The 72,089-nt window shown below is 40.9% G+C and overlaps 1 protein-coding gene across 1 annotated transcript; it reads right to left on the bottom strand.

Moving 5' to 3' along the window:
• Positions 1–11,649: 11,649 nt before the first annotated feature.
• LNPEP (leucyl and cystinyl aminopeptidase) lies at positions 11,650–51,848 on the bottom strand. Its single transcript, XM_086480482.1, has 17 exons — positions 51,008–51,848; positions 49,198–49,336; positions 38,979–39,110; positions 36,591–36,711; positions 35,756–35,910; positions 35,315–35,428; positions 34,442–34,573; positions 32,209–32,340; positions 27,651–27,811; positions 24,459–24,547; positions 21,373–21,553; positions 20,464–20,620; positions 18,241–18,425; positions 17,363–17,524; positions 15,736–15,876; positions 14,679–14,760; positions 11,650–13,728 (listed from the first exon to the last, which is right to left on the bottom strand). The coding sequence occupies exons 1-17, from the start codon at positions 51,823–51,825 to the stop codon at positions 13,597–13,599; spliced, it is 3,033 nt and encodes a 1,010-aa protein (XP_086336608.1). The 5' UTR covers positions 51,826–51,848; the 3' UTR covers positions 11,650–13,596.
• Between the last annotated feature and the right edge of the window lie 20,241 nt (positions 51,849–72,089).

Raw genomic sequence — 72,089 nt, 5'->3', positions numbered from 1 at the left:
TCAGTTGGAGTGTATTGGGCCTCAGATCCTCTGTATCCCTGATCCCAAAACCCTAGGCGTCGGCCTCAGTTTGTCTTGGATGCTTTCTGCCAGAGATTCCAGGTAGGGCCATTCTTCCTGGCTGCGGTGTAAAGCATATTTCTGACATCTTGTCCAGTCTGGAGTAGCCCAAGGGCTACTGCATGATCAGTCTCCCATTTAATTTGTTCAAAGTATTTTCGTTGTTCAGGGCCCCATCTGAAATCATTCTTCTTCCTTGTCACTTGTAATCTGGGATATGCATCCTCCAAAAACCCACAATGCCTAAGAGAGCTTGTGTTTCCTTTTTACTAATTGGTGGAGATACGGCTCCTACCTTGTTTATCACATCCATTGGAACCTGGTGATGCCCATCTAGCCATTTTATGCCTAAAAACTGGATGTCCTGTGCAGGTCCCTTAACCTTACTTCATTTTATGGTGAAACCCACCTCCAGAAGGGTTTGAACTATTTTGCTCCCTTTCTCAACTTCTTCTGCTGTGTTGCCCCATACGATGATATCATCAATGTATTGCAGGCGTTTTGAAGCTTCACCGTGTTCCAGTGTAGTCCGGATCAGCCTGTGGCAAATGGTGGGACTGTGTTTCCACCCCTGGGGCAGTCAATTCCAGGTGTACTTGATGCCACTCCAAGGGAAAGCAAACTGTGGCCTGCACTCTGCTGCGAAAGGGATTGAGAAAAATGCATTAGCGACATCAGTTGTGGCGTACCACTTGGCTGCCTTTGACTCCAGTTTGTATGGAAGTTCTAGATGTCTGGCACAGCAGCACTCAGCAGCAGCGTGACTTCATTCAGGCCACGATAGTCTACTCTTAGTCTCCACTCTCCATTAAATTTTCACACTGGCCATATGGGGCTGTTAAAGGGTGAGCGAGTTTTGCTGATCACTCTTGGCTCTCCAGCTGATGAATCAGCTTATGGGTGAGAATCAGAGTCTTGGTTCATGCAGTATTGCCACCAATGTACTGTTGTAGCAGTTGGCACCTGTTGTTCTTCAGCCTTCAGCAACCCCACCACAGAAGGGTCCTCTGAGTGACCAGGCAAGGTGGACAACTGCTCAACCTCCTCTGTCTCCAAGGCAGCTATACCAAAGGCCCACCGATACCCTCTTTGGGTCCTTGAAATACCTTCTCCTGAAGTAGTCTATGCCAAGGATGCATGGAGCCTCTGGGCCAGTCACAATGGGCTGTTTATGCCACTGATTCCCAGTTAGACTCACCTCAGCTTCCAGGACAGATTGCTGTTGGGATCGCCCTGTTACTCCAGAAATACAAATGGGTTCTGCCCCTCTATAGCTTGATGGCATTAGGGTACATTGTACACCAGTGTCTACTAGAGCCTTGTACTCCTGTGGGTCTGACATGCCAGGTCTTCAGACCCACACAATCCAATAAACCTGGTTGTCCCTTTCCTCCAGCTGGCTGGAGGCAGTGCCCCTCTAATCCTGATCAGAATCACTCATGTCTTGTGAAAATGACTTAGAAGTGTCTTCAAGAGTATCAGATGTAAAATCAGCTCTTCTACCCTGTCTGGGAAATTTCCCACTTGAAACCGGAGCAGCATCTTTCCAGGAAGAATCCACTTTTGTGGTGGTTTTCCCCTGCAACTCACATATTCATTCAGCTAAGACCGAATGGATTTTGCATCTCACTTCATGTCCTCTCCGTGGTCACATAGGTAAAACCACAGGGTAACCCCTGTTGTGTACCTTCTGCATTCTCTCTCTTGGGCAGAGGACCCTCTACTTCTAATAGCTGAGATACGGGCCTGTACAGGTGGGGAGTTTGACATAGACTCATAGAATGGTTTAGGTTGGAAGGGACCTTGAAGATCACCTAGTCCAACCCCTCTGCCATGGGCAGGGTCACGTTCCACTAGACCAGGTTGCTCAAAGCCCCATCCAACCTGGCCTTGAATACTTCCAGGGAAGGGGCAGCCACAGCTTTTCTGGGCAACTTGTTCCAATGTCTCACCACCCTTGCAGTGAAAAACTTGTTCCTAACATCTAATCTAAATCTACCCTCTTTCAGTTTGCAACCATTACCCCTCATCCCATCACTACACTCCCTGATAAAGAGTTCCCTCCTCACCTTTCTTGTAGGCTCCCTTTAAGTACCGGAAGGCCACAATAAGGTCTCCTCAGAGCCTTCTCTTCTCCAGGCTGAACAACCCCAACTCTCTCAGCCTGTCCTCATAGGAGGTGCTTCAGCCCCCTGATCATCTTCGTGGCCCTCTTCCGGACACACTCAAGCAGGTCTATGTTTTTCTTGTGCTGAGGCCCCCACAGCTGGATGCAGTACTCCAGGTGGTGTCTCACCAGAGCAGAGTAGGGGGGAGAATCAGCTCCCTTGATCTGCATGCCACGTTTCTGTTGGTGCTGTGCTGGTTTGACCCTGGCCAAATGCCAGGTGCCCACTGAAGCCACTCTATCACTCTCACCCCCTCAGCTGGGCAGGGTGGAGAAAATATAAAAACAGGCACATGGGTCAGATAAACAGTTCAATGAAGCAAAAGCTGCGCGCAGAAGCAAAAGAAAACAAAATATTTTATTCTCTACTTCCCATCAGCAAGTGATGTCCAGCCACTTCCTGGGAAGTAGAGCTCTGGTATGCGTAGCAGTTGCTCTGGATGACAAACATGAAACGAATGTCCCCCCCTTCTTCCTATTTTCCCCAGCTTATGCTGCTAGGCAGATGTCATATGGTATGGAATATCCTTTTGGTCAGTTTGGGTCAGCTGTCCTGGCTATAGCCCCTCCCAAGTTTTTACCTACCCCCAGCCTACTGGGGAATTGTTGGGAAACAGCCTTGATGCTGTGTGAGCCCTGCTCAGCAGTAGTCAAAAACACTGCAGTGTTATCTAGCTACAACTACACAGCATGATGAGGGCTCCGCCTCAGACAGACCCACTACAGATGCAGCCCAGGATGCAGCTGGCTTTCTGAGTTGCGAGTGCACACTGCTGGCTCACATTCAGCTTTTCATCTACCAGCACCCCTAAGTCCTTTTCTGAAGGCCTACTCTATCCAGTCATCACCGAGCCTGTACCTGTGCTTGGGATTGCCTCGACCCAGATGCAGGACCTTGCACTCGGCCTTGTTGAACTTCATGAAGTTTGCCCAGGCCCACCTCTCCAGACTGTCAAAGTCCCTCTGGATGGCCTCCCTTCCCTCCAGCGTGTCCACCACGCTCCCGGGACAGTTCCTCCACAGCTGAGACACAGACCCCTAGGGAAGAAGAGAGACTTCCTTCATATTGATGGAGTTGGCTAGCCAATTCGTCCTCCATTTGTCCCCCACCTTCTTTCTAGGACATTACTGCCAATGAGGTGGCATATGATGGTGCTGCACTTGGTAGAAACTTTTGCCACATGGGCTGTGTGCATTGGACTTCATCTGGATCTAGAGGTGACTTCCTGTTATCTAGATCATTACAAATCACCTTCAGCACAGCTAGTTCCCTCCGGTACTGGATATCGCTTTCCATGGCGGTCCAGTTGCCTGGGTGACATGTAACATCTTCTTTGAAGGGGTACCTCTCCTTCATGCCTGACAGGAGTCACCTCCAGAGGCTGAGGGTTTGTGTCTACTTTCCAATCACCTTGTCAATGCCCCCCTTCCCTAGACAGGCTTCCCTACCCTCTAATTCCAAGCTACTGTCACGGGTTGAGGCTGGGCTGGCCACTAACAAATACAGACGCTCTCTGTTAACCCCTCCCCCCTTCAAAAAGGGAAAGGGAGAGAGAACAAGGGAGAGAGACTTTACGGTTTGGAAAAGAATGTTAAAACAGCTTTAATGAAACAATAACAATAAAAGAAAACAATAAGGAAAATAATGAAATATATACAATATATACAAATAGATACAAAACCAATACCAAACCAAAATCCTCCCCACTCTGATGATCATACGTCACCACCACACTGCAGGGCTGGCACTGGTGCAGTCCCAGGCTGGAGGCGGCAGCAGTCTGGAACAGGATACAGGAGCTGGCTCAGGCACTGGATTCAGGGATGTACAGATCAGGTTCGATGACAGAAGAACAGAGTCCTCCTCAGATGTCGGCCATAGAAGAAGAGAGCTTGGCCCTTGTGATCTCTCAGCTTTATACTGAATATGATATATATGGGATGGAATACTCAGTGAGTCAGTTTTGGGTCACCTGTCCAGTTTGCTCCTCCCTGCAGGTGTGACCTTTTATGTGCTTGCGACCCTTTTCACTCCTGGCACCCCTACACAGAGTATAAGATTTAGCAGTGACCTTGGTTGCTATAAGAACAAGTATGAGCAAGGGCCTCTCTGCATCCCATTCCTTGGTACAAACTATAAACACCAGGCCTTATCACTGCTAGAAGCAGTCACTATCTGGAAAAACATGCTGCTGTTTCAGAAAATGCAGTTAGTTAGAGGAGACTTAACTGAAAAGTTAAAGCACTAAACCGGAATTAGTTCTGGTTTAATCCAAACCAGGACAGCTACTAGCCCCGTTATCCCATGATCGGAGCAGCCAGGTAACAATGTGCTCACCTGGATGGTGGCCAAAATCCTTTCGCATATCTCATAGCTCACTCAGGGAGAGGGATTGGGTGATTATCTCTGGTTCTGACTCTTCCTTCTGGTCTTGTGATGACCCTGGTTCACTTTCAGCCCTGACTAAGTGAACCAATTTCTTTGTGTACTTCTTCTTCTGTATAGGGGCAACTGATACCGGCACAGGTCAGTTCTCTGAGTCAGCTGTAGCACCTGTTGGTTTGTTTTCAGGTGCAGAGACTTTCTCTTCCCCTTGAGGGCACTGAGTAGTGTTTAAAAGGGCTTGGTAGGCATGTGCCACGCCCCAGCACATTGCAGTGATTTGTGTCTCTCTGGAATTGCTAGGGTGACAGCATATCTTTTTCAAACATTTTACTAATTTTTCAGGATTCTGTATTTGTTGAGGGGTGAAATTCCAAAACATTGGGGGTGACCACTGTCCTAGGCACTTGCCTACACTGTCCCACATGCCCTGCCACTCATAATTATCCAGCCTCAGGGCAGATCTCTGTGTGGTATTCTTAGAAACATGTTGTTTAACCGTGAACAAGACCTGGGACACATTCAGGAGACACGGCAATAAGAACATGCTGGCTTGGGCATGCCGGGGATATTCAAAATTCTCAAAAACTGCTATAATAATCCCAAAGGCAGAAGGAGATGGGGAAGAGTGGGAGAAAGTATCCCCCTTTGTCCGTTTCCGTATACTCAGTGTGATCCGTAACAAATTCCGAGAGGAGGCGCCCAAGGAATGGGCACGCCAGCAGCGCCGCATACAAATACTAGCTAAACCTCATGACCAGCAATGCAATCGTATCATAAGTTGACATTAGCCAGTGCAGCAAGATGATAGTCCTGATCCCCCTCCCAGCTGTCACAGACATCACCGCAGGAGGGCATAGTGCATGTATGAGCTTACACAGCACCAACACGCGACAGATGAACCAACATGGTGACCAGCAGTTACTTAACTAATGTAACAAATGTGTATGACAAACTTTCAACACACTCTGGCCAGATCTGCTGTTATGTCAACCCCTTGTGCCCCACGCTGGGCACCAAAACGGACTGTTGTGGTTTAGGCCCAGCCGGGAACAGGGCACCACGGGGCTGCTCGCTCATCCCTCCCCCCGAGGCAGGGTGGGGAGGAAAATCGGGAGAAAAGGGTCAAACCCCGCAGGCTGAGATAAGAACAATTTAATGGAACAACACAAAGTGAGAAAAAAACAACAACAGTACTAATAAAATAATATGTACAGCGAGAGACACAGAACGATTGGACCACCTGCCGCACTGCGGGCACCTTCCTGCCGCTCCCCCTTATATATTGGCCATGAAGTCAGCATGGTATCGAATAGCCCTTGGCTAGTTCAGTTTGGCGCCCCAGCTGTGCCGCCTCCCAGCGTCTGGTGAAAATTAACCCTATCCTAGCCAAACCCAGGACAGGTGCCTAGACTGAGGGGATAGGGCAGTGTTAGCTGGTAGAGGAAGCACAGAGCTCCAGTGTTGGTGGGGTGGCGAAGGGGCTGCCAAGGGAAGATGTGGGCCACCAACAGCTTTCATTCCTTCTGTCGTTTGAGTAGCAGCAGTACTCGTTGTGGGGGCTGGAGTAACAGCAGTGCTCATTGTTAGGGCCTACTAGGTCTCAGTAGCTGTAGTGTGCACCATAAAGGCTCACAGGATCCGAGTAGCTGCAGTGCCTTTTGTGAAATTGGCACACACTACAGAAGCTGAGGTTGTTGAATAACATCTATACCCGCACCGATGTTTAATCTTACACCACCCCTGAAATACATTCAGGAGAATCAATAATAAAATGATGATATTTTGATAGAAACCACCATATGCTCAGAATCTAGTGGAATCAACTTGTCATAAAAGGGAGCAGTAAAATGTCCCAGAGCAAAACTGAGCGTTTACAAATTAAGTAATAAAATCCACTAGGTGGCACCAGAAGTAGACAAGTAAAATCGCGAGCCCAATTTTCACGGTATAGATCAGTATTGAACACCATATCAAAGTGGTGGCTTCCGCCCAGCGCACAGAACGGACAAACTGCAAATAAACACTAACAACAAGTAAACAAGAACACAACCATATGGCAGATAAGGCAACATTACGTCGCTTAGCTCCGAACTAAACTCGAATAAGACATGATATAATATTGCACTGAGCAACGACATGATGTGAGATGTCTGTTTTAATTTCCAGCCCTTCAAGATTCTCAAAGGAAAAAATCTGATACACCCTCCACTGGCATTTGAACTATTCAGGCAATCTGTCAGAGTCCCAGTTGAGCCCCATGATGGGCAGCAATATATCTGTCAAGAGTTAAGGCTCGGCTGGCCACTAAATGAATAACAGATGTAATTAACCCCTCTACCTTCCCAGAAGGGGAAGAGACAGTGAATAAGGGAGAGAGACTTAAGGACTGGAAAAAAACCCCACAACTAAAATAGTTTTAATGAAATGATAACAATAAAAAAGAGATAATATTAATATAGAAAGGAATACTTTGTTGGTCAGGTTTGGATCACCTGTCCTGTCTGCTCTTCTCTGCAAGTGCAACCTTTTTAATTACTTAAGACCCTTTTACTTACGGCACGTCAACATGGCACACAAGATTTAGCAATGATGTTGGTTTCTGTAGGAGCAAGTATAAGACAGAGCCTTTCTGAATACCATTCCTCAATAGTAACTAAACACATCAGGCACTATCACTTCTATAAGCAGACACTGTCTGGAAAAATATGCATTAACTTCAGAAAGTGCAGTCACTGAGACTTAGCTGAAAAGTAAAATCACTTAATGGAGAACTGATTCTATTCTAGCTTAAACCAGGACACCTGTTGTGCTGGTTTAGACTGGAATAGAGTTAAATTTCTTCATGGCAGTTTGTATGGGGCTGTATTTCGGATTTATACTGAAAATAGTGCTGTTATCTGATGTTTTAATTACTGCCAGTCAGTGCTTATGCAGCACCAAGGCCTTTTCTATTCCTCACATTGCACTGCCAATCAAGTAGGTTGAAGGAGCACAAAAAGTTGGAAGTGGTACACTGTTGGGATAGCTGATCCCAACTGGCCAAAGGGATATTCCCTATCATATGATGTCATGCTCAGCAATAAAACTGGGTGGGGGAGGTTGGGGATAAGGGCCATTGCTCAGGGACTGTCTGAGCATCAGTTGTTGGTGAGCAACTCTTTTCATTTGCATCACTTTTGTTTCTTGGGTTTTAATTTTCCTCTCTTTTTTTCTCTTCTCCTTACAATACTTTTTAATTGTTAAACTGTTTTTTTCTCAACCCATGAGTTTCTTTCTCACTTTCACTATTCTCCACCCATCCCACTGGTGGGGGGGAGTAAGTGAGCAGGTGTGTGGTGTTTAGTTGCCAGACAGGATTAAACCACGACACCTGGCCACACCTGTGTGCGAACATTAGGTGGTGAGTATCTGTTTTGGAACTTGACTTTGGTGAGGTTGAAGGAGTAGATGAGGGTTAAGTGGTAGAGCCTGCATAGCCAGTGTTAGTGGGGCTGTGAAGGGGCTGCCAACAGAAAGTGAGGGTCACCAACAGCTTTCAGTGCTGCCCACTTTTGAGTGGAAGCCCTAGGTGGTGGTTGACCATTTTGGAGCAGCGGGCTGCTGAGGGTGAAGGGGTAGGCGGGGATTAAGCAGTAGAGCAAGTGCAAATCCCCAGTGTTTGTGGGGCTGTGAAGGGGCTGCCAAAGGAAGGTGAGGGCTGCTAACACCTTTCAGTCCTGGCCACTTCTGTGTTGGATTCATACCTGGTAGGTGTGTATTTGGAACCTGGGCTCTGGAGGCTGTTAGTTGTGAGGCTGGGCTAGAGCTGCCAGGGGAAGGTAAGGGCTACCAAAAACTTTCAGTCTGGCCATTTCTGTATGGTAGACACTGCTGGTGGCTGTCAGTTTTCCTTGGTTCTTGCCAGAGTGAGGGTGTAGGTGAGGGTGTGGGTAAGGTGATAGAGCATGTTCAGAACTGCAACCCACTGTTTGTGGGATGCAAAGAGGCTGTCACGTGAAGGTGAGGGCTGCAGTCAGTTTTATGTCTGGGCCATGTCTGTCTGGGAGACACATTTAGGACCTGGTCTCAAGCTTGAGAAGAAGATGAAGATAGGATTCAGGCAGTAGAGCAAGAACAGAGCCCATGTTTCTGGGGCTTTGAACAGGCTGCCAAGGAAAGGTGAAGGCTGTCAAAAGCATTCAGTCCTGGCTGCTTCTGTGTGGGAGTCATAGCTGGTGTGTGTCTGTTTTGAATTTGCCCTCTGGCTATTATGAGAGTTTATTAGATGAGGGTTGGGTTGGCAGAAGAATCGTAAAGACCCATTGTTCATGGAGCTGTGAAGGGGCTTCCAAGGGAAGGTGAACGCTGCAACAGTTTCTGTCCTTACCCCTTTTTGCCTGGGAGCCATTGCTGACAAGGCTCTGGTTTGGACTTAAGCTTAAAAGAGGGTGAGGAAAAGGCTTAGTGATAGGGTTAAGCGCAAGACAAAGTGCAGAGCCTTATCAGGAAATGCAAAAAGGCTGCTAAGATGTTTAACACCTTAATCGGGGCCGGGCGACATGGACAGTGGGATTAAGTTTGAGCAAGTTTGCTGATGACACCAAGCTAAGTGGTATGGTCAATGAACTGGAGGGAAGGGATGCCATCCAGAGGGACCTTGACAGGCTGGAGAGGTGGGCCCAGGTGAACTTCATGAAGTTCAACAAGACCAAAAGCAAGGTCCTGCCCACAGGTTGGGGCAATCCCAAGCACAGATACAGGCTGGGTGGAGAACGGCTGTGAGGAGGACTTGGGTGTGTTGTGGGTGTGTCGTTGTTGTTGTTGTTCCTCGCTCTTGATGACTGCTCTCTGGTCAATTGTGACCACTGCATATTCATTTTGCTGAGTATAACTTTGCATACCTTTGTTGGTATCAGTGCTGTTTCATTACATTTTACTTCAACCCATAGGTCTCCTCTCCTTTTCCTGATTCCCCTTCCTGGCTGGTGAGGGGTCACCAGGTGATAGAGGAACTGTTAAAGTTTAGCCCCGGATATGGGCTAAACATAGACAATGCTCCATCCCTGGAAGTGTTCAGGGCCAGACTGGATGAGGCTTTGAGCAACGTGGTCCAGTGGAAGATGTCCCTGAGTCTATGATAAGGTGAGGGCTGCCAAATCTTTCAATCCTGGACACTTCTGTGTGGGAGCTCTAGCTGGCAGGTGTCCATTTTGGACCTGAGCAAGGGGTAGATGATGGTTCTGGTGCCTGAGACAGCACAGAGCCCACGTGTTTTGGGGCTGCAAGAGGAAGGCCATGGGAAGGTGATGGATTCAAAAAATCCCGTTTCGCTTGAGAGCCGTAGCTGTCAGAATCGCCTGTTTGACCTGTGCTCTGGCAAGGGCGAGGATCGGGAGAATTAATGTTAGGGTTTGGTGGAGGACAAATAATAGAGTCCTGGTATTTGAGATGATAGTGAGGGCTGCCAAATGCTCTCATTACTGGGGATTTTTTCTTGGGAGTTGTTGCTGGCAAGGCTCTGTTCTGGACATGGTCTTAGGGTAGAGTTGGGTAGGGTAGGCTACAGCAGTGGCCAAGAATGAAATCTTTTGGCAGCTCTCAGCTTCCCTTGGCAGCCTGTTTGCATCCCTGCCAACACTGGGGCTCTGTCCTTGGTCTAGCACTTAATCCTATCCCACACCACAACCATAAACACAGCCAGAGCTCAGCTTCAAAATGAACACCTGCCACCTAGGGCTCCCATACAGAAATGGCCAGGACTGAAAGCTTCTGGCAGTCTTCACCTTCCCTTGGCAGCCCCTTCACCACCTCACTAACACTGGGGCTCTAACTGCACCTTACTAACACTGTAGTTGCTCTAACTGCACCTACCCCGTCAGCCTCGCCCAGAGCTCAGCTCCAAAACAGACACGCACCACCTAAGTTCCAAACGGAAGTAGCCAGGACTGAGAGGTGTTGGTAGCCCTCACCTTCCCTTGTCAGCCCCTTCACAGTCAAACAAACACTGGGGCTCTGCATTTGCTCTTGCATGTAATCATCACTTACACCATGATCACAATCCATCAGAAACTCCACCAGCCACGGCTCCCCAGAAAAACTGGCCAGGTCTGAAAGCTTTGGCAGCGCAGCCCCTTTGCAGCCCAACAAACATAGGGCTCCGATCTTTGTCCAGCACCCAGGTCTAAGCCTCAACCTAACCCTAGCCAGACCCCAAGGCCAACAGGGATGATGCCAGCTATGGCTCCCAAGAAAAAGTGCTCAGCACAGCAAGTTTTTGGCAGTCCTTACCTTCCCTTAGCAGCCTTTTCATGGCTCCCCTAGCACTAGGGCTATACACTTTGTCTTGCACTGAACCCTAACCCTTTTCCTGACCCTCACCTTATGCTAAGCCCATGTCCAAAATAAAGCCTTGTAAGCAATGGCTGTCTGTCCTGCACCAGATCTTAGCCATTCCAGTATTCTCAGTTCATAATATACTTAAAAAGGGAGGTGTACATTTATGCATTTTTCACAGAAGGACTCCAGCCCAATTTTTAATAGGGTTGGAGACTCCATGACAGAAAAATGATGTAAAAACCTCTACAACTGACATACCAAAAGTATGTACATGCAACAAATAGTAAAATGAAAAATTATTCAATAATCTCATCATGATCTCCTTAACTTTCCAGATTTTCCTGTTATAGTTTGCTGTCTAAAACTCAGATCTATGCTATTTCCTCATAATTGTCACTAAACCATTTGAATAAAATAGTAACTTAAAAAAATTCAACAGCAGAAATCAGGAGGCAGATGGAGTCTTCTTCCAGTCTAAATTTTGTATGCCTCAATACTGCAGTCAGAGATGAGATAAAACACATGTGAAGGCACACAAGGGATGGAAAAGTGGAAGTTTACTACCGACTTCTCATTTAATATGAAGAAGTGACTAGAAAGAAGAGATGATTTATCTATATATACACACACAAATATGTAAAGATGGAACTAGTATTTCTGTAGAGACTCCACAAAGATTTAAAATTAAGGAGGAAATGAAGCCGTAACACACTGCAGTACAAAAATTCCAAGAACATATTTAATTACAATTCTAATTCCATAACTTATAAGGAAGTATGATTTAATTTCAATGCTTATACTGTCAGCATGTTCTTCAGTGCATGTAAAAATTCTTCATTTCTGAGCCTTTTGGGAAAACAAGTTTTTCCACACTCTTAACTTCTAACATTCTTTCTGATAATTTCAAGGTTAAAAATGACATCTGCAATTCTAACATGAGCTGGAAAATGAGGAATTTCTTTTCCAGGAGTTTTGACAGGTATTCTGAAAAGATGGGAGAAGTATGGTATGGCTTAAGCAATCATAGCTTACAATTTTTGCTAACCAAATAAACACCCAATGCTGCAGTTTCATAAATGAAAGCATTCAATTGGAACTACCCTGTGACAAATTTTTAAGTCCATTAATTTAACTCTAATTCAAACTACTCTTCTTAATTTACTGTAGCTGAAATTAAATTAGTTTAATTTAAATAGTTTTAAATTTAAATAAACTTGCAATTATTAGAGCTTTCATCATCGTTTATAACATCACATAATTGGATGACGATAAACACAACAGGTCTGAATCTGCTTGCATGAAACCACAAAAGGTGCACCAGTAGTGAAATGAATAGAACAGATCTTCAGATAAAAAGGTAATTTTACTCTTCCATGTGGTGTATGCATACGCTATACCTCAAAAATGGCCTTTTTCACTGCTTTTGAAAGAGATGCAAATTCCACAGTAGGTTTTTTTGCCTTTCTAATCTAGTACATTAGGAGTTTAGATCCTTTTCTTTAAAAGAAGATTTTCTTTTTCTTTCTTTTGAAGGTTTGTCTCACAAGATTTCTTACAACAGTAGAAGATCAAATCATTAACATATAAATGAGAAGCTTTCCTACAGCTAATGTCATAAAGAGTGAGCAATATTCACAAAATGTACTGTGATATGTGAGTTATTAGGCAAGGAAAAAACAGAAGATTACCCCAATGAAGTGGATGACATATCAATAAATTTCAGACCCTCTGCAACAAGTGGTGAAATAAAAAGTCAGTAGTCACAAGGGCACAAATCAGTAGTCAGCCTAACAGATGAATCAACCTAGAAAAATGCAATTTTATGCAGTTGCTCAAAGGTCAATACAGCGAAATCAGTTCAAGTTGAATGACTAATGACGAGATTCTCAAAAATGTCAAATAAATTGAAAGTAAAAGTTCCAAGGTCACATCAGTGTTTCTGGAAATCCCATCTCTAAACCACTTGGTTTTGCTTTCTGGTTTTTCTTTTTTTATACTACTACCCAGCCATTTTATACATCAAAGTGTATACTATTAGCATGAGATATTATTCTTATTTTTTTAATGTAATTCGTAAAGAATATTGTGAAAGTAAAAAAATTCAAACTTAAATAAAATTGGAACCTTATTTATTTCACCTCAAACTGGTGTACTTTACAAGATCCACTACTACTGAAGTATGATTTTGTTTCTGAAGTATCTGAAGTATGATTTTGTTTCACAACAGCTTCTATATCTACAAATGTGGAAACCACCTACAGTTTTGCATTAAAAAGCCTACTGTTCAATGAGCAGTCTGAAAAGAAGTAACAGTTCATTGTAACTCTTTCTTTCTTTCTGACCCTAACTTTCAATGTTAATCCACTGCTAAGAAACTACCACACAACCCCAAATGAAAGGGTGTATGTTTCAAGTATAAAATTATATTTAATCATTTCTGCAGATGTTTGGTCTATAGATGAAAACTGTTTCAGTATAAATACATCTTGCTCATAAATGCTCCACAGAAAATAAAAATATATCTGAGACATGCCCTGAGCTATCTAGACTCATTAATAGCGCAAACAATGTTGCAGTGATGCCTGGTTTCACCCTGGCTTTTGCAAAAGAAACACAGCAACTGCCCACAGAGCTCCTAAATGGCTGACACACCACAGCATTATGTGCACTACAGCAGTTCGTTCAGCTTTGCTAAGTTCTTCTCCATCCACTGAATATTGAGCTGAATTGTGTCAATTGCCTCTTTTACACAACGCAGTTGAGAACTCTCCTCTGATTTTGACTCAAAAAATGACTTCACCTGCATAGCAAAAGAAAAGAAAGAAAGAGAAAATTTTAATTAAAATCAACACTGGACACACAAATAGGTTTAGAACCAAAGCTACACATACGTTGCAGGAAATCCGTTCCCAAGAATCATTTGTACCCACGCAGTAAGCAAACCTCTCAAAGGAGTTCCCAAAATGCAAGGAAAGCGTTTTTCATGGGAACTGCAACAATAACTCATTTGGTTTCAATAAATTATTTCACCAATAAACAGACATTCACTTACAATATTCATCACAGCAATCATAGAGCACTCAAAGTTCTGGAAAAGGAGTCTCATTCTGTAATAAAGAACTGATTGTTGCAAGCAATGCTCTTCAGCACTCTGGAATGATCCCCACACCCACTCATAATTGTCAATGCTGACACCTAAAATACTATAGATTAAACCACATACAACTATCTCTACCAAATTATCTGAATGAAAACATTAGACTAAACCATAAACCATTCTTGACACATTAACTTCAAGGCCCTTTTAGGGAAGACAATGGAGATTTCTAATGGCTATTAACCTGCTTTCAACTGATACTCAACCTACACAACAGCTCCTTGGGATTGCTGTCAGCAAAAATAACATAAAGCAATTTTTATGGCGCTCCATCACATTTCAACGATACAGAAAGTATAGCTAGTTTAAAAAGTCTATATCAAATCATTATTTTGGGTGACAGGGTGTTTCAGTGAAGAGGAAAACAAAACAGTATAAACAGGCAACTGGGTTCAACTCTATAAGCAACTCTGCCACAGACTCAGTATATAATCTTCAACATGTTTATGTATATATTTGCCATGTGTGAAACAGAGAAAGCAACAGATGTGTATCCTTGCAAAAGGACAGAAATAACATGTGTATTCCTCATCCCTCATTTAAATGAAAACAGCAATGGCACTAGAAAATACTGCTTTCTGGAAGCCACCAACCTCAAGCAGATGCGCCTTTGTTGCAAACTGAGAAGTTGACCAACTAATGATATTCTGGACAGTGTATGAGCCTAGGTGAAACCTGAAATACAAACAAAGAAGTTACTTTTAACTAGGAGCAACTTTAAGATGTAAGTTTAGTATATTTACACATTCTTACTTCTACTTTTCTTGATTTAGTAGTCGGAAATCATTAGAAGCACTTCAATTCAAGTTTGCATACCTCATTTTTTGAAAGATACAAGGTATTAGAAGTCCAAGCTTCTGGTTCCATAATCCCTCTAAAAATTGAACTCCAGAGCAAAAGACATAGAAAATTTTCAAACTTTTATCACAGCCCAAATAGTAAAGAACTGAGGACGCCACACATTGAATATCAAGACCTGTATTTGTGGCGTGTATTACAAAACCCTACAGTAATTTAATTTGCTACCAGATTTCATTTCAAGCAAAGTAATTTTGTAATATTGGTTATTAAGAGCTTTCTAGAGAAGAAATTTTCATCCATGAGAAGCTCTGAATATGAAACTGTTCCAAATCAAAATGAGGATTTAGAAATTCAGTTTTAAATTAATATTAGCTTTTTGAAGACTAGCAGGCCAGCTCTCCTGACAAGTACCCTTCAAGACCAGTTAAGAAGAACATATATTTATAAAGCAAGTGGGATTTTTTGGTTATTTATTTTTGAAAATGCAGTAAAAAGGCAGAAAAACTAAATGCTGAATGAATTCCTTGGGTCTGCTTTTAAATGCATTTGATCCACACAAATATCCTTCATATGCAGAATCGGAGACAGTATCACTTTAATAGAAATTAAAATCAAGATTTTTTAGAATCACTAGGAAGCTCTAGGAGGCTCCAAAGTCCAATCAACTGTTGGTGAGACTTCATAGTTTATGTTCCAAGTAATTTTTGTAAAATCAGATTTTAAAACAGGCTTTAAAATTTCAATACAAATCTTCTTATAAGAATCCAAATATTTATTATCTTGCACTTGAAAGGAACAAACAGGTATTTTTGTAACTGTGTGAAGTTTCAGCTACATCAAAAGCCTTACTTTTGTGTAAGCTTTTCCCAGTTCTCTTTGACAAAGTCCCAGGCCAGCAAATATCCAGGCAAACTCTGGCTAACAGTTGCTACGATATGTGAAAGCTCCTGTGCCCTGATGACTTCTCCTTCGAGGCTGTTCTGCATTAACCTAAAATACAAGCATATGAAAAGGAACAGGAAAAAAACATCTATTCATATCTTCACATGATACTCCTGATACTCCTGAATTAGATGGAAAAGATTATATAAGAGATTAAACAATAAGCAAATTCTGGCATCTGAAACATGCTGACACTCCACTTTAAAACCACTGTACTTGTTTAGCTTTAGTTTGCAAGTATCAGAGTGACCTTAGCTCTGAAGCAAGTACCAGAATTTTCATTTTTTTTGGAAAAGGTGAAGTAAATTCTAAAAAACTGTGAAAGAAAACATAGAACATTGAAAAGTTAAGGGAGGAAAGCTGCAACAGGAATGATGTAGCAGGACAACCTTGGTGTCCTCCATGCTGTAGTGAGATTTGGTCTATAGAGATGTGTTGGAGCATAATGTAAAGTAAAAATGTAACAGGAAGAGAGAAAGAAGAGGAGAGAAAGAAGAGAGAAAGAAGAGAGAAAGAAGAGGAGAGAAAGAAGAGAGAAAGAAGAGAGAAAGAAGAGAGAAAGAAGAGAGAAAGAAGAGAAAGAGAGAAAGAAGAGAAAGAGAGAAAGAAGAGAAAGAGAGAAAGGAGAAAGAAGAGAAAGGAGAAAGAAGAGAGAGAGAAAGACGAGAGAAAGAGAGAAAGACGAGAGAAAGAGAGAAAGACGAGAGAAAGAGAGAAAGACGAGAGAAAGAGAGAAAGACGAGAGAAAGAGAGAAAGACGAGAGAAAGAGAGAAAGACGAGAGAAAGAGAGAAAGACGAGAGAAAGAGAGAAAGACGAGAGAAAGAGAGAAAGACGAGAGAAAGAAAGACGAGAGAAAGAGAGAAGAGAGAAAGAGAGAGAGAAAGAGAGAAAGAGAGAAAGAGAGAAAGAGAGAAAGAGAGAAAGAGAGAAAGAGAGAAAGAGAGAAAGAGAGAAAGAGAGAAAGAGAGAAAGAGAGAAAGAGAGAAAGAGAGAAAGTAGGGGGAAGAGAGAAGGAGAGGAAGAGAGGGGAGGGAGGAAGGAAGGCAGGCAGGAATGAAGGAAGGCAGGCAGGCAGGCAGGCAGGAAGGCAGGCAGGAAGGCAGGCAGGAAGGCAGGCAGGCAGGAAGGCAGGCAGGAAGGAAGGAAGGAAGCAACCCCCCCAACTACTTATTATCTTGGTTATAAAGATATACCAATCTTTTAAGATTCCATATAACAATCTGCAATTTTGTTACCTTTACCACAAAATCTGCAATTTTGTCCTACCAGTAGCACAAAGCCTTTTAAGTTCAATTGCTTTCTCTTTATGCATAGTCAAAATTTGGCCTTCTGATGTACTCTGTTACGTAAATTATTTTTAAGTGAAAAATATTGGGTTCTTCATGTTCATGGAAGCCTGTACAAAACATGTGGAGAGATCTTCTTCAGCAATCAGAATTTTTTTCAACAGTACAAAAAAGGCAATACATTTTTTCATAGAAGATTTTAATGCTTTTAATTTATACAGCATACAACTTTTGGCTCCTTCATACCAGGTCAGCTTTTTGACATCTTCTGTGCTGGCTAAGGCTTCAATCATTTTGGTTTTCTCTGCTTCAGAAACTGAAGAGGAGTACATCTTCAGGAGGAATTCCCAGCCATCACTAGATTTGGCTCCAGCTGTAAATATCGCTTTCATGACATCACTAGGCAGACTACAAGGAAAAACAAAAGCAACAACAAAACAAAACAACAAAAACCAGACAAACAAAGTGGGACATAAAAATGCTCATCTGAGAAAAAAAAAAGGAAGAAAAGTTACAAAATGAAAAGATTAGCTTGAAGGAGATGCCTGTCTTCTGAGCAATTTAATTCCACAGCAATTGTAAGTTTGCTGGGCCGAAATCATGCCAGTCTAAAATTTTAGGTCACTGGGAAAAAGTAAACCATATTTGAAAGCACAGTTTTTGGACATTTTTTTGTGCAAAAATCTGAGTAACCTTCTGTGTCTCAAAATGTACATGAATCCAAAGCAGAATGAATACTGCAAGATAAAAAGATATGCTTTGATGTTGCTACTAAGCAATCCTCCTCGAGCATGCACTTTAAGAAATGCAGATGGAAGCAATTTGTGGCTAGTTTTGCAGTCACACTTAATGAGACAGCAGACAAAGTCTGAAATTCTAGCACAGTTCTCCCTCTCATCTTAAAACAGCAATTACTTCTACATGAGAAACAGTGAAAGACGGAAAGAAGTGCTTTAGCAATATTCAGGTGGTAGTGGTGGTGTGGTGGGATTTTTGTTGTTGTTTGACTGTTTTCTGTGGTAGGTTTTTTGTTTGTCTTTTTTTTTTCCCCCTCCAAGACAATGGTGGCAAGGTAACAGGAAAACAGGTAGATAAAAGAAATGGAAGCCCCATTTTTGTGGTACCTCATTGTTCCATTAGACTTCATCCACTTCTCAAACATATTAGTGGCAGTTGTTGTACAATTTCGTATATCATGGGTGCAGGCAAAAGCTAGCAACATTGACCGGAGCTCTCGTTCAGACAGGGTCCCATCATCTGTCCAACGCTGTTGGTCAATTTTATCTCCAAGCAGGTGCTCTATTCTATGCTAAACGAGGAAAAATTATTAGCAATAGCTAACTCTCCCCAAGAGGATTTTCTACATAGAAAATCAGTTTATAAAAAGAAAAAAAAATGAAGTTTAGAACTGTAGAAGTTAAATATAGTAGTTTGTCACCTACCTATTCCAATTTACACATACTATTTCTTATCTGTATGAATAAATATCAGATACCACATAGATCTAAAAGATGGGCCAGGTCTACATCTTAAATTACACATGGAAGCTGAAGACTACTCTTCAAGCTATAGTTCAGACTTGTAGGTAGTCAGCTTTCTATCTCAACTAACAACAGCTCCTGCATGTTTAACTGCTTTTAACTCCATCAAGTGACAGCTAATACACCTTAGTTTAGCACAAACAAACAAACGAACCTATAGTCTGAACACCCTTCACATTTGCAGTTTTGTAGCTTGCCAAAACCACAGCTATGTGCTTGATGAGCTACCATCTCAGCTGAAACACTTGAACTTAAATATAACCTCACAGACACTGTAATAAAGAATAGCTAACTAGCTTTTTGAAAACTAGTTTTTAGAAAACAAGCTTTTAGAAAAGAACCGCTGACCAGCCTTTAGACATAGGGAGGGAGGCCGATTTGTACTAACCTTTATGCATATATCCATTGCTGACTAACTAACACTTTAAAGATAAGAATGAAGCAGAAACCGGCAAGTGAAGGACAGCAAGTGGAATCCTCCAATCAGACTGTGGGGCTCAAGGAACACAAAGGACTGATCAGGAGAGATAGGGAGTGAAGCTAGCAAGAGCTGGTTCTGTGAATTGGAAAAGACTCAGGATGGTACAGGGCATGCGCCACAGGACAAGTTCAAAAGTTCAACCATGAGGAAGACTCGGACCTTCATCCCCAACGACCACCAAGGACCCCTGATGGAGGCATAACTTGGGCAGACTGAGGCGGGACTGTGGGAGGAACTTATATTAATGAATTCCTGGAAATAATTAGAATAACCCAATCTTTTCTTAGAAACGTAATGAATAAACACGAAAGCTGTAGTAAATATAAGGCAAGAATCCTAATGCTTGGGCATGCACACATGGAAGGAGTTATCCCCCGTGCTGCCCGGTGCCGCAATAAAGAATACCTGCTTAATAACACTAGTTGTTACTGAGTTTCTCGGATTCAACACTGCATAGCAAAACATAGCTTGGGCTGTTTATCACAGCAGATCTGGAAAACCTTTAAGGAAAATTAGTAGTGCTTTTTTTGTTTATTAGAAGTTTCATTAAGAACTCACTAATCATCCTTACCTAGTATAAAGAAAAACATGTCCTATTTTATCTAATCATTTAATAATTTTCCTTCTAGACTAAAGCCCTTCGCTAACGTTCTACAGTCTAACGCAGCAAGGATTATTTTAAACCTCAGATGAATATAGAGAGGAAGCTTCCTAATAGGAAGGTAAACAGAGAAATTAAAGACATTTCCTCAGCAAGAAATGAGGCTATGATGCTGATTTCATTGTAAATCTGTAGCACTGTATCATGTTAATCTACTGCACAGTTGGAATGGGACAATCACAATTCATGTGCTCCTATTTTTGCAGAAAATAGTTTCGGTTTATTTATTCCACTGCCTCTATACAAAGCAATTAGATCTATGATATCCAGCCACTCTAATAATTTTGGAAATAACTTTTCTGTGCTACAGAAATGTCAGGGACTCAGTTTAATTACATGTCTGTACTACATTGACCTTTACAGCCATTATAGCAAATCCCCAGACACCACTGAGTGCCCACTGTATTACACTCCCTACAAAACATTGTGGGGTAGGGGGCAGGTGTGAAGGAAGAAAGTAGATCCAAAAAAATTTAGCATTTCGGTAAGACATCATTACTACTTAACAAAAACATGCAAGACTAGCAACTATCCAGAATCCCCATCCAATTTAGTGAGATTACTGAATATGTCTAACAGTCAACACTTAAAAAGACAACGTCCTTCTTATAAGGAACACAACAGCTAATTATTTCAAATTATATTTTACAGAAAAATTACATACCATGACTCGTGCTGCCAGTTGTTGTTCACTCTTTTTCTCTAAAAGGCTGTATATAACATTCAGCTGAAACAAAGCTTGAGTGAGTGGTGCAGTGCTGCTCTCTTTGTTAAGGTAATCAATCAGCTTAAAGGCGGTTTCCAGAGATTCCTTTCCTAGACTATAGGTCAATAAAGACAATCATTTAAATGGCTTCCAAAACAAAAGCACTCCCTGAAATAAGATCAGAAGTGATGCTCTGTGTTTCATTAACAGAGGGATTAAGTGAATAGAGGAAGTAATATAAGAAAAATTTGAGATTTAGAGATTTTTATATTATAACATTAGTAAGTTAGCAACAAAGCAATCACGGTGACTGACGTGCCTTCAATTAACAAAAATGAAAGTCGGTAAGGAAGTGTGACAATGATGTCTGGAAATACTTATCATAAATGAGGGTACTCAGATACTGGAAGCAGCTGTCAAAGAGGCCATCCAGAATGCTCAGCCTCACCTGCTCTGATGACAGTGTTGGAAGTCAAGAGAGGGACCCAGTAAAAATTTGAGAGGCACATAGCTTACTTCTCTAAAGTGGAGCATTCCTTGACAGAGTACAGGAAAACATTCTGCTAGGCAGATTATCAGACACTAAACAAAACAGTGTCTTCCAGAAATCATGTGTCTCTTTGTGATTCAAATAAATGGATGCTGCTATAAAGATCAGGGAGATAACATCTAATAGCAATATGGAAGCATCAGTGAAATAACTAAAAAAAAAATACTAGTGAATGGTAAATGGTTTCAACAGGCTAATAAGGACTAAATTAAAACTTACCTGAAGACAGTCTTCTCTAGAATCTAAGTCTGATCTTCTTTGACTTGGAAAAAACTTCAAACACATACTAACTATGTTTTCCAATATAAAACACTTACCCTGCAAGGTTGAAGATATTGTTGATCAAATTGGCTCTGTCTTTAGGACTCAAAGCAGTGTGATTTTTTTTCAACAGATCAATCAGTGTTTTCCAGTCTTCAGCATAGTGTACTATGTAATAGCCGTTCATGTCCACATTGAATTTTATCCATTCCACCTCTTCTGGTAGTTCAATGACAGCTAATGGACAGACAATCAGTTAGCAGCAGAAACAAACATTTAGCAACTGTTTGTTCAAATCCAAATCTACGAAGTAGACTGGTTCCAGAGAGTCAATAAATCCTTTTCCACCCACTAGTTCTGCCTACTATGAACAAGGAATAGACAGTACAAAGGTTCCACAGGAAGGCGTCAAAATTCCAGCTTGTACTTCTTCCTCCTTCTTCCTACTGCTGATTGAATGAACAGTATCACAATCTGCCTTAAGTTGTATCTATGCAGTTGATTACTTAGTGCAGTAATTTTTCTCCTTCTGTCCAGTACTCCTTTCAAACAACCTTGTCTCCTCTCTGCCCATCTCATATATATATAATGAGCAGTTTTACAAAGACATAACCAGGTGGATAGATAGTGCAGTGGATGTGGTTTATCTTGATTTCAGTAAAGCATTTGACATCATCTCCCATAGCACCCTTGCAGCTAAACTGAGGAAGTGTAGTCTGGATGATCGGGTAGTAAGATGGATTGTGCAGTGGTTGAAGGAAAGAAGTCAGAGAGTTGTGGTCAACGAGACAGAGTCTAGTTGGAGGCCTGTATCTAGTGGATAGCCCCCCTCAGGGCTTGGTACTGGGACCAGTACTATTCAATATATTCATCAATGACCTGGACAAGGGAACACAGTGCACTGTCAGCAAATTTCGGGAGGAGTGCCTGACACACCAGAAGGCTGTGCTGCCATTCAGAGAGACCTGGACAGGCTGAAGAGCTGGGTGGGGAGAAATTTAATGAAATACAACAAGGGCAAGTGTAGAGTCTTGCATCTGGGAAAGAAGAACCCCATGTACCAGTGTGTGTTGGGGACTGAGCTGTTCAAGAGTAGCATAGGGGAAAGGGACCTGAGGGTTCTGGTGGACAGCAGGATGATCATGAGCCAGCAATGTGCCCTCGTGGCCAAGAAGGCCAATGGCATCCTGGGGTGGATTAGAAGGGGTGTGGTCAGTAGGTCAAGAGAGGTTCTCCTCCCCCTCTACTCTGCCCTGGTGAGACTGCCTCTGGAATATTGTGCCCAGTTCTGGGCCCCTCAGTTCAAGAAGGACAGGGAACTGCTTGAAAGAGTCCAGCGCAGAGCCACAAAGATGATTAAGAGGGTGGAACATCTCCCTTATGATGAAAGGCTGAGGGAGCTGGGTCTCTTTAGATTGAAGAAGAGGAGACTGAGGGGTGACCTCAGTAATGTTTATAAATACATTAAGGGCAAGTGCCAGGAGGATGGAGCCAGGCTGTTCTCGGTGATGTCCAATGATAGGACAAGGCGCAATAGGTGCAAACTGGAGCGTAGGAGGTTCCATATTAACATATGGAAAAACTTTTTCACTGTGAGGGTGACAGAGCACTGGAACAGGCTGCCTGGAGAGGTTGTGGAGTCTCCTTCTCTGGAGACATTAAAAACCTGCCTGGACGCGTTCCTGTGTGATCTACTCTAGGTGGTCCGGCTCTGGCAGGGGGGTTGGACTAGATGATCTTTCGAGGTCCATTCTAACTCCTAACATTCTGTGATTCTGTGATCACATAAACAAATAGAGAAAAGAAGACAGCATTAAGAAGATGACAGCCCACAGTCTAGTTTCAAAGTCAACTAGACATAAGAAGAGGCTTTGGGAATAAGTTCTTAATTTGAGTTGTTTCTGTAACTACTGTAAAAAAAGTCAATCTGCATAGCACCTACTATGCCTTTGAAATTTAGTAAATATTCTACCTCAAACTACTCTCATATCCAGCACACTCAAGTTTGTGCAGTGAGTGAGAAATTAGTACAATGAACATGAGACCAGCAACAGGGCCATTTAAGTTGAAACAAAAATTACGAATTCTGGCTATTTACCTATTTGTTCTACCAAGATCAAGAACACTTTCAACTAAACAGCTTTGGTTTTCCATTCTGATAATTAATAATATTTTTTTCTAAAACTTCATCTCAAATGAAAAAGGCCAGGAACAACCTGAAGGCTTTGTAAAACCAATACCAGAACAACACAAATCAAAATTATTTAATTATAGTAGTTCTACTGGCAGTTCACAAAAATAGCAAACAGTAAAAATGTCAAGATCAGCTCTAAGAATTTGATTTTAAATTTTTATAGCTTTATTTCAAAAAGTAGAGGTGTGAGATAGGTTTATGAACTAAAAATAATTGCCAGAGATACTGAACACTAACTTTAACAAGGGAGAAGAAAATACATCAGCAGATGAAAGACTGAGTCAGACGAGCTTCAATAAAATGTAAAAACTTATTCATGTCAGTGGAGAGAGGTAGCCAAAGTGATTTTCGGCAAAATACTACATAAAAGTGTATAGTAACAATTCACTTAGTAAAGAAAAAAACCAGGGCTGAATAAAAAAAAAAAACCCTAACAATTTAGGATCCAAATCAGCCACTGAGGCAAAAGCAGAGAGTTTATGTGAAAAGATCTAAAGGTTTCAAGTTCTACAACTGCATTCTCAAAAACATAATCTGTTCTAGATGCAGTATTTTCTTATACCATTAAAGAAAATAATTAATATTTCAGTGGAAATTGACTTCCTCACATTTCAGTACACTGTCAGAGCATCTGTCCCATTACTCACCTCTCTAAAAGACATGCAGTTTGAGAGATTTTGTGTGTGCACTGGGATGAAAAGAGTACAGGCTTTTACAAATTCCAAACCTGTGCTTCTGCCTCAGTTGCTGCCATTTACTTATACATATAATGCTATAGGGAACCAGCTCTCTAATGATGACACCATCAGTAGTGCTTGGCTCCAGATATCTATAATTATTTTGTACTATGTATGCCTTCATCTTCACATCTTACACAAGTATGTGCTCAGAAAGATCAGTAACCTCTAACACTTAAGTAACTTGCTACCAAAGTTTTAAGTCACATACCTGACTTTTGGTCCAGTAAATACGCATTAGTACAATGGGTAAAGGTGCATCTACTAGTTATGTAGGTGAGAGGAATATGCCACAGGTAACTGCAAAGGAAAGCAAATGTTTACTGACATACTATACACAATCTGACCTTGAGTGTTTCCAAGGATAGGGCATCAATAACCTCTCTGGGCAACCTGTTCCAATGTTTCACTACCTTCACCATAAAAAATTTCTTCCTTATATCTAGTCAGCATCTACCCTCATTTAGATTAAAACGATTACCTCTTGTCCTATCACTACAGCCCTACTAAAAGGTCTGTCCCCATCTTTCCTTTAAGTATTGAAAGGCCGCAATAAGGTCCTCCCTGGAGCCTTCTCTTCTCCAGGCTGAACAACCCCAACTCTCTCAGCCTGTCCTCATATGAGAGGTGTTCCATCTCCCTGATCACTTTCGCGGCCCTCTGCAGCCGCTCCAACAGGTCCATGCCTTTCTTGTACTGAGGACTACAGAGCTGGATGCAGTACTGCAGGTGGAGTGTCACAAGAGCAGAACAGAGGGGCAGAATCACCTCCCTCAACCTGCTGGCCGTGATTCTTTTGATACAGCCCAGGATACAGTTGCCTTTCTGGACTGCCAGTGCACGTTGCCAGCTCACATCCAGTTTTTCATCCACTAGTACACCCAGGTTCTTCTCGGCAGGGCTGCTCTCAAGCCCTTTGTCTTCCAGCCCGAATTCATAGTGGGGGTTGCCCTGACCGGGGTGCAGGACCTTGCACTTAGCCTTGTTGAACCTCATGAGGTTCACATGGGTCCACTTTTCAAGTTTGTTCAGGTACCTCTAAAAGGTAACCCATCCCTCAGCCGTGTCAACCACACCACTCAGCCTGGCATCACCTGCAAATTTGCTGAGGGTGCACTCAATCACTATGTCATTGATAAAGACACTAAATAGTACTGGTCCCAATATGGACCCCTGAGTGACACCACATTTGCTGGTACTTCTTCCCCAACTCCAGTATACTAAGTAGCTTGGTCCAAAGTCACATGGACAGGAAATCTCTGGCTGTACCAGAAATTCAGTCAGTATTTTCACCTCGGTCCAATGTTCTGTCTTTATGAAATTTTACAAGTTTGTTTGTTTGTTTTTAAAAAAACAATTAATGTTGATTCAAGTACAAGACTCAAATTCCAAATCATGGTAATAGAAACCATACTTGATTGCATATCACAAAGACTGTCCCAAGTGAACTGCAAGCTGAAAGAATAAATTCTAAGGGGACTCATAATGATGATAAGGACTTGACCAGAGAAAACACAACTTTGAGTGAGATGAAACAAGTTGCATATAGGCATTCCAATTCAATTTTGACAGTCACTCATTCTGTGTATGACTCACACAGAGTGCTCTTCTTCAAAAGCTTTTCATGCACTCTCCAAATTGATATTGACTAAAATCAGAAGATTAATTAAGCCTAACGATCCCTCCCTTCTTCTTTTACCTTTTAACCACACATCACTTCCCTTCCTCCACGTAACAAAAACAAACCAAAGCCCTGTAACAATTGCAGTAAATTATTTTTTACAATTAGCAACTGCCACACCTTTGCTTCTTCAGCATTTGCATATGTACTTACTTCTAGTTTTTGGTACAATGGATAATGCCCCTCTCACACATTCAGCCATTTGCTATCAGGCATTAGTGCCATCTTAAAATTTTTAAGCCAAGAAAGTTTTGATTCTAGTTCTCTACTTTCCTATAACAAAGACCAAGAGGTACAACAAATTTTGGCAGGAAGGAGCAAAGGCTCTAAAGTAAGTCACATGCATCTGTCATGTCTGCAAACTTCTGCAACCTGCCTTTCTTCAGCTTCTCGTTAACTACACAAAACTTTCTGAAAAAAAAAAAAAAATTTACCTGTGATATCTGCCTTTTACTATTAAAAAACCTGAAGAATTCATTTTACTATTTACCACAACTCACCATCTCAAGCTTCAAAGCTTCAGGAAAGGATGCAAACAAGAAGATCAGCTTAAAAAGGACACCACAGATTTTTACCAGTTGCTTGGGTGGAAATAGGCATGGATCTTCAGGCAGATATTAGATGTGTGAATTTCTGTGCCAAATTCTCTATTACTACCTACCTTCAAAGAAAATCCTAGAACTCCTTGTGAAGGACAGTCTGATGTTTGTGCCTTAAACAACTTGTTTTGCAGATTTTATGTATGTGTCTTGAACAAACCTGTTTGACAGTGCAAGTTTTATGTATTAGCCTTAAAAACAACCTGCTTTGCAGTGCAGCTTGATCCAAGGAGATAAGAGAGTGGACTGGCGTTTCCCTTTCAGAAACTTAGTTGGGGTGATCAATAAGGGGGGTTCAGTTGGAGCAGCTACCCAACCTCCCTTATCCAAACACAAACCCTGTAGAAGACGGGTGTTTCTGGACTTGGAGAGGTCCTCACCCTTACCTACAAGTGAATACTGGGCTTGAGGAAGTCCACTCCCTTATCTACAGGGGACAAAACTCCCTTGGAGCCCCCAAAATATTGTATATTGCATTTGCATCCTAATTAGCAGGATAAGCAAGAAGAGGAGGGGATAATGTGAACAGGATCATGAATACTAATGAAAGGGACAATAAAAATACAAATTATCAAGACACCAGTGTGCATCCACCACTGAAGAACCAAAGATCAGACCGGACCTGTGAGACATTGCTGGACACCCAGAGTGGTGCTTTCTTGCTTGCTTGCTTTCTGCCTTTCTCTCTTTCTTTCTGCCTTTCTCTCTTTCTTTCTGCCTTTCTCTCTTTCTCTCTTTCTTTCTCTCTTTTCTCGCTTTCTCTCTTTGTTTTTCTCTTTTTCACTCTTTTTTCTTCTCTCTCCATATTATTATTAGATAGAATTAGGGTAAGCCACACCTTTATCCAATCTGTGAAATATTACTACTAATCAAGTGCACTATTGCTGCCAATCTATTGACCAAAGAGGGTTACTAACTCGCTACCTTTGCTGAGCAAAAGGTCTCTACCATGCAGAGGAAAACCCCTTTCAAAAGGGAGGATACAAATGACTCATCTACCCCGAAACCCACCGAGTGGGATGGGACACTCCTGAATACAAGTGAGAAAAATACAAGTACAAGATACAAGAAAGATATCTGGTGGTAAATTTTAATAGATAAAATTTTTTAAGAAGGTAAGAACCTTGCATCTGATGTCCAATTTTCTGGTTCCACACGATACAAAAATTTCTCTTGTTTTATAGAAATACTCTTTCCTTTTCGGACAACAGTGACTAAAGGAAATCCTTTATGCAGAATCCAAGTTTTCATCAACTTTTTAACATCTAGTGTTCCATTGGTAATCTGTAAAAAACAATCATAACATAACAAGAAAACAGCAAAAGAACATTTTTAAACCTACCTCCCTAACTTACCAACTAAGTAGTAGCATGATTCCGTATCTGTAAACAACCACTTTGACACTGAGCTTGTAAATTTCATAAGCAACCATTTAGGGGAGCAAGTATTTGCTTAAGTTGAGGGAATCTTAGCCAAGCAGTGGAAAGACAAATTGAAAAGAGCGGGTAGGTTGAACTGGTATATCACGGAAGTGGAGAAGACAATGTTACAAAAAAGAAAGTTATGGTAAGCTCCCAAGCTCCTCCCTACCCTCTCCCTTTCCTTATTGGTATTCTGATACTATATGTGTGTTTCAGGTTAAAGATTATTTTAATTCTGAAATGGGTATTAGAAATTGAATTAAAGCAACAGCGTTTGTACAACAAAAACAACATATCCTTTACCTCTCTTTTCTGGTTTTGCTTTTTTTTCTTTCCTCCCTCTTACCAGCCTTTGCATAGTTTAACCTCAATGTCTTCTAATATTTCAGGAACTGTTTGTACAACAACATCCCCACTGAGGGATAAGTACTTTATAATGTCTACGTGTCATTGCCTCTTTATTAGCAGATGGCAATCCATCCTGAAAAAGACAATGTTCCCTAACCTATGAAAACATGTTTTAGGTTGATCTATCAGGAACACAAGGAAATTAATCCAAGTTGCATTTTTCAAGTTACATTTAATGTTTACCAACCTATACTGTGTCTTTCTCTAGTTAACTCATCATTACCTGTTCTCTGTTCAACCAACAATTATTACACGTACAGTTTACTCTCATGGCAGAATACTACATTATTTATGTAGGTAATGACCATAAACTTATAATAGGGTTTCAATTCCAGGGAAGCAATTCTCTATTCAAATTTTAAAATCTATAGAATTTGAAGTCTATGTGCTTTTTTACTTTTTACACACTCACAAAACCCACTCTTGGTTAAATCCTCTTCCATCATCTTGTTATCACATGCTATCATTTTTACGACAATGTTATATTATGCAATCCCTTCATAAATTGCCCAAGATGTGCTGAATACAAGTGAGGAAGAGGCACGAGACAAGAGACAAGATACAGGAAAGAAAAGCTTTCACTTTCTTTTGCCATTATATTTTCCTTTCCTTCCTGTTTCACTTTCAAACCACCAAGAATTCTATAAGATCAATGCTCAAAGCCCCATCCAACCTGGTCTTGAACACTTTCAGTGAGAGGGCATCCACAGCTTTACTGGGCAACCTGTTCCAGCGTCCCATCATCCTCTGTGGGACACTGGGCTTCTTGCTACTGAATCACTCTGAGTCAGCAGAAAGTAGCAGTGTCTGACTTGAGAACAAAGGCAAGCAGCTGGCTTATCTTATAACAACAAGCACCAGACGTGAGCAAAAGCAAGGGTTGAGCAGATGGCTTCAAGGACAGTAAATCGACTGAGTGATGCCTGAGGTGAGGTGGAGGCCTCACAGCCCGATGTTACTTCAGTAAAACCAGAAAAAACCCCAAGGCTTCTGCACAGAACACTTTTGTTTTCTGCAACTCCCCTCCCCGCCCTTTTTGATTGACAACGCAAGCCTTGTTAAGAGCCAATCAGTACACGAAAAATTGACTTAATGCCACCTTTCCAAGAGAATAAACCTGGAATTTAGAATCCTCTGTTCTGAGGCAGAGAATTTCAACTATCTGGACAGGCTGACAGGCCTGGACCTCTCTCCTCCCCAAGCAAGGACACCTCTTTGGTAAGACTTGCCCCTCCAACTTTGGCAGACATTACCCAGGAATTAGTAACTCGAGCTCAATGTTTGCAGTAAGCGTATTTATCAATGGCAATTCTGAACTTGTTATATCCATCACCTTGATGAAGTACCTACCTTTGCAACTTTACAAATCTGTCTCACTGGAAGTCCTGCACAGGACTGTGAGACAGGCAAACGTTGACTGTAATAAGTGGCTACACACATATAATCTTTTGGAACTAACCATACTCTCCGAAGGAGTCTGGAGAACAAGGGGATCATCGAGAGGTGGAGGCCTCATCCCTGGAGACATTCAAGATCAGGCTTGATGGGGCTCTGGGCAACCTGATCTAGCTAAAGATGTCCCTGCTCAGTGCAGAGGGGCTGGACTAGATGACCTGTGGGGGTCCCTTCCAGCCCAATGTATTCTATGATTCTATGATCTCTAAACCTCATGATGCAACAGGAGAACTTCCCTTAGCCCTTTCATTTCTCTATATCCTTAGTCATAAACCATTGACCAAGTCTGTGACTAAAGGTGGATCTAGCCGCACCTAGGCTCCTCTCTGAGAAAGAGTTTAGACAGCAAGGGAATCCACTCTGAACCTCATGACTCAATGGGAGGGTCTCCTTACTGTTTATATTCTTAGACATAAACCACTGACCAGTTCAACAGGAGGGTTTTCTCTGCCCCTAGCCACATCTCATATCGCAACACTCTCATAGTAAAGAATTTCTTCCTTATATCTCATCTAAATCTACTCTCTTTCTGCTTAAAACCTTTACCTCTTTTCCTATCACTACACTCCCTGATAAAGTGTCCCTTACCATCTTTCCTGTAGGCTCCCTTTAAGTACTGAAAGACTGTAAGGTCTCCCCAGAACCTTCTCTTCTTCAGGCTGCACAACCCCAACTCTCTCAGCCTGTCCTCATAGGGGAGGTGCTCCAGCCCCCTGATTATCTTTGTGGCCCTTCTCTGGACCCGCTCGAGCAGGTCCATGTTCTTCTTATGCTGGGGACTCCAGAGCTGAACACAGTACTTGAAGTGGGGTCTCACAAGAGTGGAGTAGAGGGGCAGAATCATCTCCCTTGACCTGCTGGTTGTGCTTCTTTTGATGCACCCCAGGATGCGACTGTCTTTCTGGCCTGTAAGCACCCATTGCTGTCTCACATCATCCACCAACACCCCAAGGCCTTCTCCGCAGGGAGAACAAGGAAAGCCAGGGAGACAGACTAAGCAAGTAACATAATGTTTTGAGAAGGACTCTTTTCCAATGCTCTAGTAACAGTTAAACTCTGCATCTAGTAACAGTTAAGCCCTCAAAGTAATTAAATGTGAGTCATCTGTGTGGTCTCCCTAGCCACTATATGTGGAGTATAAGAATAACATCTCCCTCTGGTATGTTCTCTACGTGTAGGTGACTGAAGACAGTTGGTCAGGAGGCTCCATTTTGCAGAGGTTGAGGAGAGGAAAGTCTATTTTGCACTATAAAAATCACTATACAAACCAGAAGAGTTCTCTGTTGTACGAGATTCACAGTCTGATATCAGTAATAATCCATCACTAGCTGGCAAACCAGTGACTGTTTATTACTAAAGACACAAATTTACAACCACCTGTGTCAGCTGACAATAAGTAACAGTGGCTCCAGTTCTGCAGAAGTATCATAAGGTAGATGCCAAGAATCAAATCTAAACATTAAGTTAGTATCCTGCCTTGCACTCAGCTTCTGTGAAGGAACCCCACATGCATTTCAGAGACTTTAATACATACTATGAAATACACACTCTCACAGAGAAATCTGTTCCCCTCCCAACCACCTTGACACTCCCTGGGGATACTCAGCAGCTCTTTCTTGTTGGGATCACTCTCTCTTGCACTCTCAGTCTCTCTCCCCTTCACACTCACTCCCCTGCCATGTGCTCTCTCTCTTTCACTTTTCCACCCCCATCCCTTCCTTTCTCTCACTCCCTCCTTCAACCTTTGTCCCTCCCTCTCTCCTTCCTGCTGTCTCTCCCCCCTCCCGTGGCTCCCACAGGCTTGCCGACTCTCGTTCTAGCTCTCTTCTGCCCATGCCCTTGCTTTCTTACACCCTCGTTCTCTCCCCCCACACCTTAATCAGACACAGCCTTATGCCTGCCTTTGAGGGCTGCCGAACTGAATTGTCCAGTACAATGCTTTCCTAAATTCCAGCACCGTTTGTTGAACAGAAGCTACCACTGCAACAGTTACACTAGTATAGAGTATCCCAAGACCTCCACAGAGGATGGATTCACCTATTCCTTGAAAGTAAATTTTTGTCCTGCATTTAAGATGACTATTTTTATTGTGGTCTTAACACAGTAACAGTGCAACTTTAGAAAGGATATGTGCATATTGCTGTGTCCACACATGTGGATATGCATGGTAGTGTATACCCACTTCCAGTGCTTTTTTGGAATGATACCCAATGGAGCCCTAGAAGCTACAGGAATCTCCACACCTGTATGACAGAACTTCAGACTTTGATGAGCAAGAACTTCAGCGTATTTACCTGCAATCTGTTATCTTATTATTTCATAAACAAGGAAATAAATCAAAATTTACAACATGCTTAGAGAAGTGAAAAAACAAGAACAGAGTATAAAAGATGATACCTCATTCATGCTGTCCCACAAGTCATCACTCTGGGCAGATCCATAGTTGTGATTATGCAAGTATACCTCAATGCCAGCTTGGAAAACATCCTCAGTGAGATAGTGCTTCAGCATCAAAAGAAGTGAAGCCCCCTTCAGGGAGACAAAAAAGAAAAAGAATTGGTAAATTAAAGTTATAGAATTTGTTGAAGCAGATGCATGTTATAGCTCTTTTACAGTATAAAAATAACTCACTAGCTGGCAGATTTTTATCCCCAATGATATAATTTGAATAATTACCATAACACTTAGTTGCCTTGGAAAAATATTTTTTTAATATTCGTGAACTCCAAATACAGTTAAAAAAAGGCTAATAAGCTTGAAAATTTTTCCCAGCTGCTTAAATTTTTTTTTTTTTAATATTGCAAAGGCTCAAAACACAGTTACAAAACAGGCTTACAAAGCTCGACAGTTTTTCCAAATAATATCGTCTCAAAAATATTGCCTTTTACTGATAAGTCTCTGCTGGCTGTCATATTTCATTAGCAATACTCTTTTGTATGGTACAAAACTGCAGTTGCGAGACAATGTCTAACAGTAATACAATTTGCAGTTATAACAAAAACCTAAAATTACAGGTAAAAGATGAGATACATTCAGTAGGCTGTAATTGACTGTAGAAGGAGAAGTGCATTTTGACAATGTTTAAATACAGCCATGTTTTACTAAAAAAAAAGTAGTAACCGTGTAGTTCTAGAAAGTGGCCACAAATGTGAGCTTTTTTAAATTTTTTAAACATAGCTGAAAGCCATTTCCTTTCATAGAAATGCTTCCATATCACAGCTACTAATAAATAAATTGCCTCAGGACTTGCATACTGTACAACTGAATGTGTAGGTTGCTATATTTCTATTCAGAAGGTGCACATACTTACGAGTAGCAATAAAGTAATTCTCCAAATATAATGCTTTACTAATCAACTGAAACTCCAGCCCAATCACTTATCGAATATTTCAATTAAAATTATATAGAGGAATTTTGATCAAGCAGAGTGACAGAACTGTTATCTGAAGCTAGCTGGCTACAGACATGATTGTGCATGATGCATAGCTTCCAGAAGCTCACCAAAAAGGGAATTACTTGAGAGAGCAACTCTGAAGCATGAAACAACAGCCATGCCTTTTTATTAAAACTTATTATAATATTTTATTATACAGCCTAGGGAGAGAAATCAAATCCATTTCACAAGCAAGGGAAACTGAAAATCACACATCTCTGTTCTTGTAGTTTAGAAAACAGAGAACAAAATAAATGGAAGCACTTCACTATTGTAGGTCCACTTGGCATCTCAGACTACTCAAGGATGCATTTAACATGTGTTGACCAGTTGAGACTTGCAAAAAGAAATCAAAGGAGACAAACCAAGACAGCTGTGGGAACTGTATTCCATTGAGCAGAGGAAGATGTAGTATTTGACTGTTTTCTAGTAAGCACTAGCTGTCCCCATGGTTTATTATCAGATGAAAGTACAAGCATACATAGATAGCAATGACAGCTAATCCAAAAGATATAAAAGGCTTTGCTCCAATAGTACCAAAATCATGGGACACAGTATTTAAAACCTGAGACAACGTGAGTAAAAATCTGGCAAATACAGATATTTGCTCTCTCATGCACTTTCAAGGGAGGCACTGTGAAGCTTTAAAAACATAAACCTCACACACAATCCTCACTAGACATTAGAAATAACCAAGTTGCAGACAACCAGGATAGGCAGTAAAATATTTTTACATTCCAGATGCAAGCCTCCAGCTCAGGAAGTCTCTAAAATACTGTGTTTTAAAAGCAGAGAGAGTACAAAAAGGAGCAATTGCTTCAGTAAGGGTCTTGTTGTTACTCTTTTCTTAAGCACTTGTTACAGTCTGCTATCACAAAAAGAATATATGTCTAACCGGATTTTTTTTTCACCTACTGGATCACTTCTTACATCTTCATGACTATTTTACTTTGTGCTGAAGCATGGACCAAGAAGAAGGATGTTAAGTAAGGACACAAGTAAGGACATAGTCTTTTCCTAATTAAAAACTATGTAGATGCTCAGAAACACTACTAAGAGATCCTGCATTGTCTGTGCTACAAGTAAATTACACCCAAACAATTGTCACTACATGCCTACTTACTCATGATTCCACATTCATGTTTTCAACAGCTAATGTATCACTTTCCAAATATTTCCAATTATTTTAGAAGTTACCTTGATATAAGAAAATGCATCAAACATTTCTTCAATTTGCTCTGAAGACTGGACAGTAGAAGAGACTGGATGTGAAGAATTCAAGGAATCCTTAATCATAGCCTTGAAAATTAAATTAAGGAAATCTTCATCCTAGAAGAGAAATATTTATAAGTGCCTGAGAAGCTAGAACATACATGCTAAGCAGAACAGTAAAAGTTGTCTTTGTTTCACACTTCCATTGGTCTAACATGCCATTGCTCACTTTCCTGCCAATGGAGGCAGCAAAAGAATTGTTGGGGTAGCGTTTAAAAAATTTACTTTCTTTAGCAGAATCTCACTCTTGGGTTGGCATCATTACCCATACCTTTAAGCTCCTGTCTCAGCTAAATTTATCATTAGCGCTAGAAAAAATAAATGTACCTATTAAGTAAGTTTGTGCCAATTTTCAGATTTGGCTCACCAATGTTTTCAGTTCATTTACAGGAAGCAGAGAATACAAAAGCATGACTTCTTTAGTATGCTTTAAGATTAAAGCATGAAGTCTAGGGAAATCACTCACTACAGTGATTGTTTGTGTGAATGTAAACACTGCCTTATCTAGAGATCCTAGTACCAAAGTCTCTTCCTTATTTTCTTCTAGAATGAAGACATGTACACTACTAGCAAAATAGAAAAAAAAAACCCACCACAAAAACAATGTACCCTTCCCAAAGCCCCCCCTAAACCACTTCCAATATAATTAAAGTACCAAAGCAGAGGAGATATAGTATAATCTTAATGGTGCCCAAAGTGAATTTCAACAGAAGTTTATAAGTATCAGTCCTTTATGGGCAGCACTAAAAAGTAGATCTTAGCAAAGGTACAGTAAGTGTAGTTACAGAAAGCACTTACTGAATGTAGTTCTGGAAAAATCTCCTCCATGGCAAAGTACTCCATGAAAGTGGCAAAACCCTCATTCAGCCAGAGATCGTTCCACCATTCCATAGTTACTAGATTGCCAAACCACTATGAAAGACCAAAAACGTCATTCTTTTTCAGAAACAATGTTAAATTAGCACAGCAACACTCCATCTATCCTCAGCTTTATCTTGTGGCAAAATCAAGTTCAGCCAAAACCACGGTAATTCTTTGTGTGAACAACTCCCTAAGTATGTCATGACAGAGTTGCACTCTGCTTGTTGTACCGGAGAAAATACATGTGCAGGTATTCTGAACAGATGCAATGCACAACCAAGTCACAGTGAGGGCAGGGGTCAATTTAAGGACAGAATTGATTATAACAAAAAAAAAAGAACCCACCACATCTAAACAATGACCTCCTCAATCTAGTACCTGATGGGCAAGCTCATGTGCTATCACTCCAGTTATTAATTTTTTATCCCTTGCTGAAGAAGTATTACTGTCAAACAAGAGTGTTGTTTCTCGGAAGATGATCAAGCCCCAGTTTTCCATTGCACCGGACTGAAAATCAGGAATTGCTACCAGATCTGGAAAAGATTTGCAAGAAGCTTTTGAAAACTGCTGGTTAAAGCAACTCTGTATTTCAAGTCTACATATTGTATTACATAAACCCTAAAAAATTTATTATTTAAATCGTGTGGTGTGGACATGTAGACATCTCAAGCATAGAAGCCCCATAGATTTATACTCATGTTTCTCTAGCAATACTCGTACACAAACAACTTAAAGCACTACACAGACACTGCCCATAGATCTTGCATGAACACAAGTAATGAGGAAATGGGGCTGTCCTACTGAAAGTAGTGTCTTAGAAGACTGCATTTCATTGTCTTTCCAGTCAAACTAATGCATGCAGAGAAGTCAGGCTGCAGATTTTCCTCTGGTGAACACGGTTCACAGACTGAGAATTCTGTATCCTCCTACCAAGGCACATCATGTTAAACTTACACTGAAGTATTTCTTTGATGTTATGTACAAGCATAAGCAAACCGGTGTCAAAAGCTCACAGAAATTTTTCAGCTTGGGAATCACTTAATACGTGTATTCACTCAAACATTTAATGAATTTTTTTAACAATTGTGGGGGAATCCTATTTCACAGATAGTTTATCAATCTTTTTTTTTCTTTTTTTAAGCACACCTTTTCAGAACAGAAGTTCCCCTTGATTAGGACTTCTTCTGTTTAAAAAAAGTTCAAAAGAACTTACCTAATTTTTCAAGAGGGTAGTTTATTAAAAAGTATTTTTGATAAAATTCCAGAAGTTTCACTGCTGTGTTTAGGGCATACCCAACCTGGTTTAGATGCTGTGGTACAGCATAGACAGACACCTAGTCCAAACAGAGAAGAGAAAAGATTTTGAAATGTATAGCTACAAAAGCTTTAGAAGTAAAAGAGGTGTCAGAAGTTCCTTGAAACAGATAGGACATGGTTTTGGAAGTGCACACATAAGTTAAAAACACTAGTTATTAAGCTGTCAACAAAGATCTATTTTTTTTTGCTAGAGCTTATTCACTAGTCAAAATCCAGACAGATTATTCAATTGACAAGTGTGTATGCAAGGTGTGTATTTAAGGAAGGTGTTCATGAATGGTCTACATGAACAGAAATTGATCCATTTCCTTTTTTACTCCCTCATGAGTTATTAAGTGATCCTCCATGCATATCTCAACTAAACTGTATGTTTAGTCTATCAGCATGATAACACTAGTATCATCTGCAAGAAATTATCTCAAGAAATAATAATTGGCACAAAGTTCATCCATTCCCCTATCCAACAAAGGGACACATTGGACATGGTGTAAGAAGCACTTAAAAAAATTGAGAGGTTACAACTTCCCTTTATTCATGTTGAAGTAGCTGTACCAAGAAAATAACTTTGATTAAGTTAGGATGCCCTTTCATACACAAACACAAAATATGTTGAGACTAATTTTCTTGTTCTATTAAAAAAAAAAAAAAAGAAGTCCCTCTTACTATATTACAAATCAGTAAACAAATGACTTTTCAAACAGATGGATAGGGTGACCTTTTAGTTTTTTAGTTGGAACCAAGCACATACCATAACGATCTAATCTAGTATTCCTGGAAGCATAAAAGTATTATTAGCTACAAATTTTAAGCTCAAACCCAAAACCTAAAAGCCCCGCAGGATCCTCTGAAGTTCAGAAAAACCTCATTGCATCATGAACACAAAGCAACTTTACTTCAACTCTAAGCTATCTTACAACATTGATGTCAATAAACTTTGTGAACTGGTTAGCTCAAATTCTTTGAATCTCCCAGCCACAAATTGCTGGAAGCATTTTGTGAACATATTTCATGGAAAACTATATGCTTCCTTATTACAGTCTCCCTTGGCCTACTAGACACTGTGGGCAACAGAACAACCCACTAACTAGACTCTGGCCTTACTTGGTACGACCATTCTCATGTGTTCTCCCTTTAAGCTGGCAAGTAGTCTTACACTTTGCTACATCTCTTGTGTTTGGTGCCTTCTTAACGTCTGTTGGACTTCCCTAGCTTGGCCAAATCTTGCTTAGTGGTCAGAATGAAGGAGAAGCACAGTTAAGAACCACCTTCCTTAGTTAGAATACATCACTCAGTCTTTTTCTCCTCTCCTGCGTGCCTCTCCCATAAAATACTTCTGAACTACTGACAACCCATGCAAGTTAGTCTCACTATTATGAACTGAACAAAGCACACCACATAGATAGTTGTGTTAAGCTCTCTGAAGACATGAAAATTACTTTACAGATCAGTTTTCTACCTGATAAAGAACTGGTTATATGGTTTTACCAGAATACTTTCAAATACAGACCTGAATAGCAGCCACAAGGAAAAAAACCAACCAACCAAAGTAGTGGTCTAACTTTTCACATTAGACCAAACAGTCTGTCCTATTCAGCTATAACTAGAAACACTTGTCCAAGTCAGAATCAAAGCCTATTGACCAGTATCTTTATTTGTGTATATTGGATTAAATAAAGGGCTGCTTCTCCTTCTGTAGTGCTACTAGCACTATTGCCTCTGGCTCTTTCTAGGTAGGTACTGGCAGTGACCGACATTTCAACAAAAAGAGGCAGTTCCTGCTAGGTAGTCATGAAAATCATTGCTACATGAAACTCCTGCACCTCCTAAAATAAGATTACAGAGCAGGTATAGAACGTACTTGCAGCACAGCCTGAAATAGTACATAGGCTTCTCTGTAATGTTTCTGTACATCATCTGAACAACTCTTGGTTTGCATGACATTACTCCCTCACGCATGAAGCCTTAAAACTAAAAATTTAAAGCTTACAGCTCTGAAAGCTCTTAGGAATTTCAGATATCGTAAATTTCCACTGTTAACAAGACCTGATGCTGAGTTCCTTGCTGTAAAAGCAAGGTATAATTGGTATAAGCCCTGAAGTCAGTCCATCCTATAGCATATGCCTTTTGTCCCCTACCTATGATGAGTATTAAAAAAACCAGGAAAATAAATAAATTTAAAAGAAACAAGAGAGTTTCCTTGTTGGTTTGGGGATTTGGGGTTTTTTTTTTGGTTGGCTGGTTGGCTTAGGAGGGTGAAGGAGAACTTAAAGTGGAACAAACTTACCAGACTCCCATTCGTTTCCCTACTGATGTTTTTCAAGTCTGCAACAACAAATGCTACTAGGTAGGTGCTCATCTTCAAACTCACAAAAAACTCATCTTGAACAATTCCATTTGTCACAGGAGTAGTGGCTTTCTGCAAGTGAAAGAAAAACATTGCTATGAATGCAGACAAAAGAACACTAAGACATGCAAGGAATCAATGTTAAATCAAAGAATTACGTCACTCTAGGAACAATTTATAAGCAAACTTGCAGAACTGCTATATTTTGGTTATGTTTCAGTGGGATAGATGATACTCACAACCTACTCATGGTATGATAAAACTTAAGGAGACATAGAACATTTAAGCCTATATATCCCAAAATTATTTGTCAAGCTTGTATTATGCAGTATTACAGACAACTGCATTGTTGCAAAAATCATCAATCTAATTTATTTCACACTTAATCCCCAGTATAATCCAAAGTCAAGACAAAAATCAGCATTAATTCAAGACAGATTTAGGCTAGATCAGAGACACAGCTTAGCATAGCCTACTAAAAATATTGGTTTTGCATGAGTTAAACATTTGTCTCTTCCCAGAAGCCTCTTCAAAACTAGGTAACCAGACATATTCATTAATTTAAGCAGAATAAAAAAAACCTTCACACCCCCCTTACAAATCAAAAGCAATTACATTTTAAATAGTGAAGAAACCCCAAAGTTTCAGTCAGTTCAAAGCAAAAACATGCCCATCTTAAACACACACTGCCAAAAGTAACTGCTCAGTCTTCTGAAGTGAAATATCACAGTGTATCTTAAATTACTTTTAGTGCAAAAGTTTTTCTTTAATATTAGTCCTGGAAAGGCATGCTATATCCCTAAAAGTACTCTTCTGCATAGTTCTTCACAAACATAAATTATATAAAGAATAAAGTGAAATTTTTATAACCACTGTAGTACAGAACAGTAAGGGTCTGGAAACAATGATGGTAGTTCACGTGCCTTCTGAAATTTCATACATAAGTTTGTTTCCTGAAACCCCAAACATTTAAAAAACAACAGTAATATTACTTTTAGACAAGTTCATTTCAAACCTAACAATGATTTAACATTTAACTGCCACAGAAAAACTGTCAGCCTTAAAGAGGAATAGATTTTTAAACCTGAACATATAAATCAAAATAATCATCTAGTCTGACTACTGCATATGAACGGAATGCCATTGTTTAATTCCTCCAGTGAATTCATAAATTTCTGCCTTTACTACAGCTTCATCTTCATAAAGAGGTGACACCCTATTTAGGAAAACCTACTATGGCTGCAGATAAACTGGTTCAAAAATCAGTTATCATCATTTTTTAAAAAAATGAAACAAAGCAAAAACCACAAAAGAAAACACCACAAGCCCAAACCACACAGAGTTTATGGATAGCCTTAATGTATGTCAGATACTATATGTTGCCATGCTAGTGATGTACATGCTCGCTGAGGAGGCCTGCTTCTGAGATCTCTTGCCCATGTAGGTATTTATAGAAAATTATGAAGTTCACTTTTAACCTTCTCATGGATAAGCTAAAAAGTCTTTTCATTCAGCACAGCTTGTTACCAAAACTTGCAGTTATTACAGAAGAATCTGTATCACTTTTTTCCTAACAGTTGTTTAAGTGTTTACTAACTCAGAAGCAAGCCTATCCTACTAATGATATCATCAACACAATATATTTCTGTACATGATCCTCTTATTCAATTTTCACATTTCTTTATTTATGCATAAAAGAATCAATTCACTAGCCTGTACTTATTGCATGGGGAGTCCACACTATCTAACAGAATACCTAACCTGGGCTGAGTCTAAAATGTAAGAATTTGGCATGTGCTAGAGCATTTGTGAGATCAGGGACAAAAATGATGAAATAAAGCATTAAAACATGCCAATTAAAAGCTTTGCATATAAAAATGGGTACTTTTACAAGAGAACTCACTGATAGAAGAAACGATGATGAAGTAGCATACTATTTCACAGAAACTCGTGTCTAATCTCTTTATTTGTACAGCCACAAAAATAAGGATTTTATTATAATTCACATGTGCAAGTTATCTTGACAAATTACAAAATCCAAACGAACCACTTCTGAACCCATTACAGACTGCATGTTTGTATCTCATACAATAACAAGAGGAATTACACAGCAACAAATTATCAGGGCATAAAGTGTGTGGATAAAACGAAAGAAAATAATACAGTTCGCAGTATAAAAACAAATGAGTAATTTTCTTGGAGATAGTGTCCATTAGCAAAACTATCAATTCACTTGCTCTGCATGTTCTTACACCTTCTTGATAAACTGTAATTAAACCTGACCTGTTCTTTTGTCGCAAGTACTCGCATTTGATCCTCAGGACTAAACATAGAACTTTATTGCTTTTATTGCCTTTTTTAATATTATCTTTGTTCCACATCTGGAAGCTTTCTCAAATCTTTATCAATCATGCAGATGATGTTAACAGCCAAATTTTAAAACAGAGATGGAAACAATAGGAAAAAATTCCGATAAGATTTTTAATATGCTTTTAAACACACTCTCACTATAACAAGCTCAGTAAATGTCACAAAAAGAGTGGAGAAACAGGAAGTTCAGTGAAAAGGATGTGATGCCAACAACAAATGCAGCAAGACAGAAAAGGCAGGTTAAAAAGCAGAGAACCAAATAATGGAAAAGCCTGACAAGATGGGAAGGAAGGAGAATTCTTAGCTTGAAGGAAGTCTAGGACCTTCTGCCTGTGCATCTATAGGAAGGTGAGCAGGAGACATTTAATGTGCAAGGCAGAAGAGGAAGAAGCAGATCTGAAGGTAATTCAAATGGTATGACAGATAGCAGGAATCAAAACACCAAAAAGAGATGCAAGAGAGGCATCAAGTAATTTAAAAGGGAATTCATGATGCAGGAATGGCACATATCATTGGAAGAACAATTCTATGTAGACAAAGACGGGTAAGAAAAGATAGTTTTTCAATGCAGTATAGGAAAATAGCGTGTGTGTATATATATATATATATATATATATATATATACACAGGCAAAGAGTATATATCTAACGTGACCAACAGGGAAAATTCATAACACCAATGTTTAAGATGGTACAAATGTGCAATACCAACCCATTCTGCACCACAAGTAGAATGGGTACAAGGTCTATCTCCCAAATGTCCATTTTTCAAATATCTTCCTATTTCCTTGGAAAATGAGCAATTTAACAAATGCTACTCTGCAGCAAGAAAGAGTAGAAACTTAAATATAAATGGGTCCTGAAGTAAGGAGGAAGACAGAAATGCATTAATGACCTTACAGTAAAGGCAGCTTATCACTATGTTTTCTCTGTGTGGATGATTCCTCATGGTGCACGCACATCAAGTACACAATGTTAGTACCACAGACAGCACCAAAATTGCTACTTGATGCCTTGTAACAGCACTCAGAGTTTAGCAGGGACAGATGAGATGGGGAGCAGCTCCTTCCTGAGCACAGACCCCCCACAGGCACATGCTTTGCAGAAATGTCAATTCAAGATGTAAGTAATAGGAGAATACAAGACTAAGGCAAGTAACAATCTGTCTTTTCCAGATTTAATTCAAGTGTCCTGAGGTGTGAGAATCAGCTATTACAACACTAATTAGAGAAAGATTTTCTGGCACAAAACAAGAAATACAGAGTTGCCCTTTCAGGCATGTTTGTTGGACCAATTAACTCAAGCCACAGTTCTCGACAACACAGAGCTTGAACTCTAAGTAGCTTCTCTGCAGATTTTCTCAGGAAGGCTGAAAAGACTGCTCATATCTACTGACCCTCACTGTTCACTGCATCAAGTGACTCAATTGCATAGTGTGCAGGAAGACACAACCTGAAATCGCACAGTCTTGCACAATGCCACAAACACATTGTCCAGTGTTTGGCTAGGATAGTGCTAATTTTAACCAGAAGCTGGGAGGGGCCACAGCCAGGACAGCCAAACCTAACTAGACAAGGGGTATTTGATACCATGCTGACATCATGCTCACTATGCAAGGGAGAGGTGTGCAGGAAGGCGCACACGCAGTGAGGGAAGGCAAGCGGTCTGGGCGGTGAGCATTCCATGTTACTTGATGTATATATTAATTCCTAGCATTATTGTTGTTACCATTGTTTCTTCTCTCCTTCTGTTGTTCCATTAAATTGTTCTTCTCTCAGCCCACAGGGTTTTACTTTTTTCTCCCAGTTCTCCTCCCCACCCTGCCGTGGTGCTGTGGGTGTGTGGTGCTCTGTTGCCAGCTGGGCCTAAACCAAGACAGTCCTTTTTGGCACCCAATATGGGGCTCAAGGGGTTGAGATAATGGCAGATCTGGAAAGAGCATGTTAAAAGTTTTGTTATATGCATTTCTTATATTAGTTAAATAACCTCTGGTCACCACGTTCGTTTGTTCACGTGGTTGTGTCATGTAAATTCGTACGTGCACTATGTGCTCCCTGCAGTGATGCCTGTGACCTCTGGAAGAGGGATCAGGACTATCATCTTGCTGCACTGGCTAATGTCAACTTATGATACGATTGCATTGCTGGTCATGAGGTTTAGCTAGTATTTGTATGCGGCGCTGCTGGCGTGCCCATTCCTTGGGCGCCTCCTCTCGGAATTTGTTACGGATCACACTGAGTATACGGAAACGGACAAAGGGGGATACTTTCTCCCACTCTTCCCCATCTCCTTCTGCCTTTGGGATTATTATAGCAGTTTTTGAGAATTTTGAATATCCCCGGCATGCCCAAGCCAGCATGTTCTTATTGCCGTGTCTCCTGAATGTGTCCCAGGTCTTGTTCACGGTTAAACAACATGTTTCTAAGAATACCACACAGAGATCTGCCCTGAGGCTGGATAATTATGAGTGGCAGGGCATGTGGGACAGTGTAGGCAAGTGCCTAGGACAGTGGTCACCCCCAGTGTTTTGGAATTTCACCCCTCAACAAATACAGAATCCTGAAAAATTAGTAAAATGTTTGAAAAAGATATGCTGTCACCCTAGCAATTCCAGAGAGACACAAATCACTGCAATGTGCTGGGGCGTGGCACATGCCTACCAAGCCCTTTTAAACACTACTCAGTGCCCTCAAGGGGAAGAGAAAGTCTCTGCACCTGAAAACAAACCAACAGGTGCTACAGCTGACTCAGAGAACTGACCTGTGCCGGTATCAGTTGCCCCTATACAGAAGAAGAAGTACACAAAGAAATTGGTTCACTTAGCGAGGGCTTAAAGTGAACCAGGGTCATCACAAGACCAGAAGGAAGAGGCAGAGACAATCACCTGATCACTATCCCTGAGTGAGCTGAGCCATATGCGAAAGGATATTGGCCACCATCCAGGTAAGCACATTGTTACCTGGCTGCTCCAATGAAGGGGTCAGTAGCTTGGAATTAGAGGGTAGGGAAGCCAAGCAGCTGGGCTCCCTGTCTAGGGAAGGGGGTACTGACAAGGTGATTGGAGAGTAGAAACAAGCCTCAGCTTCTAGAGGTGACTGCTGTCAGGCATGAAGGAGAGGTACCCTTCAAAGAAGATGTTACATGTCACCCCAAGCAAGATACAGAGGATCTGAGGCCCGATACACTCCAACTGAAAAAGAGATCTGGGCAGCATATGAAGGAGTTCGAGCTGCCTTGGAAGTGGCTGGAACTGAAGCACAGCTTCTCTTAGCACCCCGACTGCCAGTGCTGGGATGCATGTTTAAAGGGAGAGTCTCCTCAACGCACCATGCAGCTGATGTCATATGGTGTAAGGGGGTTGCACTGAAAATGCAACGGGCTCGAATATGGAGCCCAAGCCACCCAGGAATTTTGGAAGTGATCACAAACTGGCCAGAAGGCAAAGATTTTGGAATGTCGGAGGAGGAGGAAGTGACACATGCTGAGGAGGCCCCGCCATATAAAAAACTACCAGGTAATGAGAAGCGATATTTCCTTTTTATCAATGGGTCCTCTTGCATTGTTGGAAAACAGCGGAGGTGGAAGGCTGCTGTGTGGAGTCCCACATGATGAGTCGCTGAAGCTGCTGGAGGAAAAGGCGAACTGAGTCGGTTTGCAGAGGTGACAGCCATGCTTTAGATATTACTGAGCGAGAAAGGTGGCCAGTGCTTTATCTCTACTGATTCATGGATGGTGGCAAATGCTCTGTGGGGGTTGTTACAGCAGTGGAAGCAGAGCAACTGGCAGCGCAGAGGTAAACCCATCTGGGCTGCTGAATTATGGCAAGATATTGCTGCTCAGGTAGAGAATCTGGTTGTGAAAGCACGTCATGTGCACGCCCATGTACCCAAGAGCAGGGCCATTGAAGAACATCAAAACCACCAGCAGGTAGATCAGGCTGCTACGATTGAAGTGGCTGAGGTGGATTTGACTGGCAACACAGGGGTGAAGTATTCGTAGCTCGGTGGGTTCATGACACCTCAGGCCATCAAGGAAGGGATGTAACATACAGATGACCAAGGGCTGGACTTGAACAAGTTATCTATTTCCAGTAAATACAATCAGGAGATGAAGCATATGCTGCGATCAAGCCAGCCAAGCGGTTGAAGCCCCTGAGGTATGGAGGGCACTGGTTGAAATATGAATATGGGAGGGCCTGGAAGACTGGCTACATCACACTCTCACAAACTCGCCAAGGCAAGTGCCATGTGCTTTCAATGGTGTAAGCAACCACCAGATGGCTGGAAACATATCCCACACCCCTGCCCAGAACGCTGTCCTGGGACTTGAAAAGCAGGTCATATGGCGACACGGCATACCAGAAAAGATTGTGTCAGACAGCGGGACTCATTTCTGCAACAATCTCATAGACACATGCGCCAAACAGCATGGCATTGAGTGCGTATATCACAAGCCCTATCACGCACCAGCCTGTGGGAAGACTGAGCGATACAATGGTCTGCTAAAAACCACACTGAGAGCAATGAGGGGTGGGGCCTTCAAACATTGGGATACACATTTAGCAGAAGCCACCTGGTTAGTAAACACTAGAGGATCTACCAACTGAGCTGGCCCTGCCCAATCAAACTTCCTACACACTGCAGAGGAGGAAAAAGTCCCTGTGGTGCACATGAAGAACATGTTAGGAAAGGCCACAGTTTGGGTCAGTCCTGCCGCAGGCAAAGGCAAACCCATCCGTGGGATTGCTTTTGCTCAAGGACCTGGGTGCACTTGGTGGATGATGTGTGAGAATGGGGAAGTTTGATGCATACCCCAAGGGGATTTGATTTTGTGTGAGAGTAGCCAGTGAATTAAACTGTGTAATGTTGATTGCTATATAACCCTGCCATTGTATGCTGCCACTACCACCGTTGCTGTATGTCGTATCAGTGGTGTTACAGTGAGAACCATTCAAATCAACGAAGCACGGACTTTGATGAAACTGAGTGAGAGTCAGTGGTGATGGAACATGAACTGGCTTCAGCAACTGGTACCCAGCAACTTCCTCAAGATCACCACATTCAACGTGCAGACTGTGAGCGTGGGCCATGCCAAATACACTAGCCGCAGGCTCTGGATGCAGCACGCAGCAATCCAGCTCCACCTCCAACAGATGGAACCCCAAAGTGTAGGACCTGGGCATGACATAGATGGTATAGAATAAGGGGTAGATAATGTCCTGGGTTTGTCTAGGATAGGGTTAATTTTCACCAGAAGCAGAGAGGGAGCAGAGCCGGGACAGCCAAATAGCCAAGAGGTATTCAATACCATGTTGACTACATAGCAAGATTCCAATACCTGAAAGGGAGGTATAAGAAGGCAGGGGAAGAACTGTTCACAAGGGTTTGTACCGATTGGATGAGGGGTAATGGTTTTAAGCTAGAAAAGGGTAGATTTAGGTTGGACAATACGAAAAAGTTCTTTAATATGAGGATTGTGGATCACTGGAACAGGCTGCCCAGAGAGACATTCCTGGAAACATTCAAGGTCAGGCTTGATGGGGCTTTGACCAACCTGACCTAGTTAGAAATGTCCCTGCTTATTGGATGTGGGTTGGACTAGATGACCTTTAGAGGTCCCTTCCAACCCAATACATTCTATGATTCTATGAGCATGCTCAGTATATAAGGGGGGAGTGCACAGGAAGGCGCACACACTGTGCAGACAGGCAGGCAGTCCAGCCGATGAACCACTGCATTCTGTGTTACTCGCTGTATATATTATTTCATTAGTATTGTTGTTGTTGCCATTGTTTCTTCTCTCCTTGTGTAGTTCCATTAGACTTTTCTTATCTCAACCCACAGCGTTTTACCTTTTTCTCCTGATTCTCCTCCCTACCCCACTGCTGCGGGGAGGGGTGAGCGAAAGGCTGCGTGGTGCCCTGTTCCCAGCTGGGCCTAAACCATAACATGCATGCAGCAGTTTCCCAGATGACTTCTTCCTATCCATGCAAAGCTGCATAAACACATTGCACAAGAGATATGAAATCTGAGTGGAAATCATAGGAGAAAGTAAGGAAGGTGATGGAGATGCTATATTAAATGACTCACAAAGCATTTACTGAAGAAGGCAGCTTGGAGGTGCTGCACAATCACATATGGTATGAAAAAAACAAACGAAGTAGATATGCCTGCTTGCTACTATGAGGGCTCTTATTCTTCTGAAGTCTGTTACCACACTGGGCATCAGTAGACATAATAAAGGACAGTAGGCAAGTAATTGCTACCAAAATAGTAGCATCTAGGAACCCCAGGAAATACCCTCCTTGTTCTTGAATTGTCCAGAACTGTTTTCCTTTAATAGCCAACAACAAACGACAGTGAAGAACAGTTGATGGTTATTTTGCCTCCACTCCATCTGCCAGTCATTATACCAGGATTAGGGTAACAGTAAACATTCTACAGTAGCGTGGCGCAGCAGAAGAGCTAAAAACAAAAGTACTTATGGTCTTTCATCGAACCCATCAGTGTCTTTCAGAGTACACATCATCTGTGGAAGGCACATTGAAGAACAGGAATAGACTTTTAGCAACTATGTGCAATTAGCTCAGCAACATCTGCTGCACACATGCAGCAATGGTAAACCATAGTTTACTTTTTGTATATGAAGAACTATGGAAGCTCTTGAAGTTGTGCAACTCCTAGCAGAGAAGAGTGAGTGAGCGCCCTTTCTTGTTTACATAGAACAGGAGAGTTGTCCAGCAGAGTCTGTTTGTTCTTTCAGTGAAGAAAAGAACAGCAAATAAAGTGCTCTTAGGCCTGGACATAAACTAAAGTGCTGCAATCTTGTTAAAGTAATGGTTGAGAATCACCACAAATCCAGAAGCATAAACATTCATGCACTGTGAAAAAGGCATTATTTCACAAGGTTGCACCCTTTTTAAAAAGAGGGTAGCTACATCAGCACTTGAGCTTTTGACAACCTTCGGGAACCCAAATTGCACAGAGTACGTGTGTGTTCTACCAACAGCAAGTGTGTAATTTTTTTTTCATTACTGGTTAGATCTACGTTAATACTAATGAGTTTCTGCTGGGTGATAAATGGTGGTAATGATCTAACTCAGACAAAGACTAGGTAATATGTTAGTAATGCTGGCCTGTCTAAATGAATTAGGCTTCTATAAACGTTTCTCCAAAGGCTTAATGGCATAAAGCATGACCATAAAATTCAGATATGCTCTTACAAGATTTTGTGTGAAAAGATCTAGTTGCAGGAATTTCAGATCTCTTATTCATATGCTCGGTTTGACTCTGTATTCACACCCTCATTTAGGCTCAAAAGCACTTCATTCAAGATCATGCATATCTATCACAGAGACTGTATCTAGTTACACAAACTATTGATAACAATATTCCAGTATTCTGCACATGTGCAGTATAAGCAAACACAGAACACTCAAAAGTGAATCTTAAAGGGCTGTTGAGACTGATGTAGCCAACAACAGAACTCCTGCCAAATCACAATTCATCTAAATTCCACAAGAATCCCTGCCGTAGCCATTCAACTGACCCTACAATAACATCCTACACTGCGCAGAGCACTGAACAGTCGTTTTCTCTGTGAAGTTACTTAGTTCAAGTCTTTGAGGAAGAAACATTTGTTTTATAATAAAGTCATATAGTTTACAGCTTATCTGCCTCAAGTCAACCCCTAGGCATTAAGGCAACAAAACCACAATACAAAGCATTTAAACAGATTACCCAGGCAGCAGCTCTAAAAATTCTCTAAAACTCCTCTACAAAAGCAGGTACCTTTGGCATATTTGACAGAGTGCAAAGTTTCTCATCTCTTTTGATCTTGATTAAAAAAGTAGCTTTAAATGCTGGTTCATCAAAGCATGGGAAAGCAGACCTTGCTGCCAGAGGTTCAAACTGAGTTGCTGCAAACCACCTAATGGGAAGAGTAGAAAGGAACAAATTAAGAATTATAAAAAGGATAAATGTCAGTTTATTTATAGTAGAACAGTCATTTTCCCCCAAAACCTTGTAACAGCTTGTTATGGGAGTAGCTTTCTGAATGGTAGATGACACGGTTGGTCCAGTCAGAATAAATGTTTCACTAACAAAAGGTGTTTTTAAAACCCAAACAATGTATTTATTTGAGGACTAATCTGCTTGGCTGATTTTGCATTCTTAACAAAGAAGAATACACCTGGAATGACAGAATTACAGATCAATCAGCAAACTATAACACAGCCAGTTTCTACTAAGAGGGAACAAAAAGGAGATTGAAAAATTAAATTAGTGAGCATGCCCGCTAAATGAAAGTTTTGAAACCTCAGTAGCAGATGGGATTACAAGGAAGCTTTTTCATCTAATTGTCATGCCTCCTCCTGCAAATGCTCCCACAGTTCATCTAACTGTATGCCTGCTCCCTCTGCTGGCTAGTAGATGGATCCCGTGTAAATCCATGCACTGTCTTGTCTCTAATTCAACAGATAGCCATATCACAAGAGAACTTCTCAGAAGTCTACGTTCCTTCTCCACTATTTTGATAGAAACTAGCTGCAGAAATTATGGCTTTTCCTAGAAAGTGTCTCTGACTCGTATTCTATTCCTGCAAGACAACCCTGAGAGCCCAAAAAGGAGTTTGCAAATTTAAGTCTTGTATTTACTGGAAATAAACAGTGGAGAGAACAGTGGTTCAGATTGCTTTTTTCTTTTGTTCTTTTTTTAAACCTACTGCCAAACTACCCACAAGTTTTGGGGTTTTTTTTCTTTTCTTCTGCACCATGACTCCAACATTTTTGGGCCTACAATTTTTCCGAGGAGGCACGCTGCTGACAATTCGTAAGATGAATTCCCATGCCTGCTTTCAACTTCTTACTCTTCCCCCTCACCAACAATCTTGAAGTTGTTGCAGTAAGTTTCTTTTTCTTTCTATTTCTTCACCCAAAGATTTTACACAAGAAAAACAAACCCTGAAGAACCATTCTGCAAAAAAAATATAAGGCCCAACTTTTTTTTTTTTCATTAACCTTCTTGGTAAAAAGCACTGATTAACCCTTTTTCAAAATGAGTGTGATGTTTCCCATTTCTCCAGTCACTGGTGACTTCGCCTGAATGCCGTGACTTTTCAAGTACAATTGAGAGTGGTTTGGCAACTACAACTGCCAGTTCCCTTAGGACTGTGGGATGCATCTCATTAGGTCCCATAGATTTGTGTATGTTCAGGTTCCTCAAATGGTCTTGAACCTGATCTTCTCCTACAATGGTGGGACTTTGTTCCCCCCGTCCCTGCCTTGAGACTTAGGGAACCAAGAGATGTGGGAAAAATTTCCAAAGAGAGAATCGAAAAAATAAACAAACAAAAAGCCACACTAGAGCTACCTACAACCACTATACTGCACCATATTTAACTGATGGAGAGACTGCTCTGACTTAATGAACTCATTCATGAAAGATATTTTTCAGGTAGATTAATCAGGAGATTAAAGAGCGATTTTGCTCCATAGGAATCAGTCGTACAGAACATCCAATAGAAAAAGCAACCCTTGTTACTTCTATTATCAGAGCACAATCTAGAAGTGGCAGAAGAGAGAAGCTGCATTTATGGGCATACCTTTGCTTAGAATTCTCATCCTTGTAAGAAATTTTGTAAAAGCCATAATAGGTATCTGATAAATTAGATGAATATTCTATGTTGACAGTATAATTCTGTCCTACAAGGAGAGCCTCAGGAGCCATGACTGCAATCTGGTCATGCAATGGATATTCCAGGAATTCAACTGGCTTTGACTGATGCCCTCCTGCTGAAGTAATGGTTGCCTTGGTGATATTAAGTCCTGAGCTGTGAAGTACAATCTTCCAAGTTACCTGGACGATGTTAACCACTATCTTTACAGAGCCTGCAAATTTCAGAGTAGTTAGGTTTGGCTGCAAGACAAGATCATAATGCAGCGGTACAACATCAGGAGGAAGTCTAATTTTTGCCCATGGAAATAGTTTTCCATTGGTTGCCAAAGGGTATATTAGTTCCATTGTATGATTTTTTTTATGGCAGCCTTCTTTGGTAAAGGTACATTTGGGAAGAAGATAAATCGCCATTATTAATGAAACTGCAATCGCAAGAACAACTGTGCAAACCACCATGGTCCTCGTAGAGGGCACCGAACATGATGCATTTGGATTTTGTCTATACACAGACATGTTACTCCGGAGACCTGAGCTTCTGTTCATGAAGGACATCCCCAACAATTTTGCTGATGACCCATAATCCTCTTCATCATCATCCATTTCATGCTCTCCAAGGCCACGCACCAAGAGCCGGGAGGTCCTTGGTTCATATTCCACTTCATCAGGCTCCAAGGGATGTAAAGAAGGCTCTTTTGCCAAGTCAACTACATCAGGGTCTTCTTCAAACATACTATTTTCAATCATATTCCTGGGTAACTGAATCCGATCTGAAAAAGAAAAGACCGTATGTTACATGATAAACAAAAGGCATGACTATAACACCTCAAAGATAGTTTACGGAATTACAGAATGGGAATCACTTTTACAGCACATACAAGCTCTTCAGTTTTCTCTCTCAGGTTTGTTTCCAGAAAACATTTCTGTGCTTTTCTGTGTACTATAATTTTTCATTCAGTATCTTCAAAACGATGCTTCCATCGCATGTACTCGGTCACATCTTGCAACTGGGGATCAGCTATATCACTGCATAGTGCTCCTAGTTCATTGATGTCAGTGTCTGGGCTACATTTTTTCTACCCCATTAAACTGTATTTGTACCGTCCTGCTTTGGCTAGGTAAAATCATAGGCCAGCCATGCTAGGCAGGCTCAAGCCAGCCAGGACAGCTGACCTGAGTTAGCTACAGGTGTAGCCCATACCATAATGTCATGGTCATTATAAAGGGGGAAGCTTTACTGAGGAGAGGGAGCTCCTGTGGGGTTCCTGCTGAAGTTCCTCCTTCTCTGGCTTCTGCTGAGGACTGCTCTCCTTTTTCCTGATTCCCCTTGCTGGCCAGTGAGGGGTCATTGGGTGATAGAGTGACTGTTACAGTTTAGCCCCTGGTACAGGCTAAATGCAGACAGTCTATTTGGCACCCAACATTTGTTTGGGACATAACTTGAATAGCTCACCCAGGAGAGTTGTAAACCCTTACAAGGGCTGAAGATTCAACAGATTTTGATGGAATCAACCACTATGCTGGTGTTCACACTTGGTGCAATTTTTGACTATTTGGTTGTAGAGTTTGCTTTTGCAGCTATGCGCAGCTCTACCACTGCTTGTTACTCATTTTCTGAGGCTGATCATTTCTGGACATGGGGTAAAGGTGCTTCTTTGCCAAGTACTCTGGCATTTGGTTTTAGCATTATAAATTCTTCTGTAATCACACCAATTTCTGATTTCTATGACATGGCAATGGGCAAAGATAAGTGGCAATATCCATGGGATGTTTCCAATACTGTGCTCATATTATCAGTCCTTTTGAACATCTTTCTGTCTTTGGTCATGCTTAGAGAAAAATACTGGTATAAAGGAGAGTGCAGTGCAGCTAGCTCAGGCCCTATGGAAACACTGAAGCTACTTTAAGCCCTGTGGAAAATGTTGCAACTACACAGACCCCAGTGATAGGTGACGCAGCAGGGATTCAATCAGTTGCCCCAGTAGAAAAGACAAAATACAAGAAAACAGCAGGTCCTGCAGGATCACCTCTGACAGATGAAGAGGTGACAACACAATCTCTGTCTTTGAGTAATTGAGAGATACCCACAAGGATTATGGCCTGCATAGAGAGCCACTTGTTACCTGGCTGCTCCGATGCTGGGGTAATGGAGCCAATGGTGTGGACTTGAACGGTAGAGAAACCAAACAACTGGGACCAATGGCAAGAGAAACTGATATTGACAGAGGTCTTGGAAGAGAAGCACATCCTCTCTCTCTGGAAGAAACTCCTGTTAAGTGTATGAAACAGGTATCCCTTTAGAGATGATGTTGTATACTGCCCAAGCAAACAGACAACCATTGAGAAAGGCATGAACTACCTGAGAAAAATAGCTGTGTGGCAGCTGATCTATTCTGACCTGGACAACTCACAGTCACCAGTTGATCCATTGGAACTGAAGCTCACTGGACCACAAGTGGGTCCTGAGCATGCCACCCTCATATGCCAACACATTCGCATTACTTAGCTGGAGGGATGATGAGGCACCAACTGTGGGTGAAACGGACAACAGGCTGCAACAATATGCCAATAATCTCACTGCCTCCTCACGGGCTGGTATTTCTACCACAGAACAGACACCTGATAAATCCACAGAATTACTTAGTAAAGTGTTGCAAAGATTGTCCCACTTAGAGCATAAAGTCCACTCTCTATCTGAACCAATGCCTATCTCAGCTGTCAGAAGAAGTCTTCCTCTGAGGCCTGTTCAGGAGAAATGACATGCCTCACGAGGCTCCCTGTGGTTCTTCCTGTGGAACCATGAGGAAGATACGAGAAGGTGGGATGGAAAACCTACCACAATGCTGCAGGCACATGTCAATGAGCTAAAAGGTAAAAATACCAAGAAAAGGGGCCCTGCCAGGAGAAATGCTGCGCCAGTTTCCAGAGAGCAGCCCTGCAGACAGTATAGATGGGTCTTGTATCCTAATTTGAGACACACAACTGATGGTGAAGAGAGTGATCCACGCAAGCTGCTCATGTGCAGATGTTAATGATGGATGCTCTGCTCAAACGTAGAGGGGCCCTGCCTCTAGCCAGGTGGAGGACATCGATAACTGTTTGTACTAGACCATGTGGGTTCGATGGCCTGGCACATCAAAACCACAAAAACATAAGACGTTAGTTGATACTGATGCACAATGCACCTTGATAACATTGAATCACGGAGGAACAGACTCCATTCATATCTCTGGAGTAACTGGAGGATCACAGGAACTGACGACAGTAGAGGCAGAGATAAGTCTGACAGGACGCTGACTGGAAGAGGCATCCTATTGTGACTGGGTCAGATGTCCCATGTATTCTGGGAGTATATTATCTCAAGAGAGGGTACTTCAAGGACCTGAGAGGGTACCGATGGGTGTTTGGTGTAGTGGTGGTGGAGACAGAGGAAATTACACCACTGTCTACCTTGCTTGATTTATCAGAGGACCGTTCTGTTGTAGGGCTGCTGAGGGTCAAGGAACAAAAGGTGCCCATTGCCACTGTGCACCAGCAACAATATCGTAAAAATAGAGACTCCCTGATCCCCATCCACGAGCTGATCTGTCAACTGGAGAACCAAGGTGTGATTAGCAAGGCACACTCACCCTTTAACAGTCCCATATGGCCAGTGTGAAAGTCTAACGGAAAGTGGAGACTCACAGTGGACTATCGCGGCCTCAATGAAGTCACGTGGCTGCTGAGTGCTGCCATGCCAGAGATGTTAGAACTTCAGTACGAACTGCAGTCGAAGGCAGAGAAGTGGCACGCCTGTATTGACATTGCTAGTGCATCTTTCTCTATTCCTTCCGCAGTGGAGCGCAGGCCACAGTTTGCTTTCACCTGGAGGAGCGTCCAGTACACCTGGAATAGATTGCACCAGGGGTGGAAATACAGGCCCACAATTTGCCATGGACTGATACAGTCTGCACTGGAAAAGGGTGGAGCTCCTGAGCATCTGAAATACATCAATGACACCATTGTATGAGGTAACACAGCAGAAGTTTTTGAGAAAGGGGAGAAAATAATTTGCATTCTTCTGGAAGCCAGATGTGCCATCAGAAGAGGCACGGTCAAAGGACCTGCAAGGGAAATCCAGTTTCTGGGAATCAAGTGGCAAGATGGGCATCATCAGATCCTGATTGATATGATTAATAAAATACAGCCATGTCTTGGCCAAAGAACATGAAGGAGACGCAAATGTTCCTAGGCGTTGTGGGTTTCTGGCAAATGCATATTGCCGCTTACAGTCAGATTGTGAAACCTCTGTATGAAGTGACTCGAAAGAGAAACGCTTTTGATTGGGGCCCTGAACAACAACAGGCCTCTGAACAGATCAAACAAGAAATTGCACATGCAGTATCCCTTGGTCCAATCTGAACAGGACAGGACATTAAAAATATACTTTATACTGCAGCTGGAGATAATGGTCCTACCTGTAGCTTGTGGCAGAGAGCACCAGGGGAGACCTGAGGTCAACCCCTAGGATTCTGGAGTCGAGGATACAAAGGCTCTGAGGCCAAATATATTCCCATGGAAAAATAAATACTGTCAGCGTATGAAGGAGTTAGGGCTGCTTCAGAAGTGATTTGGACTGAAGCTCAGCTCCTCCTGGCACCATGACTATTGATGCTAAGCCGGACGTTCAAGGGTAAGGTTCCATCTACTCATCATGCCACCGATGCTATCTGGAGTAAATGGATTACCCTAATCACACAGGGGGCCTGAACAGGAAATCCCAATTGTCCTGGAATCTCAGAATTGATCACTGACTGGCAAATACTTTATAAGGCCACCAGAAGAAGTGTTAACGTGTGCTGCTGAAGCTCCACCATATAATCAACTATCAGAAAGTGAAAAACGACATGCCCTATTTACTGATGGATCCTGCTACCTCATAGGAAATTGTCAGAAGTGGAAGGCTGCTGTGTGGGGTCCCACACGATAAGCTGAGGGAGAAGGTGTATCAAGTCAGTTTGCTGAGGTAAAAGCCATCCAGCTGGCCTTGGATATTGCTGAACGAGGAAAGTGGCCAGTACTCTGCCTCTATACTGACTCATGGAGGGTGGTGAATGCCTTGTGGGGATGGTTGAAACCAGGGAAGCAGAATTGGCAGCACAAAGGTAAACTGATTTGGGCTGCTGCATTGTGGCAAGACATTGCTGCCTGGTTGGAGAAACTAGTCATAAAGGTATGCCATGTAGACGCACACGTACCTAAAAGTTGGGCAACTGAGGTACATCGAAGCAAGCAGACCAGGCTGTGAAAGTGTTGCAAACAGATCTAGATTGGGAACATAAAGGCGAACTATTTCTAGTCCAGTGGGCCCATGACACCTCAGGTAACCACAGAAGAGATGCAACATACAAGGGGGCTCATGACCGAGGGGTAGATTTGACTACGGACGCTATCGCACGGGTTATCCAGGACTGTGAAACATTTGCCACAATCAAGCAAGCTAAAAGGTTGAAACCTTTATGGTACGAAGGACAACGGTCAAAGTATAAATATGGAGAGGCCTAGCAGATTGATTACATCAAACCCCCCAGAGTAAGCGTTATGTGCTCACAATGGTAGAAGCAACCACCAGATGGCTGGAAACATATCCTGTACCTCATGGCACTGCCTGGAAGCCTATCCTGGGCCTCGAAACACAAATCTTGTGGTGACATGGTACTCCAGAAAGAATTGAGTCGGACAATGGGACTCATCTCAAAAATGGTCTTATAGACAACTGGGCTAGGGAAAATGGTATTGAGTGGGTATATCATATTCCCTATCATGCACCAGCTTCCAGAAAAATTGGACGATACCATGGGCTACTAAAAGCTACTCTGAAAGCAACGAGTGATGGAAATTTTAAAGATTGGGATAAGCACTTAGCCCAAGCCACCTGGTTAGTTAACACCACAGGATCTATCAGTTGAGCTGGTCCTGCCCAATCTGACCTTTTAAATACAGCAGAAGGGGATAAAGTCCCTGTAGTGTGTGAAAGGCATTTCTTGGGCAAAACTGTGTGGTTATTCCTTGCTTTGGGCAAAGGCAAACCCATCCGTGGGGTTGCTTTCACTCGAGGACCTGGTTACACTGGGTGGATAATGATGAAAAATGGTGAAATCCAATGTGTACCCCAAGGAAACTTAACTATAGGTGAGAACACTCAGTACTGACCTGTTTGATGTCAATTGCTATGTAACACCACCAGTGTTCAATAAGTGCTTTTTCAGGCTGACATAGTGGTGATGACTTGAGCTAGCCTCATCAAATTACGTCCAACAATTTCTGTGAGATGGACTTGCAACCTGCGGACACGAACCGTGAAGAAATTCATACCATCTTTCCTGCCCTGAGAGACTGCCATGATAGATGGAATCCATGGTTCTGGATTGGACAGATTCAATGAACCTTTTGGACAAATAACTGATGAACAGAGGAATAGTAGCTGCCTATATATACGTATACATATATTGAAAAAAAAAATAAGAAAGAATATTAGTGATGTGGGCATGACATAAATGGTATGGGCTAAGGGGTAGAATGCTGTCCTGCTTTGGCTAGGATAGAATCATAGGCCAGCCATGCTAGGCAGGCTCAAGCCAGCCAGGGCAGCTGACCTGAGTTAGCTACAGGTGTAGCCCATACCATAATGTCACGGTCATTATAAAGGGGGAAGCTTTACTGAGGAGAGGGAGCTCCTGTGGGGTTCCTGCTGATGTTCTTCCTCTGGCACCACCTGAGGACTGCTCTCCTTTTTCCTGATTCCCCTCCCTGGCTGGTGAGGGCTCATTGGGCGATAGTGTGACTGTTAAGTTTAGCCCCTGGTACAGGCTAAATGTAGACATGTACTCAACTAAATTAGTCAAGATGGAATATTCTTTGTGTTGTGGAATAAACCACAGGCAGCCAATACAGTTTTAGAGGTGTCTCTGAGTTCTCTAAGAGGGGAGAAAATCTGCCAATGTGCTGTCAGCTACACAAATAAAATATCCATTTGATGTTTTTAAACTTCATTTTTCACACACATCCCGAAAAAGATACAAAATATTTCTCACATTAAAATGACAGTATAAAATTATAGTTCCAGTTGACATCTTGATTTAAGATCTAGTTCACACAACCCTTGAAAAAAAATCCATGCAGGCAAAAAGTTAAATCAATGCCAGTTACAGTGTTTGTCTTCATAAAATTTATCCTCAACAGATAACAGAACACTGAACATAAAAAAAAATAATTTAAATTCAGACCAAATTTTAAAAGTATCAAATACTCTCATATTCTACATGCAATTATATTTTAATCAAACTTCTGGTTATGTCTGCAACTGTTTATGTAAAAGCTTAGCTAACCTGCTCAGTGGAAAGCAGAAAAAAAATTAACAACACTGTTGGGAAGTATATACAGGGAATGGAACATGGACAACCAAAAGTAGCTAACTTAGGAGCAAGGAACATTTTTTCATACTGTATTTAATCCAAAGCACTATAAACAACATAGAAAGGGTGTTGACTGGCTTTTGTTAGGACACCACAGATTTGTCTAGAGAACAAAACCACTCAAATGGAAAAGCCATCTGTAAGACATACTTCTACCCAAAAGCCCGAGAATACCATTACCAACTTTTTAGGCCTTGAAATTACAGTTAATTTGAATCAGTTCCCGGTCACAACTTCTATCTAAGGGACTAGACAAACTTTTGTCCAACTGCAAGGCTTCAGAAATGAAAATAATTTCTTTCAGACATGAAGGTCTACTGGTAACTGAACAATAATCACATCACACTTCTATCATATCCATTCCATGTTTTCAGAACGACAGAGATAAATTTTTCTTCAGATTTAAACATACCGAAAACTAGGTTGACTTATTAATTTCTGACAAGAATGTACATTTTGCTAACCTGTATACAGACTAGACTATCAGTGTTCCTATAATACATTACTGATTTTATCTATATTGCTATGCTCCCATCCACTAACTGAGAATAATATCATACAGATATAAATTATATTCATATATTCAGGAATATAACTATATATAGCTGCTTGATAGGACTTTAAATGTTGAAACAGACTAATGGAAGATATTGGGAAGGTAAAGATTTACAGTTCCATAATAGCCTTTTTTTTTTTTTTTTTTTTTTAATGTCAGGTTTCTATATGGGTGAAATTCCCAAAGCTGAAAATAAAACATCTTAAAGAAAAGATGGCAAGAATCTTTTCAAACCAGATATACCAAACTCCTCAACATCTACTATAATACGAGTCAAGACCTCCTGTTTCAAGGCCACAAAATCAGAAAACTACAGTGTCAGTAGCCATAACACTGAAAAGGATGGAGCAAGAATTCTTATTCTAGCCCACTTTCTACCATGCTTTTCTCTTTATGTGATATCTGTGTATCAAACCTCTAATGATATTCGCCTGCCACTTATTTCAGAGTTAGACTTGAGAGACTATTCAGATTCTTTCAAAACAAAAAATAGCTTCATAAATCAGCACCTTGCATCTCCAACAAAAATCTACTGCCTTAGTTTAAAAAACATCAACCTTAAACGTTTCTCTGCATAGGCCTTAAAATAAGACAAAAAGAAAATAAAAAAATCCTACCCCACAAAAGTGAGTAAGAGGAAGGTGCTCTGGTCAATTTGAGCAAGCAATATGGAGATGGATGAAAGCAGCGAGGTTGCTGGAATTTGGATCCACCTGCTCATCCTTTGTCCCATTGTAAACATGCTGCTCTGACTAGGAATAGGATCACAGAGTCACAGGTACCTGAGGTTGGAAGTGACTTCAGGAGGTCACTAACTCCAACCTCCAGGCAAAACCAGCTTCTAAAAGTTTCTGTCCTTATGGCATTTCCCAGTACAGTGCTTACATTTCAGCCTTCAGGCTGTGGTTGCAATTCAGTGGTCCAGCACTATGGTCTCCACACTGGAGCATGTGCACTCATATATCCAATTGGAGGCCTCACTGAGTAAAGAAAGAGGATAGAAAGATAAGTTACAAGCGAAAACACATAGACAAACTAGTGGAGAAAAAAAATGTGGGAACACAAGGTATTCTGCAATGGAAGCTCTTCTAAAATTCCTCTACCCAAGAATAGTTTTTCAAGAATTCACTAAACTACTTCTACTTCTAGCAGAGATTCTTGTTGATGACTCCCTCAGCTGGTTGCTCTTCAAATCTGTTGGCTAGCTTCCATCAAATTTGAAAACAGATTCCATACCAAATTTCTTCAAGTCCCAATGCAATCCCACCCCAAAACAACCTGCTGCTGGTGGAAGACAGCCAAATCAATATCTGCTATATAGAAAAGGCAGGTATTAAGACTCACATCTTAACCACTCCAAAAAGGTAGCAGTCAATCAGTACACAGCTTCAACCGCAGCCATGGCATATGCTGCTGGACAGCCAGCAAAAGAGGTAGAAGACAGGGGAGGCACTGCAGAAGGAAGGAGGAGAAAGAGCATAAATCTGGCAGAAAGTAAGCTTCATCAGGCCTGCTGTTCATAGAACAGTTTGCTTTTTGAAGAGCTTTTTCTCCAATAAGTTTCTTCTAAAGTCAACTATCTTAATACTTTCAAAGTTGCATGCAGTCTCTAAGAACTCTTTTAGTCAAAAAGAATTATACAAAAAATCTCAAACTGAAACTAAGATAGAAAAGCTAAAACAGAAGTCAGTTTCAAGGCAATTCACAGTTTTCATACCTAAGAGACATTCATTTCTAGGAAAACAACAGTTAAAAACAATTTCTATGGAAGTATTTGCAAAATCTGGAAGCAAACAAAGTCTTAGTTGTTCTGAAGTCCTGAAAATCTGTAAGATCAGAACTTTACTGAAGATCAAGGGCATCACCAGACTATTATTCTCCACTGGAAAACACACAAAGTATTAAAAGGTTACTGGAGACATGCTGACATATGCATTCACAGAAGCATAGAAGTCAGACTACTTTTTAGAGAGGAACCATGGCAAACACGTTTAAAGCTTTTACACTCAAATAAACTCTGGACTGTTTGCTTCCTGCTGGTTCACTGGAATTTATAATGTGGTAGTGTGAATCATCAATCATGTGAATTGAACTCTTAGGACCTTTCAGTTTTAACCCACGAGCTGGTACAATATGAACTAAAAAGCCCGTAGGAAGGACAAAAAAAGGTATTCTTAAACTGAAACAACCCATAAGAAATAAGCAGCAGCCTGAGGAATATGATTGCAGCCATCACATCACCAAGTATAGAGGCAAACATTCCCATTGTAAAACATACTAGAAGCACATTGATTCAGATATTCAAGCAGATTAATTCAGATTCCAAATATGATGCAGAAAAAAAATAGTATAACTGCAAGACTAGGGAACTTTAACCTGTAAAGAAGCTGCATGGTTTCAGTGAACTACCACTGCCATGCCAGAGGCTGCAGGTGCACTACAGGCATATGCTGTCACACCAGACCACAATTAAGGAAGTACTGAGCTGAGCCACTAAAATGCACTACAAAAATCATCTGTGATCAGGAACGGCAATTTAAATCTAAATCTTTACTAAACATAAGCTTAGTGTGAGAATGAACAAGGAGGTAAAAAAAGTCATGAGGCTTAGTCTTGTTGTTCTCTAATTAACACTAATGAAATGACGTAAAAAGCTTAAAGATTAAACACATCCAAGTAAAAGTGATGTTACACAATTCTTCCACAAATTTGTAATCTGAAAATTAGAGATTTTCAACACCTTCCTCGATGAGTGATCTGTTATCACATCTTGCAGAGAACAATGTGAATACACACAGTTTAGAAATAATCCTGAGAAGATGTGAGGTTAAAAACTAAATGTGCTGGACTAATCCACAAAGCAAATCTTCCCAATATCACAAAGCTGAAGGAAGGCAGACATTTTCTCAAAATTGATGGTTTTGAAAAAGTTTCTTTAGAGCTGCATTCTGCAACACAGGTGCCCAAAAACCCTATTGCAACATATCTCCTCACTACAATATTCAGGGGACCATACAAGCCTGGTCTATTATTTTCTGTAAAGAGGACAGAATGCTTAGACATGAAATTCAAATACAGTTTACAACAGGACAATAAGCTTGCTATATGTACTGCATTCTTTACTTATGTGAACAGCACAGCCGTATCTAGGTGGTAAGAAGTGGCATGACTTAAGGACAACAAAGGTAATTAAACAGACCAAATTCAATAGAAGGAGGCCCTTTTTCTTGCTCCTACAAGACATAAATCTTTCACTCCTACATCCTTTCACAAATTAATCTTTTATTTTACAAAGCAACTTTACTACAACACACTAGTTCTGTATAAAACATGATCATGCAGGGACAATCAGGGGCTGCAGTAAAACTGTCTAGCATTTGCTCCATTTATTCTGACTGAAGAGCTCCATCTCCATTAAGGAGGAGAATGTAAGCCTTCCCCTGAAGTGTAAAAGCCCGAGCACCAAACACCATGTAATGAATGTCAGTATGTGCAAAAATGAAGTATATTACAATGTTTTCATTTTGGAATGTATTACAAATATTTTGTAGAATACAAAACTTCATTATTCCTTTATTTTTCAGTCAGTATCTTCCTATAATGGTATTGATACCTCTTTGTAATGCTAGAAGCATGTACTTTTCCCTTGCAAAACAAAATCAGTATCACTTGGCTAACAAGTTTCATGTCTGGGTATTCTATCTCAGAACTGACATCTCAACACTCAAAATTCTTATATGAATCCAAGCAACCCATTCCTCAGTTCATTCCTTTTTAAAATATATGCAGAAAATGCTTGAAGGCAATTGTTCTTTTTTCAATTTTCCATATTCTAAATAAGAGGTTAAAATTTAAAAATTGCACAATTTAAACCCAACAAATCCTATTGGTAGGATCAGACAGACTGTTGCCACTTTCTGAGACTGAAGTTCAGCACATTATCATCTTTAATCAGCAGGTATCATGTAGTATTTTAACTGAAAGAAATATCAAAAGAATTACAGTAACACCTGCATTTCGTAGCATCAAACCCCTACTGCAGAGGCAAGCACAGGAAACCTGTTACTCTGGAATAGCATAGAAGCCAAACAACTATTGAGTAGCATGTTGTCACAGACCAGTAGATAAAGTAAAACCAAAGGCCAGACCAAATAGTCCTACTAGCTGGAGTAAAAACCGATTCCCACAGAATATAAACTACTTCAGTTGTATTTAAGTAATGGCACAGAGTGTGTGGAGTTACTGCTGCCTAGAACTAGACATCTACTAATGTGCTGATGTGTTCTGTGCCTGGTCTATCAGGAAAGAACACAGAAAAACTATGAACAAAGTACTTGGTTTGCTACCTGACTTGCTACCAACCAACTCACTGATATGCCAAAGAATAATTCTGTCCAATGATTTCAGGAATAGGTACAGGTGTTTAACAATGGGGTTAATTATTCAGGGCCATAATACTGTTTCACTAACTTCTACATCTAACTCTGAAAGCATTGGCCTTTTCTTAGCAGAAGCAGCTGCTCACCAAACAGCAAATTCCATACACAAATCACAGGGATTTTTAGTTCCTACTAAAGACTGGTTGCATTTGCTAAGACCATCTAACGAGGCAAAAAGCAACTTTAAGGTGTTTTTTCCTTTTAAAGAGCTATTTTATGTTCATGTACCTGTCTAAATACCACCCTTTCTAGAGGAAGGGGTGAAACGCAAGATTTCAGCAGAGATAGTAAGCTCAGAATATGTGATTCCTAACACAAGAATGAACCTGCTACCATGATGGTAAGGTGAGCCTGAGAAAAAGATGCCAGCAGGAACAAATACTGTGCCACACAGTCTAACATCAAAAGAGCAAGGGCTCCGCTATTCTTTAAGACTGGAAAATTAGTTTTACACTCTTTAAGTTTCAGCAAACAGCATAAAGCTATTTGTTTACAAGAAAAGACATGAAGCACTTACAAGCATTTGCAAATACACTGTGTATAGCAGGTAAGCACACTTCAAGCAGACAGATACATTGTCATAAAAATAGTAAGGCTGGTTATAGTACATGGAACCTGATTTGCTTTACTTGGACTTAGGGACTAGTAGCAAAGGAAAGGAATGCAACAGTGAAGGCTAAAGCAGGTCACTGATACATAATCATCCTACCAATCTTTAAGGTATTTGATCCTTGTCAGTAGCTAACATCATGTCACATGGAAGAACCAATCAGGAAACTTTGCAGAAATAATGATAAATGTGAAGTCATTGCACTGTCTTATATCAAAAGCAGTATATTCAGTATAACCATGTTCCCAGCAAAAGGAAAAACAAAAGGTCAAAAATTAGATATCTATTAGATTATTTATTAGATCTATGACATTATCTATTCTTTTAAGAAAAGGATGAGCATGTTGCTCACAGCACAGTATTCATCTGTATTTATGAGAGGAAAACAAAAATACACTTACTTCCGGTTTACATTGTGTGAGAGTTCTCACACATATCTCATGTCATCAGTCTTTCCAAGCTAGAGACAAGAACAACATGAAATGCGAGAGCCAATAAAAGAGGAACTTGCATTGTATTGTTTGAATGCAAGAAGGAGGAAAACAAGCTATAGGAAATATAGGAAAACAGCATATGTAATATTCAGCAACCTTTCAGAAATTTTACGGGTTTGTTGAGATTAAATCAATATATAACCAAATACTAGTTTTTATTTTAAATTTACTGTAAGTCTATATTTTAAATGTATAAACCACTAAGACTAAATAGGAAAAAAATTATTCTTAACGCATGGCAGGGGAAAAAGTCTAGACCTGACTGTAGAAACAAAAAAACGCAATTTTTCACGTTAAATAGTTAGCTAAAAATGTATATAAGGACATTTCAGACACTGAGGATTTGAACAGACTATTAAAGGATTACACTTTTTCTTCTGAACTGTCTATCCCCAAAGCTGCATCTTCAGCCTCAAAGAAAAGGAGGGTAGGGAGAAATGTTCTCTTAATATTCCAAATTGTCCTGACTAAAAGTTCAGAAGTGTTACTATGTAAAGCAACACAGTAAATGGTTTTCAACCACCCTTTTCTAAGTTATTTTGTTAATTCAATTTGGCATATAATACATCTTTCACATTTAACTAATCAAAGCCATAAATCTATTAGTTTATGCTGTAAGTTTACTCAGTAAAAATATAATTTTAACGGAATTGTAAAAATTAAAATGATATACCTAGTTACATATTTATATATAAATATTAAATTTATAAATAAGTAAAACTTGTCTAATTTTTTTTTCAACAGATAAGTAATAAAATGCACTGGCTTGCAATGAAGTAGAGGTTAAACTAATAACTAAACATCTGAATTGGTAGCTTTGAAAATGCATACTTCAAACATTCACTGTTAACAATTTCTTAGAAAAAAAATTGATATTTTTCTAAATTTAAAGATAAAATAAGGCTAGAAACCTTAGCTGATATTATTTATGAACTGCACTACCTAGTAAGTCAGAATAGTTTCAAAAATCCAGCAGAGAAGGAAGTGACTCAAATGCTGTTACACTCCACCCCACTTAACCACTTCAGCAAATTAAATGAGACAAAAAGTATCAAGAAACAGAAGTGACAACTTACTATATCTACAATATTTTATATCAGTAGTTTAATGAAAGATAAATATTTTCATAAAATCCTTGAAAGAGATGAATACTAAGGCAATGGTTCTTTTGCTTTTCATATTCCCCCTTTTCATTTTATTTAGACATCATTTAAATCCATATCTATCTATTATATACTCTTCATATGCTGTATCTTAAGATCTTTGGCATGGGATTTGAACACATACACGACATCATCTCACCACCAGCTGACATCCAATTTTTTCCCCACAAAATTCTCAAAGAATAGAAAAAGTTACCATTGATTAATTCCTGGTTGCGTATGCCAGTAACTGCTCAGTTTATGAGTGCTTAAAAGTAACAAAGCTCCTCCTATCTAATGCCTTCTTTAGGCTCTTTCTGAACGTTTGGATGCAGCTTCAGACTTGCCTTCTGTGTTACTGCAATTTCAAAACCTGCCAGTCAAACCAGGAATAACCTCAGTTCTGTAAGAAACCCGGAACATGATCCCTTAGATAAAGTTATTGATCTTAGCAAATATGTACATGAAAAATGCCCTCAAATACTCAACTATGTAGTAGCCTGTAGCAGAAGACACATTAGATAAACTGGCAGTAGGGAGAAATGTCTCCAAACTTCTCCAGCCTTACAACTGGCTGCTTGCTTCAAGATCTGAACAAAGGATTATACGAGAGACATTGAAATCAATTGGCTAAAAGCAACTGTACTGGTAGTTAAATTTTACTTTGATTTAAACAGTAATTTCCTGTTGATGCTGCATCAGCAGCTATGAAAGGAAAGCCATGCTTTCTGAGCATGGAGCATACATCTGAAGTAGAGCCTAGCTTTTAAACAGTTAGCTACAGCAAACATAAATGGACCCACTCACCTACAGAACTGCTTGTCATCCTGATGTTTATGGCCATTCCAGAAGAATGAGATGGAGCCTCTCAATCCACCTGAACACAGCACATAGTAGCTTCACCATCTTTTGACACATTTGAAAGGAGACTGCCTTCAGAGTTACTTGTGAAGCAGAATTCCCTTCCATCTCTGCTAAATCAGAGAACTAAACAGTAGGAATACAGGACTGACTCAAGCTAGTGGAGCTACACAGTCCAGTTCTTGCTGTCACAGACAACCAAAACAACTGATGGTCAATCCAGACAGACTTTACATGCAATTCTAAAAATCTGCAGAAAGAAGAGCCTGAAGCCAAGTCCTACAACTCTTTTACCTTACCTTAGCACTACCTTCTATTTCACTGATTACTCATTACCTCAAAGAAAGTCTTCAGTATGAAATCAATCAATCAATCAATCAATCAGTACAGTGGAAATGAAATATTTATTCAGTAAAGCAGAATAAACTCTTGGAAAGTTTCTGTAGTTGACTTGCTAGCAGTATTTCATGCTTGGCACAGAATTATTCCCAAAACTGCAGGCTTCCTGCTACTACCCAATAACCATCCTTTAAGGATTAAATTTGCCATTTCTATCAAACTATTGATTGCTGTGGTCTAGTTTCTCATGTTTTCTTGATCAACTGTATACATTAGGATAGTCAAAATCAGTACACAGTGGTTGCTGCAGATTGCTTTATAAATGACCAAAAAAAAGTAGGCATTGGGGGAAAAAAAAAGATGGCAACTTTATATATTAAACAGAAAATGATAATAAGAGAAGTTGATCAAACCTGTGCTTATAAACAGTTAAAAGAAGTGCTATATGATTCCATCAGCGAGGTATTTCTATTTGAAAGAACATTATTTTAAATTCTTCATTCATTGTTTGCTGGTAAGCTTTTCTGGGCAGTGCTGCGTGAGCAGCATTCTGTATTTCTGCATCCAAGAGTATAAAAATTTTGGGGAAGAAAAAAAAACAACTGACCAGTGTAAAAAAAACCCAGTTATTTCATGTGGTTTACAGCCTCTCTAATCTATTTAGGAATCGGATCATTCCTTTAAAGACATTTGCTCTTATTTTACTACATTTAGAAATACAAACTGCTCCAAAGAACCCCTTGGCTTAAAGGTTTAGTATGGCCTGTAGCTTAGGTTGCAGCGAAAGAAGATCCCTTCAGAGACACCTATGGAGTCAGAAGCAGCATTTCAAGGTTTGAGCAAAAGTTAACTGAATGCAAAAGGCTTCTACTGGCTAAACAGCTCCTGAAGTTGTATTACAAAACTGTCTCTACTCAAGTGCCTACAGTCTGATTTCTGAAACTGCTGGTGCAGACAAAGGAAAAATAAAATCAAAAGGCTGTGATTAGCAACAGCTGTCTTACACTACCAGCTCTGTTGAAGAGACAGGCCTCTCCTCTTCTGTAAAATAGAGGTTTAAAAAAAGAGATAAGGGTGGTATTTGATAGTTGAGCAATGATCTTTTCTGAGATGAATTACTTTAAATCTCAGCAGACCAAGTAAAAACAGCATCTCATTTACACATACTCCTCTATGCAGCAGATACTTTTAACGCCCTCAAAATTTCTTCTGAAACAGTGTCTCGTGTTCATTGATCCTTTTTTTCCCTGCCCCATGGTACCATTTTTTTACTTTCATGATATGTTAAATCCAACTGAGGCAGACCAACAAAAATAGTCAGAAGACTATTTGTCACTGATTTATCTATTTTTCAGCTTTTATAGCTGTTCAGTTTAAAACTTGTATGAAAATTCCCAGGGCTTGTTCATAAAGATTTCTGCATTTATCAGTTCAAATACACCAAAGATGGGAAAAAACTGTTTTGTTTTTTTTTTTTAAAAAAAAAAAAAAGAAAGAAAGAAAGAAAGAAAGAAACAAGCAAACAGAAGTCTGAAATTACCTTGTTGCTAAAAAACAAAAGCCGCAATTCAGAGGCTTGACAGGCAACTTTGTCATTTGCATGCCAATACCTAGCTCTCAGAGGGTCTCAGTAACTGTATGGGCTTCAGGCCAAAACATCCAAACATAAAACTTACCTCCTTTTCCCAGTGAGGGACAGAAATCAATACAATGTCTTCTGAACAAAAGACTGCGTTTAGTAATTTTCTAATGACAAAATTAATAAATAAAAATAGATTTTTCTAGAAAGAAAAGATATTTCAATATTATGTAAATATAAATATAATATTAAACAAAATTAATTACAATTTACTCTAATGCTAGAGTCAGTCACGAAAGAAAGTTTTAAAACAAAACCTCAATTTAAGTACAGAATTACATTTCAATTTTCCCTCTATTGGTTTGTTAGATAATCAAAACTACCAAAACGTAAGTTACTCTAAGAATGTCCTGCTAACTACCAGGATTTGGTTGGGGTGACAAAGATGACAAGCAGGTTGATTCTTCTGAATTACTTCCATGACAGAGTTGCAACCTGCACAGCACTGTGTCTTCAGAAGATGTCTTCAGTGTAATAAAGCATCCTCCCTCACAAAGGCAGTGTCTGGGCACAGCTGATGGCCAATAATGGTCTTGTGGAGAAGTATGATATGGCTTCAGCTGAGCTTTGTAACAGCTGCTGGCACCATAATCCAAATGGAAAGGGTTAGCTATCTGCTACACGATTTAGACACACACAAGTCTATGGGGCCAGATGAAGTCCACCCAGGGCTATTGAGAGAGCTGGTGGAAGTGCCCACCAAGCCACTTTCTGTCATTTATCAGCAACCCTGGCTAACCAGAGAGGTCCTAATTGTCTGGAAGTTAGCAAATGTAACACTTATCTATAAGAAGGGCTGGAAGAAGCAAGTGGGGAACTACAGGCCTGTCAGTTTGACCTCAGTGCTGGGGAAGGTTATGGAGCGGTTCATCTTGAGTGCACTCACACGGCACCTGCAGATCAACCAGGGGATTGGGCCCAGCCAGCATGGGTTCATGAAATGCAGGTCCTGCTTGACCAAACTGATTTCCTTCTATGATAAGTTGATCTGCTTAGTGGATAAGGGAAAGGCTGCGCATGTTGTCTACCTAGACTTTAGTAAAGCCTTTGATATTGTTTCCCACAGCATTCTCCTGGAGAAACTGGCTGCTCATGGCTTGGACATGTGTGCTGTTTCCTGGGTAAAAAACTGGCTGGATGGCTGGGGCCAAAGAGTTGTCGTGAATGGAGTTAAATCCAGTTGGTGGCTGGTCACAAGTGGTGTTTCCTAGGGCTCAGTATTGAGAACAGTTCTCTTTATTATCTTTATCAATGATCTGGATGAGGGAATTGAGTGTACCCTCAGTAAGTTTGCAGATGACACTATCATGGGCAGGAGTGTTGATCTGCTTGAAGGAAGGTAGGCTTTATGGAGGGATCTGGACAGGCTGGATCTATGGGCCAAGACCAACTGTATGGGATTCAACCAGGCTAAGTGCTGGGTCCTGCACATGGATCATAAAAACCCCATGCAATGCTATAAGCCTGGCAAAGAGTAGCTGGATATATGCCAGGCAGAGAAAGGACCTGGGGGTGTTGGTGAGCAGCCAGCTGAATATGAGCTAGCAGTGTGCCCAAGTGGCCAAGAAGGCAAATAGCATCCTGGCCTGTACCAGAAACAATGTGACCAGCAGGACTAGCGAAATGATCATCCCCCTGCACTCAGCACCGGTGAGACGGCACCTCGAATACTGTGTTCAGTTTTGAGCCCCTCACTACAAGAAAGACATTGAGGTGCTGGAGTGTGTCCAGAGAAGGGCAGTGATGCTGGCGAAGGGTCTAGAGCACAAGTCTTATGAGAAGCAGTTGAGGGAACTGTTTAGTTGATCATTTATTCTGGAGAAAAGGACCTGATCACTCTCTACAATTACCTGAAAGGAGGTTGTAACTAGGTGTGTCTTGGTCTCTTTTCCCAAGTAACAAGTGAGAGGATAAGAGGAAAACAGCCTCAAGTTGCACGAGGGGTGTTTTAGATCAGATATTAGGAAAAATTCTTCACCGAAAGGGTTGTCAAGCATTGGAACAGGCTGCTCACAACTCACAACAAGTGCTTGAGTTACAATCCCTGAAGGTATTTAAAAGATGTGTAGACATGGCACTTAAGGGTCTATTCCACCTAAATGATTCTATGACCCTGTAAATTAATTGCCTACCATGAGCATTTTTAACATTAGGTAGAAGTCTTATAACTCTGACCTAATCAAGTAAATTGCTCAATTTGCACAGATTTTTTTCAATTTATTTGCTGATGGTGTACTGTATTCCCAGCTATTAGAACTGGGAGAACAGCACATAGTGAACATCATTGTGTCTCTTCCCTCTCCTAACTCTTCCTCTCCTAACCACTTTCCCTCTCCTAATCACTTTCACTTCTGACAGAAAGATACATCATCCCCTCACCACAACCCACCATCCTTTCCCAGACACGTGTGTCCAAGATAAAGCAGAGACAGTTCTGTTTTCCATCCTGTTCTGTGTTCCTCTGCTCTTTTCAGAGTAGCAGCTCTTGGGCTTCCTACTACTGCTACCCAGCAGAAGACGAAATGATTAAAAACGTGAGCAGGCTCTTCCTACTTCTCTGAGCACTACATCTAGAGATTCACTACAAGGACTGTACACATGTTTCCAGGAGCAATTAACACAGGAATTAACTTGTGATTCCTCACTTTGGAGCCTGGGACGGTCACAAACTCTTGCCTTAGTTTAGTTTCCAAGCAAAGACGTACTGTTTCCCACAGTGTTGTTCTAGAAAAATTGACTGCTCTTGGCTTGGATGGGCATACGATTTGCTGGGTGAAAAGCTGGTTGGATGGCGGAGTCCAGAGGGTTGTGGTCAATGGACTTAAATCCAGTTGGCAGCCCAGCACAAGTGGTGACCCCCAGGGCTCAGTACTGGGGCCACTCCTGTTTAACATCTTTATCAATGATTTGGATGAGGGGATGGAGTGCACCCTTAGTAAGTTTGCAGATGACACCAAGCTGGGTGGAAATGCCCGTCTGCTTGAGGGTAGGGAAGCTCTACATAGGGATCTAGATAGGCTGGATTGCTGGGCCAAGGCCAATTCCATGAGTTCCAATAAAGCCAAGTGCCGGGTCCTGCACTTCGGCCACAAGAACCCCCAGCAGCACTACAGGATTGAGGAGGAGTGGCTGGAGAGCTGCCAGGCAGAGAGGGACCTGGGAGAGTTGACTGACAGCCGGCTGAACACAAGCCAGCAGTGTGCTCAGGTGGCCAAGAAGGCCAATGGCATCCTGGCCTCTATCAGGAATAGTGTTGTCAGCAGGAGTAGGGAGGTGATCATTCCCTTGTACTGGGCTTTGGTGAGGCCGCACCTCGAGTACTGTGTCCAGTTTTGGGCCCCTCTCTACAAGAAGGACATTGAGGTGCTGGAGAGGGTACAGAGGCGGGCTACCAAGCTAGTAAAGGATTTGGAGTATGTCTTGTATGACAAATGGCTGAGGGTTCTGTAGCTGTTTAGCCTGGAGAAGAGAAGGCTG

The sequence above is a fragment of the Leptosomus discolor genome, chromosome Z (genome assembly GCF_034619465.1).
Source record: "Leptosomus discolor isolate bLepDis1 chromosome Z, bLepDis1.hap2, whole genome shotgun sequence".
Taxonomy (NCBI): domain Eukaryota; kingdom Metazoa; phylum Chordata; class Aves; order Leptosomiformes; family Leptosomidae; genus Leptosomus; species Leptosomus discolor.
The sequence above is the reverse complement of the archived record's forward strand: the minus strand, read 5'-3'. Positions and strand labels throughout refer to the sequence as shown.

Bases quoted from the DNA above. Each gene is read 5' to 3' on its own strand.
- LNPEP (XM_086480482.1), bottom strand. From the start codon at position 51,825: ATGATTGAAAATAGTATGTTTGAAGAAGACCCTGATGTAGTTGACTTG. The intron at 49,337-51,007 runs GTATGCCCATAA...TCTTCCCATTAG, and splicing joins GATGAGAATTCTAAGCAAAG to GTGGTTTGCAGCAACTCAGT. The intron at 34,574-35,314 runs GTAAGTGCTTTC...TTTCTCTTCTAG, and splicing joins TTTTTCCAGAACTACATTCA to GATGAAGATTTCCTTAATTT.